A 72,089-nucleotide genomic window follows, 5' to 3' on the forward strand; every position below is an offset into this window, starting at 1 on the left:
ATATTCAGCCAGTTCAACACAACCCCTCTGATGCCATACCTTTCCAGTTTATTGATTAATAAGTCATGATCAATGGTATCAAATGCCTTTTTTAAATCAATAAATACCCCTATTGCATATTTTTTGTCATCTATACATGTTGTTATTTCTTCTGTTAGCTCCACCATTTTTTTCTGAAGCCATATTGACTGTCCGCCAACAGTTTGTGCTTTTCAATAAAATCAGTCAACCTTGCAACAAAAAGTGTCTCCAGTATTTTAGGGAACTGGGGGAGTAAGGACACAGGCCTGTAATTGGTGAAGTGATGTTTATCCTCAGCTTTAAATATTGGAACAACTTTAGATAAATTGCAGATGTAGGTCAGTGATTTTACAGTTCCATCAATGATTTTCTTCACTAGAGTCATATCAACCCCACTGATTCTGTTTCGTACAGAGAATTTTATTCTAGACTGAGATTTTGCCATTGAGATTTTGCCATTGAATTTGAATACTAAAACTATGAGGATCACATACATTGAACTGATAAATCTCAGAGACAGATGTCTGAGAAGCTTGAAAAATAAAACCAAAAATATTTGCATGGTTAGATGAACCAGCCCTTTAACTCGAGATAAGGAATCCAGGTGATTAGGTACAGAGAGAGAGGAGACATAAAGGAGAGTTTGGCTGCTGTTTTCTGATTTCCACATTTTTCTCTACAATGAAAAACTGAACCACTGCACAGTGTTGTGTAGTGCTGATGACCATGTGCTGTTCATAGAATTAAAAGAAAATAAAGCTGAGATGGATTTTGGATCTATCCATGACTAACCACAAGTCTTTTTTTGTCTTTACTAGAACCCACTTCACGCCTGTCATTGAACACTAATGTGGGAGTATTCAACAAACAGTTGCTCCTCTCCTTTTTTCCAGGAATGGCCCTGTAAAAGTAATTAAGGCAGAAATCCAGCAGGCAGAGCTGATTAACCCTGACTGTAGCGTTGTCTGATATAATAGACAGAGAGGCCCAGTGAGCTCATGCCATTGTATATCTCTACATAATGCCAGGGACAACAGTGAATGCAGCCTAACATTGTAGTTGTAGATCACTCTGTTGGAATGACATTATAACAGGGAATTTATTGTGAGAGGTAAATAAAAGCTTTTTTCCAGCCATTTTGTTTAATGTCGTCATCCATCAAACATGACTGCACCAGCACTGCACTTGGACCTCACTCCATTAGCTTTTCAGTAGAATTTATTAGGGAAAATAGGAAAAGCAAACCAAAGTTATTGGAGTATAATGTGAGTTTTTGCTATACTCTTTTAATTTCCATTGCATCCATCCATACACTAAGCATCCACTGCTTTTAGATCACTTCTCAGATCAGTTTACTATCATTCATTTCTAAATTTGAAAGAGTCAGCCAATACAAATGTTTTGTGAGTCATTCCTCTAATACAAAAAGCATATCAAATTCCGAAAATACAAAAATGAGCCAAGAGAGTTGTGTAGGATTTTAGAGGGTGTTTTTATATTTGTTGAAAAGTCAACTAGGGGAGTGCAGGGTAAGGTAAGCCTGAGGGTAAATTGCCCCACCCCTTGTTTCTGAGCAACTGTGCCCATTTGTTGTCATGTGACCATAAATTCAGGAGGCACCTATCAATTCTATCTGGCTGTGATGGAGAGAAGCACATGGGATTATTAGTACATATTTAGACATAAAATCAGTGGAAGAGGGTCTACACCGAGGAGGTGCTGTAGAGAAGCAGCTAGCAGACAACATCTAAAAGACTGGCTTGCTTCCATTTCTATCAGCTGACATTAGAAATGTAAAGAAACAGCATTCCTGCTCACAACAACTGGAAAAAGAGGGTTTTATCTGGGAGGCTGTGCATGAAATGAAAGGAGTTAGTAGGTTTGCAAAGGCTATCTCATGTAGTTAGATACAGTAGAATGTGTTATATATTTTTAGGTCGAGATTAATTCAAAAACTTTATGGCACACCACCGACTCTACTTGTTTTTTTTCTGCCAAACACGTATTTATATATCATATTATTATTATTTTATTAACATATTATTATTATATTTTATTATACAAGACTAGATGCCACATTTTTTCAATTACATACAATTGCATGACTCCCTTCATTTCACAGACCTTTTTTCAATGGTTACAAAGGCTACTGTTAAAAGATGCAGAATATTAAATTATTTGGTTGGTTTTATGTTGTTCAGGTTAAGAAAATGTTTTAAAATTTACATTTATCTATTTTTACAATTACATAAAATGTCAGATGGCTCAATTCATCCACTGCCTTGGATTGACTTCCCCCTAACCTGGGGCAAGTTGAGCCACAGGAACACATTTTTTTTCATGCTTCATATTTTCAGGGCCCTTTGTCATATATGTATTCTTATAATTTCAGTTGATAGGAGACCTCTTCAAATAAGGGTAAATGTTTTCATTGTACTTGTACATTCTACTGTTTTTTTCCTTGCCAAGAGGGCAACATAAGTAGGCCTAAAAATTGGCTCATTTTACCCCACTTTCCCTTACTCTGCTCTCTGTGCCTGTGTTTGTGTGTGTGTGTGTGTGTGTGTGTGTTAGTGTGCTGGGGGCTCTCACTGTGCGTTGTGTGTGTGTGTTAGTGTGCTGGGGGCTCTCACTGTGCTTTTATCTACTGAAAAGAATTGTGTCTGAATTGAGTTATTCCCATCAGAGGGTTCCTTGGGATTAAAAGCCATAGTAGACCATGCTACAGCTGGGCCCCTCACTGCCAAGGAGGGAGGTGGAAGGATAATGGGGCGAAGGACAAGGTCTGGCACCATGCCAGACAGATACTCCCAGGCAGCTCCAAATTAAGACAAACAAAAGCCACATTAAAGGGCTCTGTCACATTATACTACAAGTGGTTTTGCTTGTTTCACCCCAGTTACTACAAATCATGTAGTGTTTACTGTAAATGATTCCTTACCACTTTCTGAGTATGTTATGGTAGTTTTAGTTTATGTGTCATTTAATTTCCTTGTGAAAATCAACTTTCAGAGACTTTTATTGTTACATTACTGACGGTATAAAGCATGATAATGCAGTTATGAGTGCTGACTGATTTCTAAACTCTGCACTGCACTACCATACAACAATAACTTTGGCAAAAATAAAAACAGACTAAGCCAAAGGTTATACTTTTTAGCCAAATTGGAACTTCATTTCTGTGTGTCCAAAGATTACACATGCCTTTGAGTCTATAAATAGACCTCCACTTCACCCACTGGGACTGTCTGAGTGGATGTCCTGACTCATGCACTGAGCTGCAGTGTCTGTCAGATCCATGATGATGCTGCCACAGTAGTCAGATCCACCCAGGTTTCTCGGGGGTCAGAGAGTATATATGGTCTGTGGTCAGCATACCACTAGGACGCTTGTCATCCATTCTTTAAACTATGACTACACCACCACTACTATTCAAGTGACTGACTGAAGAATTAGAGAAATGTGTCCAGAAGTTTGTTGCAAAGATAGATAGATGTATCTGTTCATCATGTTAAAATGGAACAAATGGATGGGAAGTAATGAACTGAAGATGAAAAGGAAGTAATAAAATATATACATCTTCAGATACAACTGGCCCTCCATTACACTGTACACTGAAATTAATTCCTCACTTCCTGGGGCAGTTTTTGCACTATGCCAAGCTGTTAATGTTGAGAAAAAGACAGATGTATGGTACACAGTATCTGAGAAATGATAGAGTGAACAACTGAGGCTCCGGTGAACTGTTTAACCTTGGCTCATAAACCTGTGCCCCACCAAAACAGTGTAAAGAAACCTTTATCTAAGGTTTATTGTGTGGAGGTAATAAAAGCCTGCTGTTTGCAGAATGCCTGGTAATATGAGTAACTTTACTGTGAAAGGTGTTCAGACACTGATGTCAATTACTGCTTTGGGTAAGTTGTATCAAAGGGATTCCAGAGAGAAAACGAATAAAAGCCCGGAGGATCATGATGTATTGACAACCACTCATCATATATACATTATACTATATATAGCAGCAAAGTGCTTTATATTGGGCAATAAATGGACCTGCATTTGTAGAGCGCCTTTCTAGTCATCTAGTGACCACTCAAAGCACTTTTTACACTACGAGTCACGTTCACCCTTTCACACACACAGGTGGCCGAGGCTACCGTACAAGACACACTCACACACCAATGGAACAGCCATCGGGAGCAATTTGGGGTTCAGTATCTTGCTCAAGGATACGTCGACATGCAGCCTGGAGGAGCCCGGGATTGAACCGCTGATCTTTTGATTGGTGGACGACCCGCTCTACCTCTGAGCCAAAGCCACAGTAGCAGTTATTCCAGCAGCAGTATGACTGAACACTACTCTCCAGCATTTCTAACACAAGAATGGGTATGAAACTCTCCCAGCTGAGTCAGCGCTACAAACAATGAAACAGAAAAATTTGCACAAAAAAAGTACAATGGTGGAATGTAACTAGGCTAAGTACATTTACTCAAGGACTGTACTTGAGTATAATTTTATGGTAGTTGTACTTTAGTTGAGTATTTTCTATTTTTAGCCTAATACTATTCCACTACATCTCAGAGGGAAATATTGTACTTTTACTCCATTACATTAGCATTACATATATTTATAGTTAATTTGCATAGTTAGATTATTCATACAAAATTTAACTCAGCAAATAAATGATGAAGTATTATTATCCAGCAGTATATAAAGTCATTAAAATGGGCTCCAGCTGCAAACATTAAAGTGATTAATATATTAATTATCAGTAATTACAATCCAATAATATAATATGTCGGCTTAAACTTGAAATGGGCCATTCTGCATAATTAGTAACTTTTGGTTGCTTGAGTAGGCTATATTTTGATGCTAATACGTAGCCTATTAGTACATTTTGAATGCAAGACTTTAGTTTGTAACAGAGCATTTCTACACTGTAGTACTGCTAATTTTACTTCAGTAGAATATTTGAGTACTTCCTCTAGCAATGATTGCAATGAATCATTCGGCAAACTGAAAGAAAGAAAGTGAAAGCATTCCAACTTGTAGAATTAAAATCTTCATTTCTTATTAATTTCGCTGAAGTTACTGGTCCATATCAGAAGATAGATGGGTAACTGCGTTTAAACGTCATGGCTTCTTTGCCGCGCGGTTCAGTTTTGAGTGTGGTGGAAACTCTTGTAATCCAGGAGAGTACCCCAAGCCCCACTGCATCCGCTCAATGACCTCAGCGGGACAGGCACGCACTCGGCTGCATGTATAATAACTGTCCCCGGTGACGCCACAGCCGGACGCCCCTTATTTGGCCAAGCCTCGCGCTCTTAGATTGCTGTAACCAGCGTTTTGCAGTCAGACTTAAGCAAGTCGGAAGGATTCATAGGCTCTATACGGAACATTATTACTAAGACAGGGGACAGAATTCGTCGGTTTGGACCACACTAGCTGGGAGGAATTTCAGCCGACATGTCGACAATAAGACTACCAGCTGCTCTGGTTATTGTTCTCTTTCTCCCCGCGAGCTCTGCTTCAGGTGAGTCCAAGCCGCGCGCCCAACTTATCAATTCAATGTCCATGCAGTCTTACTAAGGAAGGTCAATGGGAGTGAATGAGTAAAAGAGATGTTGTTTAGTCTACATTATAAAGACGAGATAAGAAAAGGAGGGCGCGAATAACATGAAATGAGTAGCTACACTTGAAGTATAGTATAGGCCTACCCCGTGTCTCTTGTCTGCAGAATACAGTTGCAGTCGGAGTAAGGAAAAACGCGGATTTATTGCAATTTTTAAGTTTACTGAGGTCATTTTGTATAGTTATCAAGTCCCACTCTGCCTTTGCTGACAGGTTCCTTTACAACAGGGGCGTTTCTACAATTTGAGGACAATGGGGGCTTCGCCTCTCCTCTGTAGCCTGTCTTGATGAACAAGATCTGTTTTTATGCACTTTGGCATCTTATTTACCCTTAAGCACATTTTCCCGAGATTAATTATGAATTGTGACATATTAGTAGTTGTTGGTGATAAGTATTGAGTAGAAACAGAATACTTTGCAACTGCTATCATTAAAATTAAGTCATTAAAATTAAGAGAACTTTGACATACTTGTACTTGAGTATTTCCATTTTATGCTACTTTATACACAGGTCTTCTCCTCTACATCTTAGTGAAATATTGTACTTTTTACTTCGCTACATTTATTTTTCTGCTTTAGTTATTTTGAAGACTTAGATTAAAAATACAAAATATAATCATTTAATAAATAATGATGTATTGTTGTACAGTGTATGGGTTATTACTGTTTTTACCACCACATTTTCATTGACACAAGTTTAGTCTATATAACTGTATATAACTGCTACATATGGGACTGTCAAGGTCATTAAATTCGTTTTGACTTCCAGTTTCCCTACTTTTCAATAATCCTGTATCTAATTTGTCATGTGAGGACCTTAGACATTGATCACAAAACTTGCACCAGAATGTGCCCTGAATTGTTTACTCAATCCCGCAATAATTTACTACATGAAGTCTATTGTTATCGTCAAATATGGGCTGGGCAGCCTTTAAATCCTCTGTACAGGGAAAACTGGGCTTAGCCTCAGACTGTTAACAAAACCCTTTGCTCTTGTGTGTTCTTTGGGTGGGACACCTACCTGTAGTCACAACAAGACTAGGTAAAAATCCCAGTGTTTGACTGTGTATAGTCAGTGTGCTAAATTAAAGGCAAATTGTTACATGGTTAGTTAGTGGTAGTCAGTCCATAAAACAATATTACCAAGAATCTTGTGTTAACACTGATACGAGCAATGCATTTCACTCAGAACTTTATTAAGACCTTGGGAGCCTGATGAAGTTCTGGCTTAGGTTTAATTATTTCTGGTTCTGCAGTACATGGTGTTTTTCTGTCTAAGACATTACTGTGATCCTATGTAATAGTTTTGTGAGGGACCACACTTATTACGATGTTATTCCATGAAAAGTGTAGTTTAGTGTTTATAAATGAAGGGTCAAAATGTCTTACAGACTAGATATATAAGTCAGTGTAAAGATAAAATACTTTTGTTGCATTGTTTCATTAACTTTATGTGAATGGAATGACTGGACCTTAAACACCTGATCAGTATTGGCATTTTATGCAACCTTTTTAATTTTCAGGCTCCTATCCCCGAGCACAGAATGTCACCTGGAAATCCACCAACTTTAAAACTATTTTGACCTGGGAGCCCAAACCATCAGCTGATTACTCCTACACAGTGGAGTTCTTTGCGTAAGTACCTGCATCCACACCCTTACCTGTTGGCCCTTTCAAGAAATTACATTTCATTTCCAGCTTATTCATGCAGTTGATTTATTCAGGTTGTCAGTGTTACCACTGAAGTGCACTCTTCCCTCTGACGTGCTTGCTTGACTTTGAAGGAAAGATTAATTGCAGCAGGGCTTCATGAAAAGAATCCATTACTGATCCAGTCAAAGATAGTTTTGGAATGCTCATTTTAGGCAGAGACCTAAAATGGAGAGATTAAAGCAGTCAGACCTGAATGATTCACTAAGAGAAAAATGAAACAGGCAGAAACACCACAAATTTATACATCCAACAAACATCAGTTACAAATGCCAACAACTGTATTGATGCTCCCCAAGATATGCAAATCTATACTTTGTGTCCTGCTGGGATGAATTATTGCATTTGGACAGTCACGTCTCTGTCTTCAAATGTTCTTGTTAACAGTGACATACTGTATTGTCCTGTAATCCATTTTCTTGTGTCTGGGGTGATTTCACTTCTTGGACTATTTGCATCCATTAGTCATATCCATGTGATTTTTACACTGTTGCAGGGTTGGTGGAGACAAACAGAGGAACCCTCACTGTATTCGGTCCTCAGCGACAGTGTGTGATCTGTCCAGCTCTCTAACTGACCTGAATGCCTACTATACAGCTGATGTCCTGTCTGAGCCCCCACTGGGAGCCACCTCTGACCTCATCGAGTTCCCTCACACCAGCTCACCACGATTCTGCCCCTACAAAGACAGTAAGCTCTTCAGCTACAATGAGTTGTTTCGTTAATGTGCTGGAAATAATTTTCACTTGTGCAGCACAGTTAAAGTATCATACAATTTGTTCAGACACATGTTCAGACAGGTCCGCAGTGGAAAATAGCTGATTGAACTCGCACACAAACACACAGCCAGTGAAGGAAGTATTAACTCTCTCCGGCTTTTTCCACTTTCTGACATGTTTTCTCACAGTTTTAGCTATCTTAATTATTATTAATAACTTATCAAATTGATAGCTAAGTTTTAGGAACGAAAGACGAAGAGCTGTGGGCTCTAAACGTTACACGGCATTAAAGTCCCTCTTACTGGACCTTTGTGGTGTGCGGGTCTCTTTGTTTTTTTTGGGTTAGTCACATCTAATAGAGACATCTCCACTGGAAACATGCTCATCAAAAAGCTCTCAGCGAATAAAACAATGTTAATACATCTGCACAGCAGAAGTTGCCTGTTCAGTAATGAGACATGGAGAAACATAGTGAATTAATATATAAACAACTCTTGCTTTATCATTTTGTGTGTAGCCTATCCCTCTGTATCACAGAGTGAGTGAAACACAATTACTGTGGGGAATGTGATGAAATCATCAGATAGCCTGATCCCAGATGCTACACCCATCCAGTGATAGCAAAGGGTTAATGTAATGCTGAACAATAAATCGTGTGCTACTGCTTACCGTATGCTTTAACTGTAAATACAGCCTTACCTTAGTTTTGTGTGCACACAGCTTTCCCGAGTGATTAAGTGATAATAGCATCATTTTACTTGTGCCCACTTTCAGTTTTTGATGAAGTGGTTTAGCTATCGGCTGCAATTAATCATTGGGTTTATACTGCAAATGATTCTCTCCATTGTTGATCAATTGTTTGGTCCACATAACCTAAGAAAACTGTTGCCCATTAAATTAATCAGTTTTCTAGAGCCCAAAATGATGACATTGAATGCTCCACCAACAGTCCAAACTGCAGAAATATTTAATACTACAATGTTCAGACGAGGACAGACAGCTAATTGAGAAAGTTAAACGGGCACTGTGTAGGAATTTCTCCCATCTAGTGTTGAGATCGTATATTGCAACAAACTGCATCGGTGCTCTCTGCGGCCACCACACCTGTAACGCAAATTGCAACTACGGTAGTCGGTAGCAAACAAGAAGCTGCAGGATGTCAACTACCACAACTTCATCTAGTGAGACAGCTTTTTTTAATAAAATAAAATTAGGGAGACATTTTTCCTATTTTATCTTATTTTGATATATTTCTCCCTCTCCCCTCTCTGGAAGCGTCTGCCCTCCCGCCGCCCTCCGCCTCTCCCACCTTAATTAAACACTGAAAACAAAAGTAAAAGACAGAGACATTTTTCTATTTTCATCTTATTTAGCTATATTTCTCCCTCTCCCCTCTCTGGGAGCGTCCGACTTCCCGCCGCCAGCTCCCATCTCAAACACGGACGCCCCTCACACATTCTCCCACCGGCCCGCTCGGGTCTCCCTCTCCGCGGAGCTCGCCCTCCCGGCCCCGCACATACTCCCGCTCGGGTCTCCTTCTCCGCAGAGGCCGCCCGCCCTCCTGGCTCCACACATACTCCCGCTGGGGTCTCCCTCTCCGCGGAGACTGCCCGCCCTCCCGGCCCAGCACATACTCCCGCTCGGGTCTTCCTCTCCGCAAAGCCCGCCCGCCCTCCCAAAAAGGAAGATATCTCTCCTCCCCCCTCCATCTTCTGAAGCCAGAGGCAGGGATTAAAGTTCTCCGGCACAGCGCCGGATTTCCAGCGTGGCAAAGTTTCTGTCCGGCAAGGGCAGAAGTGTGAGCATTTCACTCACATTTGCCCCCAAAAATATATACTGTATATGTGCGAACCGGGAAAATGATTTAGGCGCACAGTGTGCGAGTAAACACAACAACTTGGGGGTGGCAGTAGCTCAGTCCATAGGGACTTGGGTTGGGAACCAGAGGGTCGCCTGTTCAAGTCCCCGTCCGGACCCAAATATGGAGTGTGGACTGGTAGCTGGAGAGGTGTCAGTTCACCTCATAGGCACTGCCAAGGTGCCCCTAAGCAAGGCATCGAACCCCCCAACCGCTCGGAGCGCCTGTTATGGGCAGCCCACTCTGACATCTCTCCATTTAGTGCATGTATAGGTCCAGTTTGTGCATGTGTGTGTTCGGACCTGTGTGTGATTGACAAACAGAGTCAAAAATTTAATTTCCCCTTGGGGATTAATAAAGTATATAAAAATTAAAAAAAAAAAAAAATACTGTTTACCATAATTGGCATCGGACGTTTTTTCATCGATAACTGATCAAATAAATGTATTTTAAAACTCGCTCCTTTGGCTCTGATACAGCCATCTCCCTCCCTGTCAGCAGTCCCCACTGCACTGGGCTTGTGACAGTGCCCCGCCTACAGCCCCCTCTGATTGGTTACACGGCACAAGTGATAGCCAGTCAACACTGACGCCTGTGCATGCTTTCACATCATGTTACATTGAGACACAGAGCACAGATGGAGTGGGAGAAGCTCCAGTAAACCAGCGGTAGTTTTGAAGGTAAGGTAACAGAAACCAGACAGAAACGAAAGTTGCAATAAAAATCCTCTATGCTTAAGTTTTAAAGTCACCACCACAACATTATATGATCCATTTCAATGATGACATGCTTGCCCAGAGGCGAAATTTCGACGTAACTGCCTGTTTAATTCACATCAAGTGCGGTACAATTTTGCAAACAGCCTAAATGATTTTGCTTCTAAAAATAAATAGCACCAAGGCAAAAAAGAAGATGTAGGAGCTATAAGTCAAAAAGTCTGGTAACCACTGAAAGTTTAATCTTTATTTATAAACTCATTATGCTATAAAAGTTTAATCTGAAGAGTAACTACTAAAGCTATAATCTTTTTGTTCGTTTTGATAAACACGTTCCTTTGCAACACATACATTTCTATTCATTTTGTGACCTCAACACCAAGCCCCCCACTCCGGGAAAGATTTCAGATTTCAGGCACACAAATCTTCCGTGCTCCACATTTCAGGCACAAAATTGTTTCTTGCTTTAACCCCTGCAGAGGTTTTCAAATGCACCGGCACTTGTGACTAGCCTGTTTGCTGCTGCTTTTCGTCACTCTACCTGCAGGCGGAAACTGAAAACTGACAAGTGAAAACGCGAAAGGCAATTTCGTATTTCTCAAGTATGTCCCTTTACGTACCTGTATTTTCAAGATGGCGCACGTACATGATGAGACTCCGGTCGCACTGTCTATGTAAATGATAATTTCGGAGCTTACGGACATACTTAGATACGCTGATGGAGGTAAATACACATGTGCTAGGACACACTTTTGACTGCAAAATTTGTTTGTCTTAAAGGCGCTGTATGTAAGAATGTGGCCAAAACGGTTACTGCACTGCACTGGGTCCACTCGTGTCCGTGTCCGCCCCCCCTCCCCTACAGATTCGAGGTTGCTGGACAGCAGCACGCTGGAGACTGATTTGTTTGCCCACGGGCGGCTGCCGTGGCAGGGCCGTGTCGGCGCATCCTTGATCTTCGGTTTTCCAGCGGACTGTTCAAGCAATTCCGGCTTCTCTGCTGCTAACGCTGCTGCTGGGATACAGCTGAGGAGACTGCTAATGCTATGTACCGGGACACTGCTAATGCTGCTTGCCGTGCTGCTGTAGCTCAGTCGTAACTGTAACTGATGCTGAGACTCTACTGACTGTGTGACTGGTAGACGGCGGTGGGTGGCGCAACAGGCCAAAACACAAATTCAAAACATAAACATGATTTGCGGACCGTAAAATTTTTTTTAAATGTGAATATTCTGGCTGTACTATTGTTGTCGGTGAGATCAGTATGTTATATGAACATTACTCCTTAGTCTCTGTGACATGTTAGGAGGATTTTATGACTATTTGCTTTAGATTTCTTACATAGAGCTCCTTTAAAGAACAACTGAAATTGTTACACATAGTGCCTTTAAACGAGAGCTTGTTGCACAGAAAGTTGCCAAATCATACTCTGCCGATCACCTAATCGACAAATCCATTACTCAATGTATTAATTGAAAAATCCAAATCCATTAATCAATATATTAATTGATTAATGGATTTCTGGCTGTAGTTTAGATCATCTGGTTACACTATTGGTTTGTTTCCAACCCGTCTGGTCATCTGACCACTCCTGTTTTTTGACCTGCACTGACTTTGTTGTAGTGATCTAATGTTGATGATTACAACATACAATACAATATAATAATAGAAATGGTGGACAAAACTGTGAAAATGAGGTCCGAGTTGTAATAAACTAAAATTACATTCAAATTATAAAATTATAAAAAACTCAATGTGTAAATCTGTGCACAAGGTTTTATAATCCATGCCCTGTGATTGCCACATACTGTGTGAATGGTTTTGTACCTCATGAGGTCTACCTCGTTTTTTTAAATCCATGTGCATGGATAGTTTTTGCTACACAGCAGCAAATGGGTACTTTAGAAACAAACAACCAAGGTTTTATTTTTCTATTCTTGACAATATAACTTGTGACACACACTGACTAAGATCCTCAGGGGTAGCACACTAACGTTAGCACTCCCATTATTGTTGGCGGTACCAAATCATTACAGACCCAACAAGCATTACTGACGGCTTCTGTTTGACAACAGTATTGGAACTTAGTGCAAAAAACATGTATAACTTACATCTGTATAACATGGCAGCTCCTGGTTGTCCCCAGTTGCTACAGTGCCCTCCAAAAGTATTGGAACAGTGAGGCCAATTCCTTTATTTTTGATGTAGACTGAAAATATTTGGGTGTGACATCAAAAGATGAATATGGGACAAGAGATCAACATTTCAGCTTTCATTTCCAGGTATTTACATCTGGATCTGATACACAACTTAGAAGATAGCAACTTTTGTTTGAACCCACCCATTTTTCATGAGAGCAAAAGTATTGGAACATGTGACTGACAGGTGTGTTTTGTTGCCCAGGTGTTTCCCAATTACATTGATTATTCAAACAATAAATAGCACTGAATGTCTGAGCTCAGTTTCAGATTGGGTACGATAGGTTTTGCCTGTGCAGACTGCATTTAGAGGTGGAACCAACATGAAAACTGAGAGCTGTCTATGGGTGAAAAAGAAGCAATTGTGAATCTGAGAGAAGATGGACAATCAATCAGAGCCATTGCACAAACATTGCCCATAGCCAGTACAACCATTTGGAATGTCCTGAAGAAGAAAAAAACCACTGGTGTACTAAGCAACAGACGTCGAACAGGTAGACCAAGGAAAACATCAGCAGTTGATGACAGAAACATTGTGAGAGCTGTCAAGAAAGACCCTAAAACAACTGTTAGTGACATCAGCAACAACCTCCAGAGGGCAGGAGTGAAGGTATCACAATCTACTGTTCGCAGAAGACTTCATGAACAAAAGTACAGAGGCTACACCAGAAGATGCAAACCACTCATTAGCAAGAAGAATAGGAAGGCCAGGCTGGAATTTGCCAAAAGGTACAGAGATGAGCCTCAAAAATTCTGGGAAAAAGTTTTATGGACTGATGAGACAAAGATTAACTTTTTCCAAAGTGATGGAAAGGTGAAAGTTTGGAGAAAGAAAGGATCTGCTCATGATCCCAAACATACAAGCTCATCTGTGAAACACGGTGGAGGTAATGTCATGGCTTGGGCTTGCATGGCTTCTTCTGGGACGGACTCTTTCATCTTCATTGATGATGTAACAGATGATGGCAGCAGCAAAATGAACTCACAAGTCTACAGAAACATTTTGTCTGCTAATTTAAAGAAAGATGCAACCAAACTGATTGGGAGATCCTTCATCATGCAGCAAGATAACGACCCAAAACACACTGCCAAAACAACAAAGGAGTTCATCAGGGGCAAGAAGTGGAAGGTTTTAGACTGCCAAGTCAGTCTCCAGACTTAAACCCAATAGAGCATGCATTTTACCTGCTGAAGAGGAGACTGAAGGGAGTAACCCCCCCAAAACAAACAACAACTGAAAGAGACTGTGGTGAAAGCCTGGAAAAGCATCACAAAAGAAGAATGCAAAAGTTTGGTGATGTCAATGGGTCACAGGCTTGATGCAGTTATTGAAAGTAAAGGATTTGCAACTAAATATTAAGTCTCATTCACTTTAATCTATTTTAAGTTTATATGTTCCAATACTTTTGCTCACCTAAAAATTTTGTGTTCCATTACAAATAATGCTATCTTCTAAGTTGTGTATCAGATCCAGATGTAAATACCTGGAAATAAAAGCTGAAATGTTAATCTCTTGTCTCATATTCATCTTTTGATGTCAAACCCAAATGTTTTCAGTCTACAACAAAAGTAAACAAATTGGACTCACTGTTCCAATACTTTTGGAGGGCACTGTATATCAAAAGTTAAGAAGTTTGCTACATCAAAAAGATGGCAACTGTTGAAGGGTGAGAAGTGCCCATCATTCCACACTCAACTTTTGGACCGTTACCCCTTAGGTCCTTAGTCAGTGTGTTATCACAAGTTACACTGTCATGATTTTCATTGATTTTCAGAGGTCTCTGAACAGTACTTGATATTCAGAGACATGCACAGATAAACTCTCTGTTTGCCAGTAAACAGCCTCTGATCCTCTTGCACTTCATCCACAGGTGAAATAGGCAAACCTGACTTTAAGCTGGAGGTAAGTGAAGACAAAAAGAAGACTACCCTGTACGTGACTGACCCACTCACAGCTGTATTTAAAGGCGGTCGCCAGCTGAACATAAGGGATATCTTCTCTGACAAGCTGCAGTATATGGTCACCTATCGGAAAAATAAGAGCACTGGCAAGGTAAGTAACAGCAGACATTACAAGCTCAGCCTCAAACAGACATGAATAATACAACACAAAATACATACATGCTTTCCTTCTGTTGTCTGCAGAAAATGCACATCTCTAAGACCAATGTGATAGCGCTGACTAATCTGGACCGAGGGGAGAGCTACTGCTTCAACGTCCAAGCCTACATTCCCAGCCGTGGCACCAACAAGCAGTGGGGAGAGCTGAGCCAGACCCAGTGCTCCAATGATGACAACAAATCCATCTTTGAAGGTATGGTGTCCTGATTCTTAGAAAGGAGACGGACGGGAAAAATGTGTCCCTCAGTGCACAAACTGTCCTGACATAAGACATGCAAGTAAAGACACACCAGCTGTCCGTCAGGTACTTTAATGGCAAGACACACACTTACAGCAGTAATCTAGTGCTGAAACTGATCTATTTGTGGATTGAAGAAACTTCCACACCAAGTGAGATTTTTGCATGGAACCAAATCCTTGTGTTTCTGTTGCTTTCTGCACACCAGTGATGTCCTTTAGATATTTCTGAGTGGTATTTTATGAAGTTAGTGTCTGACTGCTCCTGTGCAAAATGTATGCACTGGCTTAATTAATGAACATGACTTCTCAGCTGAGCAACGGATGAAAATCTGTGCACACGTATAACAGTAATAACACTGCAGTGTAATAGCACTGCAGATAGCATGTGCTTTGTGTATCTGAATGTAATTAAAGTGCACAGTGTGAAAAGATTGAAAACAAGCTGTTAGATTTGGATTTTTATGTCTCTGCAGCAGTGACAGCGGTGGCTTGAGGCATTATGTTTTCGGGTAGTCCATCTGTCCCATCCTTGTGTACATGATATCTCAAAAACACCTCAAGGGAATTTCTTCAAACTTTGCACAAATGGACTTGGCACTTGGACACAATGATGAAATGATTAAATTTTGTGGTCAAAGGTCAAGATTACTGTGACTTTGTCTCATTTTTGTGAATGTGATTCCTCAACAACACTGGGAGGGAATTTCTTTAATGTTCACTTGGCCTTAACAACCAACTGATTGGATTGCATTGGTCAAAGGTCAAGGTTAGTGTGACCTTGCAGCTGTCTCATTCTCATGAACATGACATCTCAGGAAAACCTTAAAAGACTGCCTTTAAATTTGACACAAAGCTCCCCTTGACTGAAGAACAAACTGGTAGAATTTTGTGGTTGAAGGTCAAAGGTCAAGGTTAGTGTGACTTTACAAAATATGTTTTTAGCTATAACTCAAAAATTCATATGCTATTTATAACAAAACTTCACACAAATATCTGATAAAATAATGAAGTAATGACATTTTTTTTTTCTTCAAATCTTTTAATTGGGATTTTTCAATAGCTTGACATACAATGTAATCAAATAGTATGAAAGGAGATATGGCTGTACAGCAGCATGTCAACTACTCCTCTAAATCTAGTCCCACCCACCCACAAACCCACCCACTTCAGGTCCGAACCAGACTGGGACAAGCGACGCTCACACTTAGACACACACAAAAAAATGGCTGATACTGGGTTAGGGGGAATAGTTTGACCATAAGCTCCACCTATGGTATTAAAGACACTTTGCCAAAAGGTCGTCAATTTAGGACACATTCTCGGAAACCATTGGCTGTATTCGGCATCTCACTTCCGGCAGACCCTGGGGGCAGATCCCTGATTTTTTGGCATTCCGGTTTGATTTGGGCGGAGGAGGCGAATTTCCATTTCTGACTTCCGTTTATATATAGGCTAAGTAAATATGCTGAACCATTGCGATGGATTCAGAGTTTGCAGTGACGCCAATTATGCTCCGCCTTGTTAGTTCACCGCACGGACCGTTTAACCTGGCAACAACTGCAGCCGGCTCAAACGTGGTTGGTCAATATCACGCGGACTACAAACAGCCTACAACCGGAAACCAGGGCTCTTCTGCTCTTCTTCTGGAGGCAAGATCTCCGGGGTTTGCCTACAGACTCTACATTCATTGAATGTAGAGTCTGTGTATAGAGACTATCTAAGACAGGACCAAAACATATGGAAATGATTGGCAGGGGACTGGTTACATCTATTACAGGTATCACTAACGGTGTGGTAGATCCTGGCTAGTTTTGCATTTGTGTAGTGGATTCTGTGGAGAACTTTACATTGAATCAGGCTGTGACGGGCACAAATGGAGGAGATGTGAACCAAGTTTAAAGCAGCGGTCCATTGTTGATCCGTCAGCTCCATAGACAATTCATTCTCCCACGCAGTCTTGATCAAATTAAGAGGTTCTGAGGTGGTCGAACATAGGGAGTTACACTGAAATGCATTTTTTTCGTTTTGGGTCCACGGCTAGCAGGGTGCAATCAGAGTTTCAGGGGGGCGATTAGGAAAATGGGGAAAATTCTTTTTAACAAAAAATGGAAAAGGTGGGAGCTTGTTAAATGAAATTTGGAGGAGAGTTCTGCATAAGATGAAAAAATACCGTCTGTGTATAGATCCTTGATGCTGATGATACCCTTATTGTGCCAAGTTTTGAATGCTGGGTCTGTGTTTGAGGGTTTGAAGGTGTGGTTTTTAAGAAGTGGAGAGTGGACAGAAGGGCCCTGCAGGCCAAGGTTCTTCCTGAGTTGGCTCCATATTATCAGAGAGGCCGATATAACTGGGTTCACCCCCAGGGGAGTTACAGGGAAGGGAAGCTGGGAACATAGGACAGAGCGCAGAGAAAGGTGCAAGGCTGCCCTTTCTAACGGAGTCCAGGCGGGAGGGCAATCTCGGTCATCATTCATCCAATGTAAGTTTTTCTGCATATTAGCCACCCAATAATATCGCCTAAGGTTAGGGATTGCAAGACCTCTCCTTTTTGAAAGACTGCAAGATTGTCTTTCGAATTTGGGCCGGCTTGATTCCCCATAGAAATTTGGATATAATCCTGTCTACTTTGTTAAAAAATGATTTGGTAATGTATATGGGAATGTGCTGAAAGAGGTAAAGGAATTTGGGCATGACAACCATCTTCATCAAATTTATCCTACACGCGAGGGACAAAGGTAAGGCGGACCAGCGGTCGAAGTCTCTCTCGGTCTTCTCGACCAGAGGTAGAAAGTAAGCACAGAATATATCGGACATGGACTCTGTGATAATAATGCCCAAATAGCGAAAACCGTTGTCAGCCCATTTGAATGGGGTTATAGAGCGCGAGATCTGCTTAGCCAGTGAGTTGATAGGAAAGAGCTCCCATTTTTTTGGTAATTTATTTTGTAACCAGAATGTGCACCGAACCGTTCTAAGATGTTAAAAATCACGGGTAAAGAGCTAGCTGGATTTGAAATGTACAGGAGGAAATTGTCGGCGTATAACGAGACTTTATGCGTTGTGCCTAATTGGGTGATACCCTCAAAACCTTTCTCTGAGCACAGTCAAAGTGCCAGGGGCTCTACCGCAACAGCAAATAAGAGAGGCGACAAGGGACAGCCCTGTCTTGTGCCTCTCTTGAGAGGAAAGGGTGGTGACAGCGTGTCATTTGTTTGTACTGAGGCCATGGGTGAAGAACATAAACGCTTGACCCAGAGAATGAAATTTCTGTCAAGGCCAAATTTATTCATCACCTCATACCCCCACTCCACTCCCTCAAACGCTTTTTCAGCGTCGAGGGATACCACTATCTCAGGGGTCTCAGAGCTCTGCGAGTTAATGATGTTAAGCAGTCGTCTGGTGTTGTGGGAGGACTGTCGGTCCGGCATAAAACCTGATTGGTCCAATGAGATGATTGCGGGCAACACTCGTTGGAGACGGAGAGCGAGAACTTTTGAGAGGATTTTAAGGTCAACATTTAGAAGAGAGATCGGTCTGTAACTACTGCATAGTAAAGGGTCCTTCTCTTTTTTTAAAATTAAGGAGATGGTGGCCCTTGACAGGGTGTCTGGCAGCCGACTATAAAGAAATGCCTCATTATACATGTCTCTGAGTGCTGGAGCTAAGATATCTGAAAAATTTTACAAACGTTTTATTAATTTTCAGTATAAGTCTCTCCCAAGTCAGAGCTGATGGCCGAGATTAATCTTAAAGACTCCTCAGCCCTGGCCTGATGAGCCAGAAGCTTCCCGGCCTTATCCCCAGACTTGAAAAAGCGCTGTCTAGATTTGAGTATTTGTAGTTTTGTTTTGTTAGTGGAAGCCAAATCAAAATCTGTTTGTAGCTTGAGGCGCTCTTTGTAAAGGTTGGGATCTGGGTTGGATGCATATTTGATGTCAACATCTTTTATCTGTCGGTTTGAAACAAAAGAAATTAGTTGACCTCTGATATAGGCTTTCGAAGCCTTCCATAATACTGCTCTTCTGGTTTCTGGCAGATTGTTCAAGTCAAAGAACAGTATAATTTGGGAGTGCAGAAATTGTTTGTAATGGTCTTCAGCTAACAGCACAGAGTTAAACCTCCATTGTCTAAGGGACCTAATCCGTACATGAAAATTGAGGTCGAGGGAAGTCGGGGCATGGTACTGTGATAGTCACAGGAGTTGACGTTGGGGAGGAGTCTGTTGTCAGTATGTGGTAGTAGGAAATTTACGTCACCATGGGTCTGAGAGCCCAAGTTGTTCAGCAAAAGTGTCTAGAGTCTTAGCTGATTTAGTTAGAGGCAGCACCTTGTTAGAGGATCTATCGAGTGACGGATCTTGGACCAAAATGAAATCTCCTCCCACAATGATATGGTAATTGTCAATGTTTGGGAAGGATGTGAAAAGTTTGGTTACAAATGAACTGTCATCCCAGTTAGGGCCGTTGACATTAGCTAGAATAACCCGGATGTCATGTAGTATGCCAGAAACAATAACAAAGCGGCCTGCGGGATCTGTCACTGTTTTGTGAGGTTCGAATTGTATGTTTTTACGAATCAGGGTGGCTATGCCCCTGGCCTTCTGATTACATTCAGAATGAAATAGGTGGCTGACCCAGGGTTTTTTAAGCCGTGACACCTCTCTGTTGCACAGATGGGTCTCTTGAATAAAAAATATGTCCCCCTTGAGCTGTTGCATGTGTGCCATGATCCTACTAGTCTTGGTGGCACCCCCTACTCCCCTCTGAGTAAATCTGAGTATGTCATTTGTGTCAGTCATATCTTACCATCTCCAAGGAGGGGGACAGGGCTGTGAAAGGGAAGGGAAGGGGGGATGTTGTGCGGAGGCAGGTAGCTGCAGGGAACAAGGAAGTGGTAGGTGCTGGAGGAGGGGAGAGGAGAGAAAGGGTAGAAGAAGAAAAAAAGGGGGTGGGGGGTACAAGATAAAATAGAATACATTCATACACACTAAACAGGTACATAGACGCCACGTATACAGAACCACATGGCCAGTGACTTAACATGAGTCCCTGGACCTGAGCGTCCCATTGCTTTAACAGAGCCTTAGGTGTCCATTGCACAATGATGCATTGTCCTTGCATCTGTATGATTCTTCCAGTCCTTGCTCCAGCCTGATCACATCTCAATATAGTCAGTGAGTTCAGTAATAAAGAAAAAAAAACAAAAACCCAGCAACAAGTAAACAAAACTAAAAAACAGTTTCAAGTGCAAACGAAACAGGAATCCAGTCGTTACAAACACAGCATAGCACCCCCAGTATTTATGAATTACAATTCTGACCATGATTCATAAATTAAACAAAGGAAACAGAAAAAACAGGTGCAATCCCTGTAGGTAGATTTCCTCAAATTAGAAGAGATATGTAGGTCAACAATAATAAGATGGGGGTTAGCAAGTCCAGTGAAGCAATATTGCAGAAAAGTAGAAAGAACAAAAATACTCTCAAGTTTAACAGAGGAATGCTCTACCTTAATGAAACACAATCTCCGCAATAGGAAGTGTAACATATGGTCCGTAAGGTTAGTGACTTTTCATTAGATGGTAGCAATGACAAGTTAGCCTGGCACTAGGTGTAACAACTTGCTAAAAACAACTGGACCAGAGTCTGACCCCGACATGTAGTATCGCACAATGGAAAAACAGCCTAAACACAGGCGAACATAACCATTGTAAACATAACTCCGCATGACACAGCACTGAACTCTTTACGGAGCTTCATCTGTCAGTCAGGGGGCTAGTCATTTCAATTTAGCCGGACACCGGTCACGACTAGTTGCTAACAACAACACAGCTGAAGTTAGCATCCGTTTTGCATAGATTGCCGGGTTTCCATAATAACCCTACACTTTACACAAACATACCCGATAATAAAATCAGCCCTCTGTAGATCCGGCGCTGTGTCGGCGGTGAGACGCAATGAAATCCTGGGCGTCCTTGGGGGAGGCGAGCCGTCTCCTCTTTCCCTCCGTGATCGTAATGAGCAGCTTAGCCGTGGATAGCCGGTTTGAAGCCGAGCTGTTTCATGATGTCGCGGTACGCCGAACGTTGTTCCAATATTTCAGCTTTTGGGCCTCGCTCACCACCAGCTCCCGGGTCTGAAATATGTGGAAGCATATCATGACGGCCTGGGGCTTCCCAACAGGGCCTGGTTTGGCTGGTTTGGCATGCGGTGGGCCCGATCTAATTCCAGGGCTGATGTCAGAGTGTGTTCCCCAAAGACCTTGAGTAAGAGCTGGAAGAAGAACGCCGTAGGCTGGGGACCCTTGATGTCTTCGGGAAGGCCAACAATCCTGATATTATGCCGACGGCTTCTGCTTTCCAGATCGATAAGCTTGGCTCTTAGCGTGGTGTTTTCCTCAGTTATCATAGTTAGCTTCATCTCCATGGCTCGCATATCCTGGCTGGTCGTGGTGGCAGCTGCTTCCAGCGAAGAGAGACGTTGTTGGTGATCCAGTAAAGTGGCCTGGATATTGTCCAGCTTCGTTTAGTTTAGAAAACGCAGCGTTGAATACTGTATGGAGCGCTGTCTTGTGGTCTGCTAGCATAGGCGTTAGCGTAGCCGTGACAGTGCTGGACGCGGAGTCTTTATTCTTTTGCTTGTCTTTCCTAGATCTGGTAGACATATTGCCGCTGTGGGAGACTGCTGGAGATTATATTTGAGTGTTTATGACTGGTTATGCTGTCGCGGCAGAACTCTTAAAAGTTTTAAAAGGTTAAAAAGTTAGCAGGTCAGGAGCATGGAAAAGTGCGACTCCTCCATCTTGCCGCCTACAGGAAGTCCCATGAAGTAATGACATTTAATATCCAAAAGGTCAAAGGTCAACTTAACTGTGACATCGTAATGTTCTCTCTCACTTTTCTGGCCATTACTCAACGTTATATCGCAGAAGCACAAGGTATGGTTTAAACAGTGAGTGGGTTTATATACACCCTGACTGAAGCCAGTGGAGTCCAATAATGAGATAAACGCAGGAGCCAGGGAGTCATTATCAACGTCAACATGAATGTTAAAATCGCCTACAATAATAACTTTATCTGATTTAAGAACTAAACTGGATAAAAACTCTGAGAATTCAGATACAAATTCATATTACGGGCCAGGAGCATGGTACACTATAACAAATAAAAGTGGCTGCGAGGTTTTCCAGGTCGGATGTAAAAGACTAAGAACAAGGCTTTCAAATGAATTATAATCTAGTTTAGATTTAGGGCTGATTAACAGACTAGAGTTAAAAATGGCTGCAACTCCCCCTCCTCGGCCGCTGCCTCAAGGAATGTGGGTATTATTATGACTGGGAGGAGTAGACTCATTTAGACTGACATATTCATCTTGACACAGCCAGGTCTCAGTGAGGCTGAGTAAATCAATATGATTATCTGATATTAATTCGTTTGCTAACACTGCTTTAGATGTTAGAGACCTGATATTTTACAGTCTGCATTTAATTCTCCTGTTTTTTCTTTCTGTCACAGAAGAGGTTTTAAGTTTTATGAGGTTGTTATGCACAGCTTCTCTTTGTTTAATTTCAGATTTAGATAATTTAGGTGGTCGGGGGACAGACACCATTTAAAACTATGGGTGGGTAACTGCACTAGAAGCTCAGAGAAGCGTGTACGACTGCGACTCTGATTCCTGGTCTCAACTCTGGGTTGTCAGGGTTTTGAATTACTAATAAGCTTGGCCAGGTTCCTAGAGATGAGAGCAGCTCCATCCAAAGTGGGATGAATGCCGTCTCTCCTAATCAGATCAGATTTTCCCCAGAAAGTTTGCCAATGATTAACGAAACCCACATTGTTGCTGGACACCACCTGGACAGCCAACTATTAAATGATGACATGCGGCTAAACATGTCATCAGTGGTCAGATTTGGGAGGGGTCCAGAGAAAACTACGGAGTCTGACATAGTTTTACCGTATTCACACACAGAGGCAACATTAATTTTAGTGACCTCCGATTGGTGTAACCGGGTGTCATTGCCGCCAACGTGAATAACAATCTTATTAAATCTCTGTTTAGCCTTAGCCAGCAGTTTTAAATTTGACTTAGTGTCGCCCGCTCTGGCCCCAGGGATACATTTGACTATGGCCGCTGGTGTTGCTAACTTCACATTTCCCAAAATAGAGCTGCCAATAACCAGAGTTATCTCCTCAGCGGGTGTGTCGCTGGGTGGGGAAAAGTGGTTAGAAACATGAACAGGCCGGTGGTGAACCGTGGGCTTCGGCTTGGAACTACGCTTCTCCCGGACAGTTACCCAGCCTCCCGGCTGCACGGGGGGTTACCGGGGGACTGCTAGCAGAGGCTATGCTAGGCAAGGCAAGGCAAGGCAAGGCAAGTTTATTTGTAGAGCACAGTTCGTACACAAAGTAATTCAAAGTGCTTTACAGAACAAGAAAATGCATTAAAATCACAATACAAAATAAAAACATAAATAATGATTATAAAATTAACTTTAAAAGAGAAGAGTGCAGATAAGATCCTTTCAGTCATATGCAAAGTGAAATAGAGCTGTTTTGAGCCTAGATTTGAACATTGTCAGAGTAGAGGCCTGTCTCACATCTTCAGAAAGACTATTCCAGATTTTAGCTGCATGAAACTGGAATCCTGATTCCCCATGTTTAGTCCTGACTCTGGGCACCAGCAGGAGGCCGGTCCCTGAGGTCCTCAGAGTCCGAGATGGTTCATATGGCACTAACATGTCAGAGATGTACTTTGGTGCTAGGCTGTGGAGAGACTTGTACACAAGCAGGGCTGCTTTAAAGTCTATTCTCTGAACCACAGGAAGCCAGTGTAGAGACCTGAGCACAGGACTAATGTGCTCGTACTTCCTGGTTCTGGTCAGGACCCGAGCAGCAGCATTCTGGATGTACTGCAGCTGTCTTACGGCCTGTTTGGAGAGGCCAGTAAGCAGGCCGTTACAGTAGTCTAACCTACTAGAGACAAATGCATGGATAAGTCTCTCCAAGTCAGGTTTAGACACTATACCTTTGATTTTGGCAATGTTTTTTAGATGGTAAAAAGCTGCTGATGTTATTGATTTGATGTGGCTGTTACGTTCACGTCTGAGTCCATTATTACCCCGAGATTTCTAACCTGATTTGCAGGTTTTAGAGAGAGAGACTGGAGCTGACTGCTGACACTTTCTCTTTGTTTCTGTGGACCAAATACGATGACTTCAGTCTTGTCTGAATTTAGCTGGAGAAAGTTGTTTTGCATCCACACACTGACCTGTCGGATGCAGTGACAGAGTGAATCCACTGGTCCATATTCACCTGCTGTCAGTGAGACATAGATCTGAGTGTCGTCTGCATAATTGTGGTAGGACACATTATTACTGTATTAACTGGCCTAAAGGCAGCATGTAGAGATTGAACAGAAGGGGTCCCAGGATTGACCCTTGGGGCACCCCACAGGTCAAGGCCATGTGGTCTGAGACACAGTTACCAATTTCAACAAAGTACTTCCTGTCTTCTAGATAGGACTTCAACCAATTTAGGGCAGTGCCAGAGATGCCCACCCAGTCCTCTAGTCTCTGTGAAAGGATCTCATGATCGACAGTGTCAAAAGCAGCACTCAGATCTAGCAGGACTAAAACTGAGACTTTGCCTGCGTCAGTGTTCAGGCGGATGTCATTTGTCACCTTAATAAGAGCGGTCTCAGTGCTGTGATGGGGTCTAAAACCTGACTGGAAAACATCAAAGGAGTTGTTCATTAGGAGAAAGTCAGTAAGCTGTTGGTAAACAACTTTCTCAAGGACTTTGCCTAAAAACGGCAGATTTGAAATGGGCCGGTAGTTGTTCAGTACTGTGGCATCAAGACTGCTCTTCTTTAGGAGAGGCTTTATGACCGCAGTTTTCAAGGCCTTTGGGAATGTTCCAGATTGTAGTGACATGTTAACTATGTGAGCGAGTGGTGGTAACAAACTGCTCAGCACAGACTTTAGAAATCTAGTGGGTAACACATCGAGGCAGCACGTAGATGAACATGGACAGTTTTGTCAGTTACAGGTGCAAAATGAGTCAGCTCTAAGTGTCTAGGTGGCTGCAGGGTTGTTATTGGTGTTGTGGAATTGATGGCATTTTTAATGGTCTGAACCTTGTCGCAAAAGAATACTGCAAACTCATTACACTTAGATGTGGAGAGTTTCCAATAATTTCAGAAAAGTACCTCTCCCTTGTTCTACGTAAGATCTGGTTGAACACGTACAACTTTTCTTTATAAATTTCATAATGAACATGAAGCTTTGACTTGCGCCATTGCCGCTCGGCCCTCCGGCACTCCCTTTTCTGTGCCCTGACCGAGTCGTCATTCCTCCATGGCGCCTTCTGCTTATTTTTAACCATTTTAACCTTCACAGGGGCAATGGTGTCCAGAACATTCAAAACACTCGAAGTAACAGAGTTCAACAAATCATCAACATTAGAACATGAGGCATTTTCAAAGTTTATCATTTCCATGAACAGAGCACCTGTGCTGTTATTTATGTGTCTTCTCCGAACAACTGCAGGACCAGCCGGTGGTTTCGGAGAAACAGACAGGTCAAAGAAGACACAGAAATGATCAGACAGAGCAACATCAACCACATTGACGTTTGAAATATTAACCCCCTTTGTAATGAGCAGGTCCAGAGTGTGCTGCGCTCTGCTGTGAGTGGGCTCACACACATGCTGAGTCAGGCCAAAGGTTTCAAGGACAGCACTGAGCTCTTCAGCATTTCTGTCACAGACATTATCCACATGTACATTAAAATCACCTGTAATGACCAAACCATCAAAGTCTGTGCATACAATTGAAAGCATCCTGGTAAAATCATCAATAAAACTTTGACGGTGCTGGGGAGGCTTGTATATAACTACATAGAGTATGGACGGAGATTGTTTCAGCTCTATTTTAAAGGATACATACTCAAATGATGAAAACACCCCAAATGACAACCTGTGCATAACCATATGATCTCTAAATATTGCACAGACACCTCCACCCTTTTTGTTTTCTCGTGTTTCAGATTCAAATTTGTAGTTGGGTGGAGCTGATTCCGTTAGCATTACCTGTGTTTTTGTCAAGCCATGTTTCAGTTAAAAACATAAAATCAAGATTATACGAAGAGATCAAATTATTAATTAGTCAGCCATGTGTTCAGCTGAAGCAGCTGAACACAGGGCTTTCCAAAGCTGTCCAAAGCTGTCTATGTTTGGAAGAGGTCCACTAATGAATGCCTTGACCTCCACTTTATCAAGCTCCTTGAAAAACTTAGTGAAATCCCTTTTCAAGACTTCAGTCTGTTCCTTTCTGATGTCCACTGCACCCACGTGTATGATCAGCTGTTTGACTCCTCGGTGTGTAGACAAAACTTTTGGGAGGAGTGTTGTTATCTCAGAGACAGTGGCACTGGGACAGCAGCATGTTTGAATTCTTCCGTGGTTTATGCTATGTGGCTCCGTGCCGGCTAGAGGGGGCTGGCTAACTACCACAGCTACTAAATGATTTTCCATGGTGTGGAGCCGCGCTTCCAATACACTGAGCCTTGCCTCCAACGCAGCAAATAAGCTACACTTGTTACAGTTACCACTAAAGGAGGCAGAGGCATAACTAAACATCTGGCACACCGAGCAAGAAAGAGCAGAAGGAGAAGACATCGCTAACTGTTAAGCCAATGTAGCTATTAAGGCTAATAACGTACAAACAACAGCTAAGATTAGCAATAAAGTTGTAAAAAAGAGGAGAGCTATAAGTGCTTAAACAGAATTAGTGTGGCTTAAGACTTGAAGTAGATGTTAAGCAACTGAAGTGAGGAAAAAGCAGAAAGCAAGCTGGAGTAGAGTTCTCTAGAGCAGCACAGAGCACTGTTGCCAACTCCTCAGTAAGAAAAGTAGCTATTGGCTGTCCTAAAAGTCTCTAGAAGTCACTAAATGACTTCATTGCCTAATTTGCATAATTGTCCATATGCATGTAATTGTAATGGACACTGTAGGAGAGAGGAATAACGTAGTGGGAGAGACAAAAACTGAGTAAAAACACCCTGAATATGGGTTTACATCACGCCCTGACTGTGAGCCAGGACAGGATCAGCCAGTGGTGGCTCCACGCATGCGCGATTCACTTGCAGTCTAGACACGAAGGGGTTAACCTCTCCTGCTCTGACTGCAGCTGGGAGGGAGGATTGTGTAGCGTTAGACTACATTACCCATAATTCCATGTACTGCCTGGCACATTCATTCAGTAAACACACGTTCTACTCTGTACCCATTGCGTCCCTTCTCCCTCATTCTACCTGGTGTCAGATAGTGAAAATGAACACATGATCTTCAACTAGATCAACCCTGTTATAAGCGGCGTAAGTTTTAGCTAGTTAGTTTCTACAGTTTAGGCAGTTTAGTGGCTAAATCAATCCATAAAATTACGACAAACAAGGCATGCTCTCAAACGCGGTAAAAGCTAGTGAGTCTGCTCCAGTCAGTAACATGCTAGTTAGCTAGGCCCACACAGAGAAGAAATGCAAAACAACAATGGCAGCTGTACAAATAACAGACCCAGAGCCATTTGGCCAAGATGGATCCAACGGTCTGAGAGATTCCGCATCGCATCAGGACTACAAGAAAAGGACAAGGGATATCAGTTGGATTCCCTCCTATATGCTTTAGGAGATGCAGGGCATCGAGCCAGGGCATCGAGCCAGATCCAAACAAAGTAAAAGCGATCCTACAGATGCCAGAGCCAACATGCATGGAGGATGTTCGTCACCTTATAGGCATGGCAAACTATCTGGCTACCATCACCGTGCCACTAAAAGACTTACTGAGAGAGAAAAATGAGTGGGTCTGGGGAGAACCACAACGGATGGCTTTTGAAAAGTTGAGAGAAGAACTGAGCTCAACGAGTGACACATTTCAAGAGGACTGACAGATACAGAGAAATTGAAAAAGAAGCACTAGCAGTCACATGGGTGTGTGAAAGACTAACCTCATACGTGCAGGGTCTACATTTCACACTCTTGACAGACCATAAACCCCTGGTCCCACTGTTGAGTACCAGAGGCTTGGACGACCTGCCACCCAGAGTTCTGAGGTTCCGCCTGAGACTCTTAAGATAAGACTATGACATCATCCATGTCCCAGGAAAAAACCTCATCACTGCAGACACGTTGTCAAGGGCTCCGCTGAGTGACGCACCGTCCTCTGAAGACCTACAACTAGAAAAGGGGGTTCAAGTGTCGATAATGTGGTGTCATCTGTCCCTGCTACAGACACACAGCTGAAAGAAATCAAACAGGCACAGCAAACAGATGAAACATGCAAAACAGTGGCACACTACTGTCTAACGGAATGGTCAGAGAAACATGGAGTGCAACCAGAGATCTCACCTTACTTGCAGGTCAGCTCAGAGCTGCATCTGGCAGGAGATCTTCTCATGGAAGGGGAAAGAATCGTCATAACTCAGGCCCTCAGAGAGGACGTCATGAATAAACTTCATGAAGGTTATCAAGGAATCTCCAAATGTCGTGCCAGAGCCCAGGAATCAGTATGGTGGCCTGTTCTCTCTGCTCAGATCAGAAGAATAGTAGACCAATGCAAAATATGCCAGAGAAACAGAACACAGTACAAAGAACCTCTGATCCAAACCACAGTCCCAGAGCGGCCGTGGCAAAAAGTAGGGATGGACTTATTTGAGTGGACAAAGAAGACATACTTGCTGATTGTGGACTACTTCTCAAGATACATTGAGATAGCAGAGCTCAAGGTGACATCAGCTGATGCAACGATCAGAGCTGTGAAGGAGGCTTTTGCTCATCATGGATATCCAGAGACTGTAGTATCTGACAACGGTCCTGTCTGTGGAAGAAGGACACTGACCAAACCAGAGCACTACTGACATATAGAGCCACGCCCCTGGCACATGGGTTCTCACCTGCACAGTTACTGATGGGGAGAAACCTGCACACATCACTACCCCAGTCTCAAAGAAAGCTTGATCCTACATGGCTGGACTTGCAGGCTTTTCGCAGGAAGGATGAGGAAGAGAGGCGTAAGCAGGCTGCAAACTACAATCTCCACCACTGATCCAGAACACTCCCAGAGCTCACCTCAGGACAGAAAGTGTGGATCACCAAAGAGGAAGCTCCAGGAACTGTATTAGGAACAGCAAACACACCAAGGTCTTAGTTGGTAGAGACTGACAGGAGTGTACTAAGGAAAAACAGAATCCACCTTAGGGCCACAGGGAACTCTCCTAGACAGCCAACCATCACTGCATCAGGCAGGGTTTCAAGGGCTCCAGAGAGACTTGATTTATAGGTGAATGAGAATTAAGATGTTCCTGAGTGTTTAGATTATCCTGTGTTGTTCAGTGTTACAGAAAACATTCCACACAGAGTTGTTATGCTGAGCTTTATTTTGCAAAAGTAAGTTGCAGTGTTAAATGTACAGTACAGGCCAAAAGTTTGGACACACCTTCTCATTCAATGCGTTTTCTTTATTTTCATGACTATTTACATTGTAGATTCTCACTGAAGGCATCAAAACTATGAATGAACACATGTGGAGTTATGTACTTAACAAAAAAAGGTGAAATAACTGAAAACATGTTTTATATTCTAGTTTCTTCAAAATAGCCACCCTTTGCTCTGATTACTGCTTTGCACACTCTTGGCGTTCTCTCCATGAGCTTCAAGAGGTAGTCACCTGAAATGGTTTCCACTTCACAGGTGTGCCTTATCAGGGTTAATTAGTGGAATTTCTTGCTTTATCAATGGGGTTGGGACCATCAGTTGTGTTGTGCAGAAGTCAGGTTAATACACAGCAGACAGCCCTATTGGACAACTATTAAAATTCATATTATGGCAAGAACCAATCAGCTAACTAAAGAAAAACGAGTGGCCATCATTACTTTAAGAAATGAAGGTCAGTCAGTCCGGAAAATTGCAAAAACTTTAAATGTGTCCCCAAGTGGAGACGCAAAAACCATCAAGCGCTACAACGAAACTGGCACACATGAGGACCGACCCAGGAAAGGAAGACCAAGAGTCACCTCTGCTTCTGAGGATAAGTTCATCCGAGTCACCAGCCTCAGAAATCGCAAGTTAACAGCAGCTCAGATCAGAGACCAGATGAATGCCACACAGAGTTCTAGCAGCAGACCCATCTCTAGAACAACTGTTAAGAGGAGACCGCGCGAATCAGGCCTTCATGGTCAAATAGCTGCTAGGAAACCACTGCTAAGGAGAGGCAACAAGCAGAAGAGATTTGTTTGGGCCAAGAAACACAAGGAATGGACATTAGACCAGTGGAAATCTGTGCTTTGGTCTGATGAGTCCAAATTTGAGATCTTTGGTTCCAACCGCCGTGTCTTTGTGAGACGCAGAAAAGGTGAACGGATGGATTCCACATGCCTGGTTCCCACTGTGAAGCATGGAGGAGGAGGTGTGATGGTGTGGGGGTGTTTTGCTGGTGACACTGTTGGGGATTTATTCAAAATTGAAGGCACACTGAACCAGCATGGCTACCACAGCATCCTGCAGCGACATGCCATCCCATCCGGTTTGCATTTAGTTGGACGATCATTTATTTTTCAACAGGACAGTGACCCCAAACACACCTCCAGGCTGTGTAAGGGCTATTTGACCAAGAAGGAGAGTGATGGAGTGCTGCGGCAGATGACCTGGCCTCCACAGTCACCGGACCTGAACCCAATCGAGATGGTTTGGGGTGAGCTGGACCGCAGAGTGAAGGCAAAGGGGCCAACAAGTGCTAAACACCTCTGGGAACTCCTTCAAGACTGTTGGAAAACCATTTCAGGTGACTACCTCTTGAAGCTCATCGAGAGAATGCCAAGAGTGTGCAAAGCAGTAATCAGAGCAAAGGGTGGCTATTTTGAAGAAACTAGAATATAAAACATGTTTTCAGTTATTTCACCTTTTTTTGTTAAGTACATAACTCCACATGTGTTCATTCATAGTTTTGATGCCTTCAGTGAGAATCTACAATGTAAATAGTCATGAAAATAAAGAAAACGCATTGAATGAGAAGGTGTGTCCAAACTTTTGGCCTGTACTGTATACCTTATTTTAAGAAGGACATTGCACAGTTAAAAAGAGGAGATGTAGCGGTAGACTACATTACCCATAATGCCATGTATTGCCTGCCGCATTCATTCAGTATACACACGTTCTACTCTGTACCCATGGCATCCCGTCTCCCTTATTCTACAGACTGGGCCGCCTGTGAGTGCTTTGGGATGGGGAAGGGGCCCATGGCAGCATCCACTGCTTGTCGAGAAGAATAAGAACAATATGTGCTTTCATGTCAGAGTCTCCAAAAGTCTCCAGTAACATCAGAAAAAGTCGCTAGATTTGTCGCTAGTCGCTTTTTTGAAAAAGAGTCGCTAGAGGGGTCTGAAAAGTCGCTAAATATAGCGACAAAGTCGCTAAGTTGGCAACACTGGCACAGAGACGCTATCACAGAAACCCCGGAAATTACACAACACGCTTACGTCAGCACGTCAGTCCCACAGTTCAGAGGATGACCTCATTTGTGTACCTCGTTTAAGTACCTTGGGCCTATTTACTCTAAATTAAATTTTGACACAAACTGTGAGGCTGTGTGTAAAAAAAAAAGGACACCAGCGTTTGTTCTGTTTAAGAAAGTTGTCGTCTTAACATTGACAAAACCATCATGACATTAGCTGGATTTCCATCCAAATGTATCGCAAATTTTAAGCGAATTTTGTGAAAATGCGCAAAAGAAAATGCGGATTTATGCACGTTTCCATTCATTATTGTTTTGGGAGTATTGGGAGTCAACAGGTCGAGCAGAAGGTGGTGCTTCTCATGAAAAATAAAATGCAAAAGAACACCCGTAGAAGAAGAGGACGCCGTGAGATGACGTCATTGAGAGCGTCTCATGTCCACAACTGATGTAAACAATTACCGGCACATCCATGACTACGATGAGATGGAGAGATTCCCTGGGAACCTCTTGGCTGTTGCGAGAGCTCTCATCACACTCACATCAGCGTTGTCAGTGTAGCCTACATAATGCCGTGATGTCTGTGTTGGTACACCAGGCAGCGCACATGATGCAGCGGGGACCCATCATGTCCATTGTGTTCAGGTACCGCAACCTTAAAGCATATTTTGTCAGGCTGTAAAGTTAGCTTGTCACAAGGCCAATATATATCAGACTTTATTTATATAGCACTTTTCATACATTAAAATGTAGCACAAACTGCTTTACACAATAAAAGCAAGCAAAACAAAACAAACAAAACCCAATGCCACCCACACACATGCACACATACACACATACACACACACACACACACACACACACACACACACACACCCGCACATAAACACACACCTTCTCTCATGCATAACACATGTATACGCATTGGAAGGAAGGCAACTGAAGCGCTACTTCAGCGCTGTCTTATCTATATACATGGCAACATAACCAGGTGTTGAAATGTTTAGCTGCAGGCATCGAAGGGAAACGAAGACAGTTAAATTCAGAAGGTTTTACGAATAGCAGTTTAGCAATTCAGTTTGCTCGTGAGGGGGAGCAATACAGAAGGGATAACTTAGTAAGGAGGCAAGGGTGTGGCCGCCTAGAAGGTGCTCGTGATTGGGAAATGCAAGTAAATTTAAGTGGAAAGCTTGTTGTTCCCCAGGAAATAGTTTGTACCAAGCAGAGGCCTGACATAGTGTTGTGGTCAGTGAGTCAATGGATAGTGTATTTCATTGAGCTGACAGTTCATTGGGAAGACTCAGTGGAAGCCTATGAAAGAAAAAAGCTTAGGTATGCAGATATAGGAGCAGAAGCTGAGCAGCGAGGATGAAAAACTAGGATTTGTCCAGTGGAAGTGGGGTGTAGGGGATTCATAGCAAGATCAGCTGTTTCACTCCTGGGGGAACTCGGAGTGCGTGGACAGAGTTTGAGGAAGACAGTGAAGGAAATGTCAGATGAAGCAGCCCGAGCTAGCCAGTGGATCTGGATGAGAAAAAACTAATGTCAGTTGGGGGCCAGCAGGGGGAACTACTAAGCAGGGTACATAACTCCTTGAGATCAGATGGAGAGATCCACCAATCAGTCCTCTCAGGAGAAAATCCAGGAAGAGGAAGGTTATTTAAGTGTGGGAGTGGCCTATTTGAATCCCTTTTGTTTGAGACCATGCTGCAAGGTGAGTGTGTTTGCTGATCCTGTGAGTGTATCTATCTCCTTTAACTTTAGCTTATATTGGACTTATACTATGTAGCGTGTGAAACAGAGTATGGCGAATGTGCTAGGAAAGGTAGTATCAGCACTGTCTCTACCTGGAGCTCGCATGAACGGAGCCTGGGTTTGTTGAAGGTGGCAGTGCTGTTTGGGCTGAGAAAGCGGATCATTATTTGATTCGGATCATTATTTGATTACTTTTGATTTCTTTTTACTCGATTACACGCCACTCAGCAACAGTTACTATACTAGATGTTTATCAGATAGTGCTGTTGCAAAATTTAAGGAAATGATTACTCCGTTGTTAAATTCAATACCAAGTCCTTCAGTAACAGAGGTTTCCCGTTCCGACTTTAACCTCTCCCGAATTGATCATTTTGTTGATAGCGCCGTAGGCTCGCTGTGAACAACACTCGACTCTGTAGCTCCTCTTAAAAAGAAGTTAACAAAGCAAAGAAAGTTCGCTCCTTGGTATAACTCTCAAACCCGTAAGTTAAAACAAATATCGCAAAAGTTTGAAAGGAATTGGCGATTAACCAAACTGGAAGAATCTCGTTTAATCTGGGCAGACAGCCTCAAAACTTATAAGAGGGGCCTCCGCAATGCCAGAGCAAACTATTACTCAGCTTTAATAGAAGAAAACAAAAATAACCCCAGGTTTCTTTTCAGCACTGTAGCCAGGCTGACTGAGAGTCAAAGCTCTATTGAGCCTTGTATTCCTTTAGCCCTTAGCAGTAATGATTTTATGAGCTTTTTTAATGACAAAATTCATGACCTCCTGCCCTCAGATAGTAGGCCTACCTATCTAACCTCAAACACTGCTGTAAGACCTAATATATATTTAGATTGCTTCTCCCCAATTTCTCTTCAAGAATTGACCGCAGTGATTTCTTCATCTAAATCATCAACGTGTCTCTTAGACCCCATCCCAACTAGGCTACTTAAGGAGGTCTTACCTTTAGTTAACACTCATTTATTAGATATGATCAATATATCCTTATTAACAGGCTATGTACCACAGTCTTTTAAGGTAGCTGTAATTAAACCTCTACTAAAAAAGCCCTCCCTGGATCCAGAGGTGTTAGCCAACTATAGACATATCTAATCTTCCCTTTATGTCAAAGATCCTTGAGAAAGTAGTCGCAGACCAGCTGTGTGATTTTCTCCATGATAATAATCTATTTGAGGAATTACAGTCAGGATTTAGAGTGCATCATAGCACTGAGACAGCACTAGTTAAAATTACAAATGACCTTCTGATTGCGTCAGACAAAGGACTCATCTCTGTACTTGTTTCATTAGATCTTAGTGCGGCGTTTGACACTATTGACCATCAAATTCTGCTACAGAGACTGGAACACTTAATTGGCCTAAAAGGTTCTGCACTAAGCTGGTTTAAATCTTATTTATCTGATCGTTTTCAGTTTGTTGATGTTCATAATGAATCATCCTTACGTACTAAAGTTTGTTTTGGAGTTCCGCAAGGTTCTGTGCTCGGACCAATCCTATTTATTCTATATATGCTTCCTTTAGGCAACATCATTAGAAATCACTCTATAAATTTCCATTGTTATGCGGATGATACACAGTTGTATTTATCGATGAAGCCAGAAGAAAGTAATCAATTAACTAAACTCCATAACTGCCTTAAAGACATAAAAACCTGGATGAGCACCAGTTTCCTGATGTTAAATTCAGACAAAACTGAAATTATTGTTCTTGGCCCCAAACAACTCAGAGACTCTCTGATGACATAGTTTCTCTAGATGGCATTGCTCTGGCCTCTACCACTACCGTAAGAAACCTCGGAGTAACATTTGATCAAGATTTGTCTTTTAATTCTCATTTAAAACAAACCTCACGGACTGCATTTTTTCACCTGCGTAATATTGCGAAAATTAGGCCTATCCTGACCCGAAAAGATGCAGAAAAATTGGTCCACGCTTTTGTTACCTCAAGGCTGGATTACTGTAACTCTCTATTATCAGGTAGCTCTAGTAAGTCCTTAAAAACTCTCCAGCTAATTCAGAATGCAGCAGCACTTGTAATAACAGGAACTAAGAAACGAGATCATCTGTAAAATCCAGAATTGAATTTAAAATCCTACTGTTAACTTATAAAGCTCTAAATGGTCAAGCTCCGTCATATCTTAGAGAGCTCATAGTGCCTTATTATCCCACCAGAACACTGCGCTCTGAGAACGCAGGGTTACTCGTGGTCCCTAAAGTATCCAATAGCAGATCAGGAGCCAGAGCCTTCAGCTATCAGGCTCCTCCCCTGTGGAATCATCTTCCTGTTACGGTCCGGGAGGCAGACACTGTCTCCACATTTAAGACTAGACTTAAGACTTTCCTCTTTGATAAAGGTTATAGTTAGGGCTGGCTCAGGCTTGCCCTGTACCAGCCCCTAGTTAGCATGACTTAGGCCTAGTCTGCCGGAGGACCCCCTATAGTACACCGGGCACCTTCTCTCCTTCTCTCTCTCTCTCTCTCTCTCTCTCATATCCTATTACTGCATCTTGCTAACTCGGCCATTCTGGATGTCACTAACTCAGCTTCTTCTCTGGAGCCTTTGTGCTCCACTGTCTCTCAGATTAACTCATATCGCAGCGGTGCCTGGATAGCGTGATGTGTGTGGTTGTGCTGCTGCCGTGGTCCTGCCAGATGCCTCCTCCTGCTGCTGCTGCCATCATTAGTCATTAGTCATAATTCTACTGTTATTATACACATATGATTATTATCAGACCATGCTGCAAGATGAGTGTGTTTGCTGATCCTGTGAGTTTATCTATCTCCTTTAACTTTAGCTTATATTGGAGTTATGCCATGTAGTGTGTGAAATGGTATGGTGAATGTCAGGAAAGGTAGTATCAGTACTATCTCTACCTGGAGCTCACATGAACAGAGCCTGGGTTTGTTGAAGGTGGCAGTGCTCTTTGAGCTGAGAAAGCCATGTGTAAGTAAGTTAAAGGAGGTTGTTGGGTTGGTGCGGGGAGCAGTGAGACCTGGCATTAGGGGAGTGTCTCTGGGACGCCAGAGATCACTGTCTAGCCTCCTGGAGGTGTCATGGGACCAACTAGAGGAAACACTGGTGAAAGGAGGTTCCCACCTGATGACCCCAAAGACTTGATAGTTATCACTGCTCACTGGTCTGTATAGTTTAGCCTTGCCATAATAGCTTATCATAGGGCTTAGGAGGTTATTCACTTAGTGCTGATCCTTTCTCTAGAGCACAAACTTCTTGTGTTTATTTGAATGTTAAATGAATGAAATTGACACTTAATAGAATAACTCAATTTGTTTTTAGCATGTGGTAACGTGTTTTTCCGAGCCGTCTTTAAATGCACCATGAGTAGACAGCGCCAGGCGCATACACATGCTGTCGTGTTGTGATCAGAATCAATCGCACAGACGAGATGTGTGCTACTGGACAGTGTTGCTGTGTTAACTATGTTCAGCAAACCAGCCAGCAAGAATCAAAAAACCTTGCACAGTTTCTTCCAAACAAACCATGTAAGTTGAGTAATGCTGTTGCATGTAGATAATGTTCGCTAAATGATGACTAATTACTCATACTCATTGTACTTGTCGTCCTCCACTTATCCGGGTATACCACCTGGTGATGAGCTGGATCAGATGGCAGGGGAGGACGCCACGCAGACCTGGCAGGCCCAAACGAGCAGCGAGGGTCTGCTGGGAACGCCTGGCGGAAGAACCTGTCAAGATGATCTTCAACTCCCACCTCCGGGAGAGCTTCGACTACGTCCCGAGGGCAGAGGGGAACATTGAGTCTGAATGGGCCTTCCGCTGTGCCATTGTCGAGGCGGCGGTTGTGAGCTGTGGCCACAAGGGGCCAGTCGTGGCAATAATTCCCGAACTCATTGGTGGACACCAGAGGTGAGGGGAGCCGTCAGGCTGAAGAAGGAGGCCTACAGGGCATGGTTGGTTCGTGGGTCTCCGGAAGCAGCTGATGGGTATCGGCGAGCCAAGCGGAGCCAAGCAGCGGCAGTCGCGGAGGCCGTATTATTTGCCCAGGGAATTTTCACATGCCATTATTGTAACTGTTTACATCCCCCCCCTCTGCCAACCCGACGTCGGCATGTGACGTCATTCACTCCACCATAGCCCGCCTTCAGACTAAACACCCAAGTGCCTTCATAGCTATCTTGGGTGACTTCAACCATGTCACCATGGAAACAACTTTGCCCACCTTTACACAGTATGTGAGCTGTCCTACCAGAGAGGGACTTGCTGTATGCAAACGCTAAGGGTGCATACAGCTGCTCCCCCCTCCCCCTTCTGGGTAGGTCAGACCACAACCTGGTGCAACTCAACCCCTGCTATGTACCTCTAGTCTGCCTGCGACCATGAGGACAGTGAGGAGATGGTCGGAAGAGGCTTTTGAGACACTGCAGGGCTGTTTTGGGGTGACAGACTGGCAGGCACTCTGTGAGCCAAATGGGGAGGACATTCATGGGCTCACAGAATGCATCACAGACTACATCAGTTTCTGTGTGGACTCCACTGTCCCAGCCAGGACTGTCCATTGTTACCCAAATAACAAACCGTGGGTAACAAAGGACATCAAAGCCATTCTCAACACAAAGAAGAAGGCCTTCAGAGCTGGTAACAGGGAGGAGGCGAGAACAATACAGGGGGAACTGAAGATGAAGATCAGGGAGGCTAAAGAGAGGTACAGGAGGAAGCTGGAGTGGAAACTCCAGCAGAACAACATGAGAGAGGTCTGGAGTGGAATGAGGACTATCACTGGCTTCAGGACCAACAGCCACGGAGGAGTTGAAGGCAGCGTGGACAGGGCCAATGAACTGAATCTGTTTTTTAACAGATTTGACACTGCTGGGGTGTGAGACTGACTACACTCTCCATCATGAGGACTACACCCCTCCCCCACGTGTTGTCACCTCCACAATGTGCTTCACTGCTGACCATGTGAGAAGACAGCTGATGAGACTCCACTCAAATAAGGCTGCAGGCCCTGATGGTGTCAGCCCCAGGGTGCTCAAAGCCTGTGCTCCCCAGCTATGTGGAGTACTTCAGCATGTCTTCAACATGAGCCTGAGTCTCCAGAGGGTCCCCTTGCTGTGGAAGACATCCTGCCTCGTTCCTGTGCCAAAGACGTCGCGTCTCAGTGGCTCCAAGGACTACAGACCTGTGGCATTGACCTCCCACATCATGAAGACCCTGGAGAGACTCATCTTGGAGCAGCTCCAGCCCATGGTCAAGCCACTTTTGGACCCCCTCCAGTTCGCCTATCAGCCCCGACTTGGAGTTGAGGACGCCATCATCTACCTGCTCAACCGCGTCTACGCCCACCTGGACAAGCCGGCAAGCACTGTGAGGGTCATATTTTGTGACTTCTCCAGTGCATTCAACACCATCCGTCCAGCTCTACTGGGTGACAAGCTGACAGCAATGCAGGTGGATGCCCCCTTGGTGTCCTGGATTGTAGACTACTTGACTGGCAGACCACAGTATGTGCACTTGCAATGCTGTGTGTCAGACAGAGTGGTCAGCAATACTGGGGCCCCGCAGGGGACTGACCTCTCTCCCTTCCTCTTCACCCTCTATGTCATGGATGTCAGCTATTGGACCTGCCATCTTCAGAAGTTTTCTGATGACTCTGCTATAGTTGGATGTATCACCAAGGGTGATGAGGATGAGTACAGAGCTGTTTTGGATAACTTTGTCACATGGTGTGAGCAGAACCATCTGCAGCTCAACGTGGCAAAGACAAAGGAACTGGCTGTGGATCTGAGGAGGACCAAGACACCGGTGACCCCTGTTTCCATCCAGGGGGTCAGTGTGGACATTGCAGAGTTAGAGTTAGTTGCTATAAGTACCTTGGGGTACACATTGACAATAAACTGGACTGGGCTAAAAACACTAACGCTCTCTACAGGAAGGGCCAGAGCCGTCTCTATTTTCTGAGGCGACTGAGGTCCTTCAACATCTTCCGGACTACGCTCAGGATTTTCTATGAGTCTGTGGTGGCCAGTGCTATCCTCTATGCTGTTGTGTGCTGGGGCAGCAGGCTGAGGGTGGCGGACACCAACAGACTCAACAAACTGATCCTCAAGGCCAGTGACATTGTGGTAACGGAGTGTGACTGATGGTGGTGTCAGAGAGGAGGATGCTGTCTAAGCTACAAACTATCTTAGACAATGTCTCACACCCACTCCACCATGTGCTGGTCAGGCACAAGAGTAATTTCAGTGGGAGACTCATACCATCTAAATGTACCACTGAGTGCCACAGGAAATCATTCCTGCCTGTGGCCATCAAACTGTACAACACCTCCCTCTGAGTGGCCCTGAGATTTTTTCACACAGTCAACATGTGCGTATATGTATATGTATACATATATATATACTGTATATATATATATATATATATATATATATGTGTGTGTGTGTGTGTATATATTTACTTTTTATTTTTGTTAATAATTCCTGTTTTATTTTAACTATATATTTGTAAATACTCTTGTTAAATTTCTTATATTTTCACGTATCTTTCCTCTCTTGCAAGGAGCACCTGTAACACAAATAATTTCCCCTCGGGGATCAATAAAGTATTTCTGATTCTGATTCTGAAAAACTCGGGCGTGGGAGGAGTTCAGTGAGGCCATGGAGAAAGACTATCGGTCGGCTCCGAAGAGGTTCTGGCAAACCGTCCAACGCCTCGGGGGGGAAGGCGACAACTTGCTCACACTGCTTACAGTGGGGGCGGGGAGCTGCTGACGTCAACTGGGGACATTGTCGGGCAGTGGAAGGAATACTTCGAGGAGCTCCTCAATCCCACCAACACGTTTTCCAGTGAGGAAACAGAGCCGGGGGTCTCAGGGGCGGGTCGTCCAATTTCTGGAGGCAGAAGTCGCTGAGGTAGTGAAACAATTCTGCGGCGGCAGAGCCCCGGGGTTGGATGAGATTCGCCCTGGATATCTCAAGGCTCTGGATGTTGTAGGGCTGTCCGGGCTGACATGCCTCTGCAACATTGTGTGGACATCGGGGGCAGTGCCTCTGGAGTGGCAGACCGGGGTGGTGGTCCCCATTTTCAAGAAAGGGGACCAGAGGGTGTGTTCCAACTACAGAGGGATCACACTCCTCAGCCTACCCGGTAAGGTCTACTCCAGGGTGCTGGAGAAGAGGGTCCGGTCGAGAGTTGAACCTGAGATTGAGGAGGAGCAATGTGGTTTTCGTCCCGGACGTGGAACCGTGGACCAGACTCTTATTTATACTCTAAAATGTTTTTTGTCTGTATTGCAATAGGTAGCACAGGGAGAAGGCTTAAAAATATTTGATTAATTTTGCACATCTGTGCTGTCATATTTGACTAAAATGTAAAATACATCTCGACGTTGATATGTTTAGTGTTGTGTCACTTTCTGTCTTCATGCCATTAAATTAAATTATGTGGCTTACTACCCTGTTACCTTGTCACTTCCATTCCATTTTGTGTGCTAATAACTTGCTAACAGGAATGGTGTTTTACTGAACTTTTCGTGTTCAGTGTTGTCATTTGGCACTTAGTCATCTGGCTACTTACCCTGTAGATGCTCGAGGGTCATTCTGTGTCAACTCAACCAGAGTTTGGCAGCTAAAACTTTAGACTTTGATAGTATATCATTTTAAAGAACTGAAGTCAGTCCCCTGGTGCTGTGCTGTGGCTGTGTTATGTGGCTTTTTAGCCGCTAAGGAGAAGTGCAACTGAATGCGAGAGGATGATAAATCCCTCAATAGACCTCTGAACAATTTGTCCCCCTCACCTTTGAAATGATGGCTACTCCCCTGGTGAAAAGTCTGATTGATATATATGGGCACCATATCTCTTGCAATATACATGGCGACTGCATCTGTGATCGCTTTCCACCGGACCCCTTTCTTATCATACGGCAGTGTTTCCCCTACCATCATATTGGATCACAACAGAAGTCATTTAAGGTTACCCTTCCTATAGAACAGGTCTATACCTTGTCCTTTTATTAAACAAACTAAATAACCTTATGTTACAGGCTGAGCCTGATGTGTGTGGCTTGTGTGTGTGTGTGTGTGTGTGTGTGTGTGGAGCTGTGTATGTGTGTAGTTGTTGTAGGAGGTATGAGACGTTAGTGTGCCGGGTGTGGTGTGTGACGTCAGACGGATGCGCCCCAGGAAGAAAGTGAGGCATGTGCTATGTTGTTTACATCGAGCAGCCACAGTGAAGAAGCCTACACAGTTCTGCGTGCTGTTTTTGAGTTATTTGTGTGCATCATCCCTGCAGTGCTGAAAATAAAGTGCCGTTCTTTAACGCAGACGAAGTCCTGTTGTTTATGTGTTGTTGCCACAACGAGCTAACACAAGCTAAAGGAGCTAATGGTCTTCGGAGGTCCCTTTACTACAGTTCGGGGGTCTGCCAGCTTGGCGTTGGTAACACTTATTCATCTTATTTACACAACGGCATGTCATTTCTGTCCCTACATGGTGCGCGTCTAAAATCCTCCTCTGCTCTCTGTATCGCGCACGGCGGAGTTCGGCCCTGATATGCACACACACACACACACACACACACACACACACACAGGTGAGCACAGACACAGACACAGATGTGCACACAAAAGCGCTGAAAAACTTGTTCCCTTTCTTGAGAAGGAGTTCTTCCTCGCTCGCTGCCATGTTGTTTGTGTATCAAGCACGCGGGGGGGAGGGGTGAGCCCACTCTGAACTACCGGAGCCCAGCGGGGAGCGGCGGTGGCAGATTTTAAATAGAAACTCGATTTTCATTAAAACAAATCGGCCTAAACTGCAAATTCGAATTAATCGATAAAATTGATTTATCGCCCAGCCCTAGGATATATAGAGAAAGGCAACGTTTAGAGAACAAGCCCAAATAAGCAACCCGCGACCACCAATATTTGTAAGCGACTTTACAAAAAAAACAAGCCCACAGTCGCGGCTAATAAGCGGACCTGACAACCCTGCTTGTGTGCTTGTGAATACCTGCCCTACTCTGCCTCTGATTGGTTTATGATGAAATTTTACTCTCCCTAAGCCAATCATCATCACTTATGTGGCTGTCTCTCCCTCCATTCCCCCTCACCTGCCCTCGCCAAAGAAAAAAAAGCTTTAGAGCTCCCCTGAGAAGGAGCTTGCTTGGATGAAAGCCGCTTCAGTGAACTCAAGTAAAGCCGAGTAACAGCGCATTTTATTGTGAGTAACGATAACGGCAGTAACTTTTTTGATTACTTGTTACAGAAAAAAGTAGAGCCTTATTTATAATGCCGTTATTACCATCACTGCTATTGAGTTCACTGTGCTCCTTGTATCTTTCTATTGTTACTTTTCAGTTCACTGTGCTCCTTGTATCTTTCTCATCGTGCCCTCTAATGGGAAACAGGCTTCAGTTTGAGCGGCCGTTTTCCGTGTGGTTGTAGTGCTCGACATGTCTGAGTTTATTAGTGCGTAACATTGTTTTTGGATGGTAAAAAGTGCAGGGGACCAAAACTGCCTCCTGAAAAAGTGAGACAAGAGACAGAGACAAGAGAGAGATGCAGGACAGATGGTAATGACAGTAGCTTACAACAACATTAATTAAAGTAATAATATTATAATTCTGATTACGGCTATTGTGGTACAATATGTTGAAAGTATATATTAATATCTGATAGTGCACATATGTGACAATAATCATACGTGTATAATAACAGTAGAAGTATGACTAATGATAACAGCAGCAGGAGGCATCAGGCAGGACCACAGCAGCAGCACAACCACACACGTCACACTATCCAAGCACCGCTGCGATGTAAGTTAACCTGCGAGACAGTGGAGCACAAAGGCTCCGGAGAAGAAGCCGAGTTAGTGACATGCTGCACAGCCAAGTTAGGCAGATGCAGTAACAGGACATGAGTGTTAGCAAAGGAGAGAGAGAGAAGGAGAGAAGGTGCCTGGTGTATTATAGGAGGTCCCCTGGCAGACTAGGCCTAAGTCAGCCTAACTAGGGGCTGGTACAAGAAAAGCCTGAGCCAGCCCTACCTATAAGCTTTATCAAAGAGGAAAGTCTTAAGTCTAGTCTTAAATGTGGAGACGGTGTCTGCCTCCCGGACCACAACAGAAAGATGATTCCAGAGGAGAGGAGCCTGACAGCTGAAGGCTCTGGCTCCTGATCTACTTTTGGAGAGTTTTGGGACCACGAGTAACCCTGCAGTCTCCGAGCGCAGTGTTCTGGTGGGATAATAAGGCACTATGAGCTCTCTAAGATATGACGGAGCCTGACCATTTAAAGCTTTGTACGTTAGAAGAAGGATTTTAAATTCTATTCTGGATTTTACAGCGAGCCAGTGCTGAGAAGCTAAAACAGGAGAGATATGATCTTGTTTCGTAGCTCCTGTTAGTACACGTGCCGCTGCATTCTGAATTAGCTGGAGAGTTTTTAAAGACTTATTAGAGCTACCTGATAATAGGGAGTTACAGTAATCCAGCCTAGAGGTAACAAAAGCGTGGACCAATTTTTCTGCAACTTTTCGCGTCAGGATAGGCCTAATTTATGCAATATTACGCAGATGAAAAAACGCAGTCTGTGAGGTTTGTTTTAAATGGGAATTAAAAGACAAATCTTGGTCAAATATTACTCGGAGGTTTGTTACGGTAGTGCTAGAGGCCAGAGCAATGCCATCTAGAGAAACTATGTCATCAGATAAAGAGTCTCTGAGTTGTTTGGGGCCAAGAACAATAACTTCAGTTTTGTCTGAATTTAACATAAGGAAATTGGTGCTCATCCAGGTTTTCATGTCTTTAAAGGAGCAATAAGCGAAATTCATCATTTCTAGATTGAAAGAATTAAAAAATTGCTATGTAAAGAACTAGAGGTGTAATTTCATCTGGAGTATAGCAATGCCTCACACACCCTCTCTCTGTGTTGATCTCCAGCCCATTGTTTACAAGCCGGTCCGGCTGTGCGTTCATGTACGTTCATGTGTTAATTAGTGTTATTCAATTAAATTTAATGTTACAATCGTAGCATTGCCGTGGGGATCAGAGATAATCAATAAAATGTAGGCTGTAAAGCCACCAGTATACCTCTATGTATATGTAGAATGAGAAGGTGTGTGGACACTCATTCATTCATTTATTCATCTATCTTCTAACCGCTTCATCCTCTTGAGGGTCGCGGGGGGGCTGGAGCCTATCCCAGCTGACATCAGGCAAGAGGCAGGGTACACCCTGGACAGGTCGCCAGACTATCACAGGGCTGACACATAGAGACAAACAACTGCATGTCTTTGGACTGTGGGAGGAAGCCGGAGAGAACCCACGCTGACACGGGGAGAACATGCAAACTCCGCACAGAAGGGCTCCCACACCCAGGATCGAACCGGCAACCCTCTTGCTGTGAGGCGACAGTGCTAACCACCACACCACCGTGCCACCCGTATGTTGGCACTATACTAAATAAATGAGTAAAGAGACTGAGCAACAATTATCAGATTTATCTGAAGAAAAAAACAAATAGTAATGCAAATAATTATACCAGAATGCACAGTACCAGTACAAACAGCTCACAGTAAATTATACCAATATGTACAGTATCAGTACAAACAACAGTCCGAGGGCTGCCGTAGAATGGCAACGAGGATGTAAGCCGACCAACACTCGCTACCTGGTCCCTGGTTGCAGCAATTTGCAATGCTGGCCAGCTAGGAATGAACTAGCAACCAGTACAGTACAGTCCTCTCTCGGCTAGCTAACATTTAGCTGTGTTACTTACTGATCCATTACAAAGAAAGCTAGCTGGACACCGGTTTTGAAGCCACTTTGGTGACGGAGCTCCCTCCATCTCTTGAACACCCGACTGAGGTTTACTCTTGTTTTTCCTCTTCTTTTATCACTCTCCTTTTTGTGCATCCTCGCCTCCTCAGACAGAGGAGCTCGTTTTCTTTTAGGAGGCTGTTTTTCACTTATCTCCAAACTTTGTCAGTCTGCCATTGTGCTCCTGACTCAACTATCTCATGCCCCGGCCAGTTCCTCATAAGGACCAGCTCCAGTCCCTGATTGGCTGACCGACCAGTTTGGCAATACATGACACATTTCCTGCTGTAAAGCAGATTTTTTCCACGAAAATTCGTCCCCAGTGGCAGAAGCTTATTGCAAAGATTGCAGAGCCACTAAGTAACCTATGTAAGCGCTGATAGTCTGATTTTACTGTGCAACCCACATTATTTTCATAATGATATATATAGGCAAAAATGCTGTCTGTTGCTTCTTTAATTGATCAGTTTCTTCTGGCTTTATTGATAAATACAATTGTGTATCATCCGCATAACAATGGAAATTTACAGAGTGATTTCTAATGATGTTACCTAAGGGAAGCATATATAGAGTGAATAGGATTGGTCTGAGCACAGAACCTTGTGGACCTTCAAAACAAACTTTAGTATGTAAGGATGATTCATCATTTACATGAACGAACTGAAAACAGTCAGATAAATAAGATTTATACCAGCTTAGTGCAGAACCTTTTAGGCCAATTAAATGTTCCAGTCTCTGTAGCAGAATTTGATGGTCAATTGTGTCAAATGCCGCACTAAGATCTAATAAAACAAGTACAGAGATGAGTCCTTTGTCTGAAGCCATCAGAAGGTCATTTGTAATTTTAACTAGTGCTGTCTCAGTGCTGTGATGCACTCTAAATCCTGACTGAAATTCTTCAAATAAATTATTATCATGGAGAAAATCACACAGCTGGTCGGCGACTACTTTCTCAAGAATATTTGAAAGGGGAGAAGATTAGATAGGAAGGAAATTATTCCTTCGTTGTTAAATTTAATACCATGTCCTTCAGTATTAGAGGTTTCCCATACCGACTTTATACTCTCCCGAATTGATCATCTTGTGAGTGTTAAGTAAAGGTAAGACTTCCTTTAGTAGCCTAGTTTGGATGGAGTCTAAGAGACACGTTGATGATTTAGATGAAGAAATCATTGCAGTCACTTGTTGAAGAGAAATCGGGGAGAAGCTATCAAAATATATATTAGGTCTTACAGCTGTGTTTGAGGGCAGATTGGTTCCGTTTGAGGGCAGGAGGTCATGAATTTTGCCTCTAATAGTTAGAATTTTGTCATTAAAAAAGCTCAAAAATCATTACTGCTAAGGGCTAAAGGAATACAAGGCTCAATAGAGCTTTGACTCTCAGTCAGCCTGGCTACAGCGCTGAAAAGAAACCTGGGGTTGTTCTTAGTGTATTTTCTTCTATTAATGCTGAATAATAGTTTGCTCTGGCATTGCGGAGGCCCCTCTAATACATTTTGAGACTTTGTTCCCAGACTAAACGAGATTCTTCCAGTTTGGGTAATCGCTGATTCCTTTCAAATTTTTGCAATATTTGTTTTAATTTTCGGGTTTGAGAATTATACCAAGGAGTGAACTTTCTTTGCTTTGTTAACTTCTTTTAAGAGGTACTATAGAGTCAAGTGTTGTTTGCAGCGAGCCTGCAGCGCTATTGACAAGATGATCAATTTGGGAGAGTTTAAAGTCTTATAATATTTCATCACAGATCAGTTTTCCTGATAGTAACAACTTAACATATGATGCTCTTTCTGTTTTATGCTTTTTTTTTTTTTTTTTTTTGTTAAAGATATTCTTTGGGCATTTTTAAGCTTTTAATTGATAGGACAGACAAGTGTGAAAGGGGGAGGGAGAGAGAGAGGGAGTGACATGCAGCGAAGGGCCACAGGCTGGATTTGACCCTGGGCCGCTGCGGCAACAGCCTTGTACATGGGGCGCCTGCTCTACCAACAAGTCACCGACGCCCCATGCTTCTTTTTTTAATGATTATACATACTAAATAGGCTTCTTTTCTTTTTTGGACAAATTCAGTGTTACCTTCTCCCTGACGCTGGGCCATTCTCCTATTTGCTCTGTGGTTCTATTAAAGACAATCAAAGAGAAAATAATTTCATTTCGTTTTCTGTCTTCAAAGAAATGAATCAAATGCTGAGATACAGGCCCGCTGTTGAAATATATTTTTTCAAGTTTTCTTACATCCCTTAAAATCAAGAAGGCCTCGCAATCCCTAGTGGGGTTCGGGACCCCAAGGTTGGGAACCAGTGCACTAGAGCACCACACGTGGATTAATCCGCCACTGAAACTAGACACCATCAAACTAATGGACTATTTCCTGTTTGAGTAATGTTTGAAAAAAAACAACAACTAATGTCCAGTTGGTATAGGTAATTACTGAGCTTCTTGAAAAATCAAACTTTTTGAGCTCTTTCTTTGAGATTTACATCTTTGTTAAGAACCAACAGAGTTTCAGTTTGTGGGATGTAGTGAATAGCTTAGTTTTGATAGTGGGGATTTTAACTTTTGTTTTAGTTATTTTTTTATTCTCTACTGTCTTTTAATGTAAAGTGAAGCTCTTTAACGTAATGTTGTCTTGTTTTGTCTTCCACAGTATATTCGGTGGGTGTAATCGCTGCTGCCATCTTCCTCATCCTGCTGCTGATAGGCCTCATCATCACGGTCACAGTGGTCTGCTGCAAGCGCAGGAAGAAAGCTCTGAAAAGTGGAAAAGAAGGAGTGCCACTGAGGGATGTATAGAGTGTGTATACCATCACACACATATATTGTAGGAACACGTGGTACAGCTGAACTGGACTCAAAGTCCAACATTCCACTGTCAAACATTGGAATCAATCCTTCCTTTAGTTTCTGTGAAACTGCGTCTGAATATGTCAGTCATTATTTCATTCTTTCTTTATCATGTTATGCTGCAGAAAAACACTGAACACTCCTACTATACACTGGTCATACTGCTGAAGCTGTAATATTCCATTTCCTGTCTTTTATATTTGGTGAGGGGTACTTCTGATAAGTGTAGATAAACACAACAGATTTTATTTATTTCATTTTATAGTGTATTTTCTGTCATAGAGAGGATTTTTGGGATACTGGTAAAACACTTTATGGGAAATCAAGGTCTGGTATCTACTATTTTTGTATCTTATGCTTAATTTATTTTGTTTAATTGAAATTAACATATTTGCGTATGTCATTTAGCTGTTTTATACTTCAGATTGTTGTAGATCACTTTATTAAGTGGTGAATTGTTGAAAAAGTAATAAAATATTTCAAAGAACATGGCCTAATTGTATATTTAAAAAAAAAAAAAGATATTTTTAATTGACTGTTAAAGGACAACTTTGGTATTTTTCAACCTGGGCCCTATTTCCCTATGTGTATGTGTGCGTATGATTCATGGGTACAACTCGTTCTAAAATTGGTTCAGTATTGAGGGAGGTGGGCAGCCGGCGAAAAAAAGCACTTTTAATGCGCAAACTTATACGGGACGCATTTGCCCCCATTACCGTTTTAGCTCATTTCGCGGCTGCCGGGTGCATCCGCCTCCCTCAGTACTGAACCAATTTTAGAACGAGTTGTACCTATCAATCATATGCACACATACACATGGGGAAATAGGGCCCAGGTTGAAAAATACCGAAGTTATCCTTTAAAAGTGTTATATTATGATGTTCAAGTCAAAATGGATGCTAAGAAATCATGTTAAAGTTGCAGAATTTTGGCAATGTTTAAAAACTATGCATTAAGGCTGGGATGACAAAAATCAGTTTATTACAGAACAGCTGTATTTTTCAGATGACTTGTACATGTTAATCATGTAGTTTTCATTTGTATAAGTGGGAAGCAGAGCGAATGCAGTTAGATTTAATAAATATGAGGAAAAGGGGAAAGACAGAGGTTGCAGTTACAGTTCAGGTGAACAAGTTACATTCATTTTTGACTCTATTAGGGATGCAACTAACAACTAATGTGATAATCGATTAATCTGTCGATTATTACTTCAATTAATCGATTATTAATCTGATAAACACATTTCTATCTGTAGGTGCCATATGAATAATTTGAGTATTTCATAGTAATTTAAGTTCATGATTGATTCAATTTTGGATTTAATATTAGTTTCATGATTTAATTGCATTTAAAAATGTTAATTTAAGTCATAATTATTATTTAGATAATATTTGCACAAAAACTGTAACACACAAACATTGGTATTTCATTTAGACAAGATACATGCAGTTTACCTTACCTGTGGATTTTGTATGCTTTCTTTTTGGGGTATTTTTGTCGAATAAATCTTAAAGACAATCTACTGTGGAGAACTCGCTTTTTGGAGAACACGTGTCAGCCATAAGCTCAAGTGGAACTTGGGTAGGTTTTGTTGGAAATCCTACACTATCCTTTCCAGCGTTTTATTCAAAAAACAACTTATTCATCTTGTACATTGCTCTTTCAAACAACTTGCAAATTGAAACAAAACAAATGTTACATCAAGGGTGCAAAAATAGTTTTTTATAAAGTGCACATAACTGGGTCTTTTAAGTTTTTTCTCAAAACAAAAACCTGTTAACGTCTTCCATTTAAAAAGGAGCCAAATGATTTAAACAAAAAACATAAAATAAATAATAATAAATTTTCTAAAGTGTATTGGCAGGTCTTTACAGTTGTTTTCAAAACAAAAACCTGTGTAAGACTTAAGTTTAAAGTAGCTGAATGGTTTAAACAGTTACAAAAACACAGTATATAGGTTTTGACAAATTTCACATAGCAGGCCTTTCCATTTGTTCTTAAAATAAAAACCTGTTCAAGTCTTCAGTTTAAAAAAGGAGGTGATTTAGCTGAAAAACAGTTTAAATAATAAAGAAAAACATAGAACACAAACCAAGTGTTTAATGGGCTTTGCTAAATGGTTCTTCAACAACGGGCGATGGAGGTAGAACTGGACTATGAAAGAATGGTTCTGCAGGAACACACAAACTCTCACTGACTTACAAGGAACTTTGCATTGCAATGCAAAAATGTTACCATGTCCACATACTCTGGGCTAAGGCTGGCTCTCTTCTTGGAAGCGATGCTGCAGAGAAGAGGCGATCAGATGGTGTTGGGGTGCCAGGGATACATAAGTAGGACTTTGCTAACCTGGCCAAGATGGGATATCATTCATTTAACATATTCAATGTTGAGTTTCATTAGATACAGTTGAGTTTAAGATAAGACAAGACAAGACAAGATAAGATAAGATAAGATAAGATAAGATAAACTTTATTGTCCCACAAGGGAAATTCGTCTTGGGCAGTATAGTGCAAACAGCTGCAATATTCACATACATACATACATACAATCAACACATACAAGTTGCCAACATAGTGCACTGAGTGTGTTGCAGTTACGGACTACTGGTGCAAGAGTAGTGCAACCATTTGCCTTGTATGTAAGGTTACAATCAAAGGGAACTACAGCTATTGCACTGGCCTATCTCAAAGTGCAAGTGAGTGCAGATAAAAACAAATAAATACAGAGATCAAATAAACACCAGTAAAGACAGTTAAAATTATATTAAATCAGTTGCGGGACCATAGTGCAAATAAAAACAATACTAGATAAGAACAACAATGACCAGACTAGTTTCATTACATACAGTTCCATTAAGGGGGGTGTCCAAGCAATTTGACATATTTGAGCATTTTAACTATAACTATAACTATAACTAATTACTTTTTTGAAGTAACGTTCTCAACACTGCTGAATAGTAACAATAGCAAACAAGAGCACAATGAACTGAAAAATAACACCAGAAAACTAGAAGGAGCACAATGAACTGAAAAGTAATACTGTTATAGAAAACTACTTGAACTACTAGAAAACATAGGGAACTAAAGGGGCTGCTGTACCGGGACATAAGAGTTTTATTTTTATTTTAAAAGTTTATTTTTTCATGCTTTGTTATATATTAACTGAAGGGGGTGCTGTACTAGTTTAAGTTCGTACTCGTACTCGTACTCGTACTCATCGTCCTCCGCTTATCTGGGTCCGGGTCGCGGGGGCAGCAGCCTCAGCAAAGAAGCCCAGACAGTCTTCTCCCCAGCCACCTCCGTCAGCTCTTCCGAGGGAACCCTGAGGCGTTACCAGGCCAGCCGGGCGATGTAATCCCTCCAGCGTGTCCTGGGGCGGCCCCAAGGTCTCCTCCCGGTTAGACATGCCTGAAACACCTCCCAAGGGAGGCGTCCGGGAGGCATCCTTACCAGATGCCCGAACCACCTCAACTGGCTCCTCTTGATGTGGACGAGCAGCGGCTCTACTCCAAGTCCCTCCCGGATGTCCGAGCTCCTCACCCTATCTCTAAGGCTGAGCCCAGCCACCCTGCGGTGGAAACTCATTTCGGCCGCTTGTACTCGTGATCTCGTTCTTTTGGTCACTACCCAGAGCTCGTGACCATAGGTGAGGGTTGGAACGTAAATCGACCGGTAAATCGAGAGCCCACTCGTGAACAAGATCCCGAGATACTTAAACTCCTCCACCCGAGGCAGGACCTCCTCCCCGACCTGGAGAGGGCAATCCACCCTAGTTTAAGTTTATTTACTTTATTAATCCCCCTGAGGGGAAATTCACATAAGAGACATAAGACATAAGAGATTGAGTTTTATTAAAACGTTTATTTTAGCATTCTTTATTATATATATTAACAGAAGGAAATTTACTGTTCACTTTACACATTCTGCTTTATTGCACAATCTTTATTGTTTCTATGCAAAATTTCTCAATTAATTTGATGGCTTGAACTGTACCTGTAATCAACTGAACCTTTAATTACAGTAAAAGTAACTTTAAAAAGGTGTCTGTGAAATTTCTGTCTATGACAACTTTGTATTTAAAAAGCCTCTAGGCTGTAGTTTTATACATATTTTGAACTTCATATTGCTTTGAGGTGTAGGGCAGATATTCATTAATTCAAGCTTTATTTTAATTCGAAATTACACTGAGGGACACCCCTTATTTCCAGTATGGTCAACTAATATCAGGGCACTGTTCAAGCAATAGGTGACACCTATTGTTATATCTGTTAATATATAACAAAGAATGCAAAAATAAACGTTTTAATAAAACTCAGTTCCTTATGTCTTAGTATAGCACCCCCTTCAGTTAATATATAACAAAGAATGAAAAAAATAAACTTTTAAAATAAAATAAAATAAAATAAAACTCTTATCTCAGTTTTTCATTTGTTATTATATAGTTTGTTACGGAGTCCGTGATTTCCCTGTGTCTCTTTGAGGTCTTGTCATATGGCGTGACACTTAGAAATGTTTGTGTAATTGTGCTTAGTTGTTTTATGAGGCTCTGGCAGCTTTCAGTTGTCTCTTTGTCTTTAACGTTACTTGGCTTGGCTTTCTCTCTCAAGTGCTGATATAGAGCTCATAAGTTGAGTGTTTCTGTTTCCAGTACATGGGACCTTAAAAATTGATTTCTCATAATGTATTTCAATGGCTAGATGAAAATTATTTTCTGGTCCCGTTTGAGTTGTGCCATGAATTTCACATATGTTGTTTGTGAATTTTTAATATATTTTTTTCATGCAAAGAAGGCTACACTTTAGCGGGAAGAAGTCTGATACTGTTAGGTTTTGTGTGCGCGCGCTTTGTGGACTACAGCTCTTCGCTGCTCTTGACGCGTATGATATACGTCACCACTCACACTCGGAACATGGCTGTGTCTCTGGTACACTTCACCGCCTTCTTCCAAGGAGAGGACAAAAGCCTTAAGCGTGGCGAAAACCACTACAAGTCTGGACATGTGGAAAGTTTCAGCTACGCCGGCTACGCCAGTGGACGAGGCAGAATAAGCAGCAGCAGCAAAACACACCGGCGCCGTACGACACATGTCAAAACAGCCGCCCCCATTATTTTCTAGTTACAAACCCACACCGGCGGCGGCTCGACACGCGTCGACGTGCTGCACTGCGGCACTTTACACTATTGTCCTATTTTTCCAGCGTCGCCGCCCTTGAAAAAGTCGTTGCCAACCAGTACCGCCACCTAGTGGACTGGAGTGTGCAATAGAAATCCGTTTGACGCCCCGCAGCGCGACGCTTTTGGTGTGTGGTGGGGGCGGCACTTGACTCGCGTCAATGACGCCACCCTCATATGACGCCAGTGTGTTTTGGCCTTGAGTGATGATGTGACGTTGCATAGGCGACATGTAGTCTTTCTCATTACGTTATTTCCACAGTCTTTAACTTAAGAATCATACAATAAACTGTCAAACTCTTAACATGAAAAAATATTATTTAGACCCACACAAAACATTTGTGTAATCCAAGGCATTTAATTACTGGGATCAGAAAATAATAAGTTTCTCTCCGTTGACTCCCATTCATATTTTCCGAGCCTAGAGTTCCGATGGGGTTCTACCGGAAGGGGCCTGACTTACAAGCTCTATAGATCGGTCGTGTTGCCGAGGGATGTGGTGACTTTAACTTTTAAAGTTTTACACAACACATCTTCAAGTGCGGACACACCAAACCGACATCAAAGAACTAGCGGCGACGAAAGCCAACTGTTGCGTTGTCTACGTCGCTAGAGTTGCCACCCGTCCCGTTTTTCCCAGAATTCTTCTCTTTTTTCATCAGCTGTCCCGGGAAAAAAAAAATCTCTCCCGGGACACAATTTGTCCCGTTTTTTGGGGAAAATGCAGCAGCAGCAGGCCAAGGAGTCCATCCAGAACGACGCATAGTGCGTCCAAATTAACACCTGTTCTTCTCTATGGATTTTCTCTGCGACCGTGTGTCATAGCAAGAAGCCACGCATATCACGTGAAACAGCGGAATCGTAGCTTTCCGAATGTTTTCACAGCGAAAAAAATGATAAAGTTACACTAAAATGATGTATGACAAAGCTTTCATAAAGCTTTGCACACACATTATTCTTGGATGGATTATTCGCGAATGCAGGACCAGAGCTTTCCTATGATACCACACACATCATTGTACTGTCATCCCATCACGCTATAAATACAGATCAATTGTCTACAAAATAAAAACCTGACGAATTTCTTTACAACCCATGACACAGATCTTGTTATCAGTCACTTCATATAGTGAGGAATATCGTATCTTACCACGTCTTAGGCTTGCGTGTGTTTCTCCCTGTCTATCCACATTTGTAGTCTGGCTTTCAAGACGCAAATATCTCCATATTGTCCAGTTGACACTCCATCAAACTTTGTAATGACAAGACCAGCCACTTCACCTTTGCGCACCCAGACAACTGTAGCCTAATTATGCATGCATGACAGGGCCGTAGTCACCATATACATTATTGAGGGGGACACGTGCCACCCCTTTTTAACTGCAAACAAAGTGGCAAATATTATCTTGGAGGACATCATTGCACTTGGTTGACTATTTTTCTATTATCTTAGATGTAAATATTGCATGTTTCTTTCAGATAAAACACATTTTTGACTAGTGAATGAGTCAATGGAATTTCTTGCAATAATGAAAAATACTGTCAATCATGTCCGCCTGGCACAAACCACATGTTTTGGACAGCTGTGAAGTGACAGAATGTCCCACCATCATGGTTCTTATATCACCAGATTCCAGAGAGTCTCCCCTCTTCATATATGGCAGAATATGTCTTCTTCCAACTTGCTATGGTGAGATACATGTAAAAATTTAAGAATTTAGTAACACGGATTTGTTTTTTTCATTGATATAAAAATTAATATAAAATACAGGCACATAGAAGGACATGGAATGATGGCAAATCTGGTCTCCTATGTCCGAATTTCATGTTCATTGGTCAGTCTGAACTGGTAATAATGGCCAAGCCCTCCGCCTCAAACATTTGGTCGAGTGTCCCTTTTTTTCACAAATCCAAGGTGGCAACCCTATACGTCGCCCTGTGTCAGTTGCATTTGAACACACTACACGGACTACATCCGACGGTGGCACGTACGTTCTGCGCCTGCATGAGAGAGAGCTGAGTGACAGAGTGGTACATCCTGACAGCCGAGGTGTTACCTATCTGTGTAGCCAAGCACCGCAGCACCTCCACTGGCTATTACATTCAGACGGCCCCGGTGTTTCCTCCGCAGGCTCCACCTCACTCAGCTTCACTCAGCTGCCCAATAAACCCGCTGCTTCTTGCCACTTTAACCTGAATAACAAACCAGGGCTCAGTTCTCCGGTTGGATCCAAACGGAGAGCCAGGGCTAGCTGGGAAGCTAGCGAAGGCTAACTGGCTGTGCTTCCCTCCGTCATGCTGCGCTAGCCGCTCCCAGCTAGCCCCGGCTCTCCATTTGGATTCAAACGGAGAGCCGGGGCTAGCTCAGAGACTAGCAGAGGCTAACTGGCTGTGCTTCCCTCCGGTCATGCTCCCAGCTAGCTCCGGTTTGTTATTCAGGTTAAAGTGGGAAGAGGCAGCAGATCTGTCAGGCATCTGAGTGAAGTGGAGCCTGAGGAGGAAGCACCGGTTAGCCCCGGTTTCACTTGGCTTGGTGTGTCAGGGCTTTTACAGTTCACCGTCGCCGTACCTGAATCCAAAGTATCCCCATATAATAGACGTTGTTTTTTTTTTCACCACCAAATTAGCCTGTTCATGGTTGTGCTCATGCTCTTCTTCAGCGTCTATGTTGGTCACTGCTGCACGCCGGGTGGCCACCTGACCATACATGCTGCACACACCAGGGGCCTGTTTCACAAAACCAGGATAAGGGATTAAGCCGGGATATCTTGGTTATTCTGGATCAACTTATCCTTGATCCAGTTTCACAAAAGCAGGATAGGGGGAAGTGGGATATGTTTTGACATAAGTTACCATGGAGATTTATTCTGTGGAGCTAGCCTGCTCCAGACCAGGCTAAGTTCCAGGATTTATTTAATCTCATCCCTTATCTCAGTTAGCAGCTACCACAAATGGAAACTAATATTTATTCCACTTCACACTACACATTCTTATCACATTCAACGAGACCCGCTGTCATTATTTAAACATTTGTGATCATTAATTGCAGTCATTTTAGATAAATGATTTTAGTAGAAAATTTAGTTAGACTATCTCTCTCATATATATATATATATATATATATATACACACACTGTAAATAAATGATTAAAAAATACACACCATACAGTAACATGATGACATGATGTTCCTTTACTGAATAGGATAAATCAAAGCAAGTAATCCATCAGTTCCTTTCAAAAGTGACGTCACACAGTGCTCTACAAGATAGAAAGCACTGAATCAAAGCATATTATTCATCACAAGAATAAATACACATTCTCAAAGGTCTGTATATAAAACACCCTGCATGTCTGCACACTGGAATAAATGCAGGACAAATCCATACTTAACAAATGAACAAATGTCAGGCCTGTATACACACAGTACACAGCACAATAAGCCAAATTAATATAAAATAACACAAATTCCTCTGCTATTGCAGGCCATATTCAACTTAAATGTGCAGAATGCATTTTAACTGAAATAATTCAAAACGTATTGGTCCCTGATCAGCCGACCACTGTCGTCATCCGGGAAGATGGCCGGATTGTCCCAGTCCACATCTGATGGCACTCTGGGGGCCCTCTCCTTCCTCAGGCAGGCCACATTGTGGAGGACAGCACAGGCCACAGTAATATCGCATGCTCTGTCTGGACTGACCCTCAGATGGTGCAGACACTGGAAGCGTGCCTTCAGGAGGCCAAAGGTCATCTCGATCCGAGCCCTTGTCCTGGCATGGGCATCATTATATGCCCGCTGTGCTTCCTGAGGGTCTGTGTAGGGTGTGAGGCAAAAAGGCTCGCAGGCATAGCCTCTGTCCCCCAGCAGCACACCAGAGAATTCACCTGTGAATATAAAATGTCATCATCACAGCCTTATCAATAGAGGGACATTCTTGACATAGCCTTGATTTTAAAAGTGGTTATTAATTGAGGTCATGTGGCTCACCTTGTGACAGGCGCCGATAGACTGCAGAGGACCGAAAGATTCGTGAGTCATGGACTGAGCCAGGCCACTTTGCCACAACATTGCTGATCAGGTAGTCAGCATTGCAGACCATCTGAAATTATAAGATGTAGACTATTAAACCATTCAATGCACATCACAAGCAATGTACAATGTTCATTAATGTCATAAAGTCATGTTCACCTGAACATTAATGCTGTGAAAGGATTTCCTGTTCACAAAATCTCCCTCATGGGCACCTGAGGGGGATTTTATTCTGATATGGGTGCAGTCAAGTGCACCAATGACATTGGGGAAACCTGCAACACAAAGCAATAAGTATCCTACTATGACTTAACACTTGTCCTGTAATTTGTACTTACAGTACTCTTACCTGCAATCATATAAAAATCCTCTTTGATGTCACTGAGTCTTCTGTGTCCAGGGAAGGAGATGAAGACACCTGATAGTGATTTGAGGGCTAGACAGACACTACGCACCACACGGCAAATTGTGGCCTTGGCCAGGTTTTCAGCATCCCCCACTGAGTACAGGAAGCCCCCACTTGCAAAGAAGTGGAAGGCCACACACACCATTTGCTCAACACTCAGCGCATGGCTCCGTGCTGTGTGGTGTTGGATCCTGGGACCCAGCAGTCTGCACAGATATCGGATGCCATCTGCAGAAAACCTATATCTTTCGTGTAGGTGGTCATCAGGGAAGGCCAATGGGTTCGCCCTGTCCCTGAAGACCCTCTCCCGCCTGAAGGCTCTCCTGAGCACAAGAGCTTCTCCATCCACAACCTCTTGCAGGAATGGACATGCCATTGTTTGAGCAGGAAGGAACACACCATTTTGGGCCTTCATATAGGCTATTGGATCGCTAGATTTAATGAGGAACACCTTTGCACTCTCACAAGCTACAAATGGTTATCTAATTATCAGGATACCTATTGCCTTAAAGAATAGATAATTGATTAAAATGCTCCCTGTTTGACCTTCACACTGCTCAACTTCTGCCATAAAGTGTTTTGATATCTGGGAAATAGCATTTCAGGTACATTATGTGCATTTCTTTTTGTCTTAATACAGCCAGTCTTTGGTGTGTGACTTCTAACCAATCAAAGCACTTGGGGCTACCATAGAGATGACACTAGGCATTATGTCAGACTGTGGAATACAATCTGCAATCCCACCTAACTGTGCACAAATTAAACAAGCAAACACCACAGAAGGTCTTTTGATCTTTTATTTAAGATTCTTCTTCTTGAAGCTGGGTGAGGAAAGGAGAATAATAATTAATAGATTGTCTGTGTTACAGTCAGCATACAGTGTACACTGAAGGTGAAACTCACCTCCCGCTCAAGTTTTTTTATTTCAAGGTTCAGTTTCCTCAGTTTCCTCCTTTTAATTTCGGACTCCACGGAGAGGTCTGCCATCTGTCTTCTTTTGTATTCAATGTCCAGATCGGCCAGTTGTATTTGCCGTTTCAGATGTGTGGCATACAGCTGTCTGATAGCTTGTGAGTTCTGTAAACACATAATAATCAGCACAGCAGGAATTTTGCATGATGGGAATGTACTTCCATAAATACTCACTATGTTGTAAGGCTGGCTTTCATCCTGTAGAGCATCTGGGTCCTGTTACAGAAATGACATTTTGTGTGGGCTCCAGATGATGATGACTTCTCACCATTGTAGACTGAATGAGTACTTTCATTTGACATGATACCTCAAACCTTCTTGAATCAAGAGACACAGTCTCCTCATCGACTTCATCTGCTGCTCCTGCTGCTCCACTGGTGCCTTCACCCTATCACATTTAAAAGGGATTCATATTAAAGCAAGCAGATGAGACATGCCAGGCTTACAGTATGACTTTGATGGAGAACTCACTGGATCATCATCCTCTGGTATTGGTGACGCCACTGTTGGAGGCTCCAACAGTGAGATGGTGTTTCCAGATACTGCAAGGTAAAACAGAGTCAGATAGTCCAAATGGATTCAATATGAATGGTTGGTTATGTCCCATGTAAAGATGGAAGAATGTACCTTTAATGAAGAGGGAGGCATCTTCCTGGGAGGGATTTATATTTGAGTCTGCCCCCCCAGGGATCCCCTCTAACACAGGCCTGCCTCTGTTAAGTTCCAGGGCTCTGTCCTCTGCAGGGGTGAGGTCAGCTGGTGGTCACCCACCACCCGTGCCTTGCTTGTGGGTTTTTTTTTAACAGCTATAAGTACAGACAATATGTGAGTAGGCACCCTCTGGGTACAATGTACGCATGTGCATAGTATTTGTCAGGTCACTTACCATTCTGCAGGATGTTCTTATATTTGATCTTGACTTGTTGCCAAGTTCGTTTGGGCCCAGTCATGTTTAATCTAAGAATAATAAATTAATTAAGACAAAATAAATAACACACACACACACATAGATAGTGAATGAAATAACTGAGGGGCAAATATGTAGTTTCATTTACATAATTTCACATCTACAGTCCATTTCACTCGCAGTTTCATAATCAGAGTATAACTACGTTTTTGGGAATGTTAATTAACTATTTGGATTGTAATTGTGATGGATTCAGCAGGGTAGTGAGTGTGTGTTTGTGCAATACATACGCATTCAGGCGGTCTGCAATACTTTGCCATGCTTTCTCTCTTTGTTTGATGGCGGTGGCAGTGTTTCCTTTCTTTTTAATTTGTTCTTTTACCTCTTCGTAGGCCTCCATAATTATGTCCTGCTCCGATGGGGAGAAGTATGCTGCACGTGATGCCATGGTGAATCAGTGAATCTGTGATCAATTACAGGGTCTATTTAAGGAGCCATGTGCTGCAACTTATCCAGGATTAGTTTCACCTGGCTTGATGAATCCATGTCTACTTATCCTGGCTTGGCGTTTGTGGAACCAATTAAGCCTGAACTCTGTTGTTTTGGACTGGTTGAGCCAGGCTTACTTACTTATCCTGGATGTCTGAATCCTACTTTTGTGAAACGGACCCCCGGATAGCTTGTGGGCGTAATGTCAGCAAACTCCACACACTACAGGAGAGGTAGTCACGTTCACAGACACACACGTTAACATTTATTTACATTAAATCGCAGCCTTTTGTGCGGTTATGTAATCGCACAGCCTGTCATCGCGATTGCAATTGCGATTAGATTAATCAGCACTAACGGTATTACTTTTCAGTTCATTGTGCTCCTTCTAGTTTTCTGGTGTTATTTGTTTTGCTGTTGTTACTGTTCAGTTCACTGTGCTCCTTCTATCTTTCTCATCAAGCCCTCTAAAGGGAAACAGGCTTCCGTTTTAGCGGCCGTTTTCCGTGTGGTCCTAGTGCTCGACGTGTCTGAGTTTATTAGCACGTAACATGGTTTTTGGACGGTTAAAAGTGCAGGGGACATGTCCCCTTTTCTGAAATAATACCTTTATTGAAAATGTGTGTCCTAAAGGCAGGAGTTTACCATTGTGTGTGTAAGATCAAAATACGTCTTAGTATTGGACTGAGGGTCGCAACAATATGGCTTGATTTATTATTTATTCACAGATGAAGTCCTGCAGAGCCAACCTGCAACAGAACCAGAACCCTCCTGCAGCAGTACCTCCACGTGTACTCGGTCCTGTGCCTCTCCACGCCTGATCTCGGAAGCAGTGTTGGACAATCAAGAAAGGATAGCTGACACACTCGATAAGATTGCCTCAACACAATTTAAAAAAATAAAGATGTGCACTGAAACTGGTCTGTCCTCATTTTTGAAGTGATATACTTAGTTTAAAAAAAATCTGACTGTTAGACTCAAATTGTAATATTAATGCAACTTTATTCACAAATGGGCAATTAATTGCGCCCGAACTTGAACAGCGAGCCTGCAGTCTGCATCCTCATGGTGTAGTGGCTGAGGGGGGGAGTGGCACACCATGCTTCACAGCGATGTTGTGCAGTACACAGCAGGCCATGATTATCCTACAGACCTGTAATGGTGAGGGAGAGTCATAAATTAGAAGATGCAAGGAGTTTGATTAAACTTGACCTTAGTCTAAGCAGTTTTTACAATAATAAAACAAATCATAAGTTCTCTTTACATACCTTCTCCGGTTTGTACCTGCTGTGTCCAAACACATCCAGCATCCCTCTAAAATGCCGATGGTGCGTTCGATGGTGGAGCGAGTTCGTGCATGCATCTGATTATATGAAACCTCCTGAGGAGTCTGAGGGTTGGTCAGTGGTGTCATCAACCAGGGGGCCAGGGCATATCCTCGATCCCCTAATAAATCAAATTAAGATCAAATCAAATAAAAAGACACTTTTGTGGAAAATTATAATTATTAAAAGATACATACCAATGAGCCATGCATCACCAGCTGCTCCTTGTTCGAGGCACATTCCCACAGAGCTGTTTTGTAGGAGTCGTGTGCTCCTCCTGGGAACCGGGAGACCACATTCAGCAAATGGTTCTTGGAATCTCAAATGAGTTAGACATTTATTTAATGATATTGTTTGCGGTTGAGGTATGGGAAGGGGTCTGGCAAGGGTGCCTTAATACGCACGTGTGTACAGTCTATTGCACCAATGGTGTTAGGGAGGCCAGCAATATCATGGAATCCTCTCGACTGTGACTTGCTCTATAATTGTGTATGGGAACTTAATGTAGTGCATGGCCAGTTGATTTATTGCATTCACAACTTGCGGGAGAGCGTGGCTGATAGACGGCTGTGATATGCCCACCCTGTCTCCCAGCTCCCGTTGAAATGATCCAGTGGCCAAAAAGCCCGATGTCGATAGTACCTGCACATGTGGTGGAACAGGGTTGGACCGATGTGTCTGGCTCCGAAGTGCTGGCTCTAAACGGTTGCAGAGATCCATGAGAACAGCTCTTGGGAGCATAAAGCGTCCAAAAAGGTACTCATCACTTTCTGCAAAACGATCGATGTGGTCCTGAAACATTCGTTCCCTCTGTAGGGCAAGATCAGCAATCTCTTGCAGCAACAATGTTTAGAATTGTTTAGAATTTATTATTAATAGGATAGCCCCTTGAGATGTAGCATCTCATTTTCAAGGGGGTCCTAAAAACACAAAATACAGAATATAACACATACTTACAATGACAACGTTACATAACAAACATAGACTACAAATACACCGATACATTCAGCTCTCTCACCATCTGCCACCCACACCCCCACCCTCAGCAGTTGTACAAGAAGCTAGATACAAGAAATGAGAAATGACCCGTAAAAACAGATCAGTTTTATCATTACCGAGAGCGCTTGAAACAATTAATCTTCTAATGGCAAATACACACAAATTAAAAGCATGAACAGGTTGTTTTAAGATGACAACATAAAGAAGTCCTGAAGCAGCGAAAATAGTTAATAGAGCTAAGAGAAAGAGGAAGATTATTCCAGTCAGCTGGAGCTTTGTACTGAAAAGATGTGCATCCAACGTCATTAAAAATTCTGGGGACAGAAAAGAAGGGATATTGCATATGTCTGAGGGAATAAGAAGATCTATATGGAACCAAAAACTGTTTCAAATATGAAGGACAATTAAACACTTTTTTTTTTTTTGTAAAATTTTTTTATTTTTCAGTTCAAAAATTGACAATAGAAAAACAACATAATGATGTACAGTCAATGAACATACCGCAACATCATCTCCCTTCCCCCCTTCCCAAACCAAACCTAGCAGGACCAAACAAACTGACAGATAGGACAGAGAATGCGGAGGCTTCCACCTTACCGCAATCATTTTCTTCACGGCTGTTAAGCCTGCAAGTACTATACGCTGCTGATATTTAGTAACCTGAAGTGAGGAAATATCATTCAGTAACAAACAGTAACATGCCTCTCTTTGTGACAATAAGCTCATGAAGAGGATGTGTGGGCAGCAGATGCTGCCAGGGTACACCATGCGCTTTGAGAGAGCTCCTCAACTGTAAATAAAAAAAAAGGATTTGCCCGGCAGACCAAAACTATCCCTAATGTCCTCCAAGGACAGTAAACCATCCAAACCAAAAATGTCGCCCAGGAAGTGAACACCCCTCCCCTTCCAATCAGGGAAAACAACTGGTCTGCCCGCAATCAGCAACTTTTTATTTTCAAAGATGGGAAAGTGAAGATACCATCTGCAAGAAATATTACAGAACCGCTCCACAGAGCGCCAGATCTGAATTAGGTGGGTAACAACTGGACCAAATCTTAAATGACATTGCCTAATAGAAATGTTTGCAAAAACAACATCTGCTAAAGACCAGGGGTGCACCATTTTTTCTTCAACCGCTTGCCATGAAACTACAACTTGTGGATCAAACCACTTAACAAGGGGGCAGAGTTTGAAGGACCAGTGGTACAGTTTGAAATTGAGGACCGCCAGACCTCCATCCAATCTCCCGCGCTGTACTGTGGCAAACCTCAAGCGGGGGCGCTTCCCATTCCAAATGAATTTGGAAACCGCAGCATGAAGCTTGCTCCAGCAGCCAACAGGAGGGGGGAGAGGGATCATGACAGTGACGAAGTTTACTCTAGGCAATACATTCATTTTGATAATCGAGATTCGTGCCTGTAGCGAATTGGGGAGAGCTGCCCATCTCTCCAAATCACTAAATATCTTGTTTAATGTCTCAGTGTAATTGTGTTTCACAATGTGATTCAGCGAGGGGAATATTTCAATACCCAAATAACTGAAATGCCGAACTGTAGGAATATTAGCCGGCAGAACAGTGGTCCTAGCTGCTTCATTTAGTGGCAGAAGTGCAGACTTTGACCAATTTACCTTAAATCCAGATATGGCCCCAAACTCATCTAATATTGATAAAAGGTGGGGTGTGGACTGTGACGGATCTTCGAGAAAGACTAAGATATTGTCATCATAAAGTGCCAGGTGGTGTTGTGTGTCTTGTACAGTAATGGGTCTAATTATGGACGTTTGCTGAATCATCTGAGCCAAGTGCTCAAGTGAAAGCGCAAACAGACCGGGGCTTAAAGGACAGTCCTGGCGAGAAGCTCTAGATACTGGGAATAAAGGGGAACAAATATTGCCTGTAAGCACCATCGCTGAGAGGTTGGAATAAAGCAGCTTTATTAATTTTATAAAGTCCTCTCCAAACCCCATCTTGTTTAGAACCGACCAAAGGAAGGACCACTCGAGACGGTCGAATGCCTTCATTGCATCAAGAGATAAAACAGCTACAGGGGCTTTGATGTCCAATGCGGAATTGATTATGTGAAGCAGTCAATGGACATTGTTAGAGGCTAATTACGATCTGATAAAGCCAGTCTGGTCACAATGAACTAGCGATGACATATGAGTCTGTAGGCGGAGAGCAAGCAACTTGGCATAGATTTTAAGGGGCCTATAAATACCGCACTCTGTTGGATTTTTGTCCTTTTTTAGTAGTAAGGAGATTACTGCTGTATTTACGTCCCTGGAAAAAGCACCTTTCTCTACTGAAAAATGGATCATACTAAGGAGTAAAGGGCCGAGGATGTCCTAAACGGCTAAGTATAATTCCGGCGGAATGCCATCGGACCCGGGTGATTTGCCCTTTTGCATGCTGCGAACAGCATCCTTAAGTTCTTCAAGTTAGATTGGTCTTGCCAGGTTGTTCGCGTCTTCTTCAGCAAGGCGGGGCATGTTTAATCGAGCTAAAAAATTGTCACATTTTATTTTATCAAAGGTAATGTCCGATTTGTAAAGGTCCGAGTAAAAATTCCAAAAGGTGTTGTTGATCTGTATTGGGTCAGTAGTAATAGCTCCTGTCTGTGATTTGATAGCTGAGATATCTGAGAATTGTTCGTTTGATCTGATTCTCATCGCCAGTAGGTGGCTGGGCCTCGATCCATGGAAATAATATTTTTGCCTGGTTCTGTGAATTAAGAACTCTGATCACTGTTTGAGGATAATATTAATTTCTTTTTTGACCACTTCACGTTGTAAAGCAATTTGTTCTGAATAGTTAGACGAGAGTGTGGATTCTAGTTTCTCGAGATCTTTTTCCAATTCTTGTAACTTAGATTGTTGCGTTTTACGTTGGTTAGAGGCGAATAATGTAGTGTTACTTCTGATAAAACCTTTAATTGAGTCCCATAGCACTCTAGGATCATCAACTGATCCAATATTAAACTCTAAGAATTCCTTAAGTTTAACTACAAACTGTGCTTTACATTCCTCCTGTTTAAGCAGAGTATTGTTAAAGTGCCACCTTGGTGCACGAGAGGATATGCTACTAAACATCACTGTACACAGTACACCTTTGTGATCCGAGAAGGCCATGGGAAACAGCACAACATTATGGATGCCTTGAAAAAATTTAGGGGTTGCAAAAATGTAGTCAATTCTTGAAGAAAATTTGTGTCGGGCAGAAAAAAAAGTGTAATCTTTAGCTGTTGGATTTGTTAATCGCCATAGATCTGTAAGCCCCATGCTATTTGCCCATTCCCATAAAGTAGAAGATGCCAGTTTCTGGTCTCTCATCTCAAATTTGCCCGACTTATCATCAGCTAAGTTCCAAACCGCATTAAAGTCTCCCCCCACTATAAATGAGTACTCACTCAATTCCATCATAGTATTTGTCAAGCTGCAGTAAAAGCTTTTGTCAAAAACATTTGGTGCCTATAAAGATATAAAGGCAATTTTCCTGCCACTAACCTCCACTTTGACAATAGCCAGCCTGCCCACTGTATCCAACCACGTGTCCTGGATCTTAAACTTAAGGTTACGTCTGGCTACAATAGCTACACCCCTGGTCTTTGTGCACAACGAAGAAGAAGCTATTACATGATAGTTTTTATCTGCAAGGCACCTCACATCGCCAGCCAAAAGATGTGTCTCCTGCAATAATGCGATATCAATTTTTCTCCTGCGTAATAAGCCCAATGTGCTGACTCCTTGAGTTCCAACTCAAGATATTAAGCTCAGTCATAATCCAAAGCCTTGTTCTCAAAGGTGAAAGCCAGTAAAAACATATACACAGTGCCTGCAACCACACCACAAAACACCCAGAAACGAACACTAGCATCCAATTAGGCCCTTTCCTCACAAACCAAAAAACAAGCTCACATATAAACTTGTCCTGCAAACTGTTCCACGTGATAAAGCAAAAAGAAACAATAACAGAGAAAAAAAAATAACAAAAGGTCCCTGCCTTCCCACCCACCCAACCACCCACCCAAGAGAGCTAGAACAAGCCCTAACTGTTAAACCCCGCGGCAGTGGCTCAGTCCATAGGGACTTGGGTTGGGAATCGGAGGGTCGCCTGTTTGAGTCCCCGTCCGGACCAAAATATGGAGCATGGACTGGTGGCTGGAGAGGTGCCAGTTCACCTCCTGGACACTGCCGAGGTGCTCTTGAGACTCTTGAGTGGCAAACAAAACCAATCAGCGCAATTCCCCTATTATCTATGCTCACATATTAACAAAAGTTTGTCACACAGAACATATGAAGAAGCATACAGAGCAGAAAATTTAAAACCACCATCCTATTGCGACATTAATTGAACCAACTTTATAACCAAGGACTGTCTGGAGGAGCCTGTAGAAATATGCAGAGGCCTGCAGTTGTCTAAAGAAAAAGAATTCATAACTAAAGTAAATAAATAAACAAAATAAGAATTAGGCTAAGTTTTTTTAAAAAAGTAAAGAAAAGGCATTGTACTAATGACGCTGTACGCAACAACTCTGTCACACCAAGAATATAGAAGCGAAAGTACCCAGTGCAAAACAAATTAAATCACTCATCCCTCTAGCTGTAACATAAACAATAACTGTATTAATACACGGGACTGGTATACAGCATGTTAATAATTATACACTGGGATAAAATGGGGCAGTTGCGCCAACCCAACACTAGAAATAAAACATTATTATCCATATGCATATTCCCTTCACTCAGCGTCCATAAAACTCCCACAGCTTGAGTGGGGTTGTGCAACTGATGATGATGAAAAAGTGAATAGTTGGAAAGAAAAAGGTTCAGTCATCCGTCCGTCATATCATGCAGTTAAGAGCCCAACGTTAAGCCAGGGCTGCGGCTACTATCTGGTGCAAAATCGGCACGTGATAATTCCCGGTGAACTGGAAAAAGTCAGCTGGTTCGGCGTAGCCGGAGCCCACAAGCCAGCCCAAGGGCAGGCAGTCTAATAATGATGAGTTTTGATTGTAGACTCAAGTCTGGCCATCAGCCAGAACACCAAGGTGATCCAACAGGCGGGCGAAATCAGTTATCCTCCGAAGCCATTTGTGCAGTGTTTCCGCGGGTATGGCAGCTGACCGCCTCGCTGACCAGGGCCCGGAGAGGACGCTCCTGCGTCGCTATCAGTAGGGAGTTGAGAAAATCCTCCACTTCTCCGGGGCTGTTGAACACACAGTAGTCCGGTCCATCTTTGATCTTCAAACTCGCTGGGTAGAGAAGAAAAAGAAAAAAGAAAAAGCCGTCGATGGTGACTGGTTCCTTCCTTGCGGCCCAGAGGATGTCCTGGCGGGTCATGTAACACAGGACATTGAATATGAGAGTGCGGGGCCTGTCCCTGACGGAGCGACCATTGAAGATACGGCAAGCCCGCATAATCTCTGGCGTCTCATCCTGGAGGGAAGGGAACCATTTCAGGAGTGACCGAGAGAGATACTGCACAGCGTTAGACCCCTCAGCTCCTTCTTTCAAGCCGATGATGCGAATGTTGCAGCGTCTGCTCCTATCTTCCATGTCTACCATTTTAATTTCCAGCGCCTGTAGTGCTGTGTCATGGCTGGCGACGGCCTTCGAGTTGTCCTTCACAGTGCACTTCAGAACCGAAACATCCACTTTTATTACGCGAATACTCCCCGAAAGCGAGGCCAGTTCAGTCTGGATGGCGCTTAGCTTTCCGTCTGTGCATTTGGCCATTTCGTGAAGCTGAGGGAGCTGGGGTTCCCGTTGCTTCTCTATTAGTGTGTCTGCGATAGCTTCAAGTTCAGCACCGCAAGTCCCCTTGTTAGACTTCGAGGGGGCTCCACTTGCGCCGAATTTCTTTCCAGAGTCAGTCATTTTTGCCTTAAAAAGTTAACAAAATACTTTGTGTGTCAAAAAAATTGATTTGGTGGGATAAACTAGTCAAAAATGAAGAAGGTAGGTCGAGAGCAAAAGGCCTAAGCCGCCATCTTGTCCAGCCGGTCACGTGACCTCCAAGTAAACACATTTAAAGATGAACTGAACCCACTTAAACTGCCTTCTAGCTTTAGGCTGCAACCAATTAAGTGATTCATACATAAAGCAATGATGAGTTCTATATGGGCACCTCAAAATAAATCTACACAGAGAGTTATACAGTACATTTAGGGGTCTAAGATAAGTATCAGAGGTATTCAGATAGACAATGTCAGCGTAATCAATTATAGGTAAAATTAACTGAGAGATTATTCTTTTTCTGACATGAAATGAAAAACAATTAATTGAGTGATAGAGTGAGCACAGACAGCCAAATGTTCATTTCATAATAAAATCAATGTGGGGCTTAAAGCAGAGTTCAGGGCCAATCCAAAGTCCAAGATATTTGAAGGAGTCAACTCTCTCAAGGCGAGATCCATCATCAAAATTAAAGCCACAGGGGATGTGAGCGTTTTTGTCGCATACCAAACACCATGCTGCAGGGCTTCTTCTTATTCAATATGAATCTGTTATTATGAAGCCATTTTTGAACCAAGTTAAATCAAATTGTAAAGAGTTCTGGATCTGTAATATATCAGAGTTAGAGGTGTATATAACAGTATCATCAGCATATAGATGAACAAAACAATTTGAGCATATTTGTGGTAAATCATTAATAAAGATAGAGAAAAGAAGCGGTCCAAGAGTGGAGCCTTGTGGAACACCCTTATCAACAGTTAAATAATCAGACTGAGAACCTTGAAAGACAACACACTGACATCTATTGTGAAGATAGGCATTAAACCAGAGGAGAGCATTTTGGATAGACCAATAGAATAGAGCTTATCAAGGAGGAGGTAGTAATCAACCAAATCAAAAGGTTTGGAAACATCAATAAAATTGCACCTGTAAGTAGGCCTTTATCAATGGAGGAGAACACATCATTGGTGAATTTTAGCAGGGCTGTTGTAGTGGAGAAATTAGGTCTAAAGCCAGATTGGGTTGGAGATAGAATATTGCACAGATTGATGTATTGATATAATTGATTAAAAATAAGTTTCTCAAAAATTTTGGCAATGGTACAGATTATACAGATTGGTCTGTAGTTATTCACATCTAGTGGATCTCCTCCTTTAAAAAGAGGGGTAACTAGCACATTTCCATATGGGGGGAATTGAACAAGTAGATAAAGACATATTAAATAAATCAGCAAGGGGATACATTATAACATGAGCTGCAAGTTTAACAAATTTAGCTTCAAAACCATCTGGACCAGCACTACTATTTTCTTTTAACTCATTTATAACATAAAAGACATCATTAGGCAGAATTTTTCTAAAGAAAAAGGAACTGTTAGAGGTAGTGCAGTTTAAAGAGCAAGCCATATCATAAGAATTAAAGTGTTGGGAACCACAAATAGATGAGAAATGACGGTTGAATGCTTGGGAAATAAGTGGAGGATCGGTAATAGTTTCATAATTTATCTGATTTAAGAGGTTTTTGTTAGTTTTATTGAGAATATTGTTCAAATGTTTCCAGAACTGTCTAGGATTACGGGAATCCTGTGAAAAGCTGTCTTTATAGTAGTTAGATTTCTGTAGGTTTCCCAATCAGCAGTAGACAAGCGATATTTGGTCCAGGCTTTATCCCTTTGTTTGAAAAGGCTGATAAGCTGTGAGCTAATCCAGGGTAGGTGTCTACCTTTAATTCTAATTGTTCTTAGTGGGGCAAATTTATCAATTATGTTCATAATTTCAGAGTAAAAAAAGTTCCATGCATCATCAACAAAAGGAATTAACTGAAATCTGTCCCAATCAATGGAAATTATATCTTGAATAAAATTATCTACATTAATGTTCTTGCATTGTCTCAGTCTAATATACTATTAAGGAATTGGAATTTTGATTTTCCAGACACAAAATATAACGGAGTGATCACTTAAACAGTCTGACATAACACCAGATTTAATTATTCTTTCAGGATTAGTGACAAGTATCCAGTCCAACAGAGATGACGACCGATAATCAACTCTTGTAGGTTCCTTAATTAACTGAGTGAGGTTTACACTATTAATTAAATTCCTATCATTGAAGGAGGAGCGATCAAGCTAGTTACTATTGAAGTCACCCAAGGTAATCATTTCATTATGCCTCTCAAGAGAATTAATAGTTGACAAAATACACTTAATCAATTTTCAATCAATTTTATTTATAAAGCCCAATATCACAAATCACAATTTGCCTCACAGGGCTTTACAGCATACAACACCCCTCTGTCCTTTGGACCCTCACAGCGGATAAGGAAAAACTCCCCCAAAAAAACCCTTTAACGGGGGAAACCCCCCCCGGCAGAAACCTCAGGAAGAGCAACTGAGGAGGGATCCCTCTTCCAGGACGGACAGACGTGCAATAGATGTCGTACAGAACAGATCAACATAATAAATTAACAGTAATCCGTATGACACAATGAGACAGAAAGAGAGAGAGACAGAGACAGAGACAGAGAGAGATGCAGGATAGACGGTAATGACAGTAGCTTACAACAACATTAATGAAAGTAATAATATTATAATTAATAATAATATATTAATATGTGATAGTATACATGTGTGATAATAATCATATATGTATAATAACAGTAGAAGTATGACTAATGATAACAGCAGCAGCAGGAGGCATCTGGCAGGACCACAGCAGCAGCACAACCACACGTCACAATATCCAGGCGCCGTTGCAATACGAGTTAACCTGAGAGACAGTGGAGCACAAAGGCTCCGGAGAAGAATCCGAGTTAGTGACATCCAGAATGGCCAAGTTAGCAAGATGCAGTAATAAGACACGAGAGCGAGAGAGAGAGAGAGAGAGAGAGAGAGAAGGAGAGAAGGTGCCCGGTGTATTATAGGGAGTCCTCCGGCAGACTAGGCCTAAGTCAGCCTAACTAGGGGCTGGTACAAGGCAAGCCTGAGCCAGCCCTAACTATAAGCTTTATCAAAGAGGAAAGTCTTAAGTCTAGTCTTAAATGTGGAGACGGTGTCTGCGTCCCGGACTGCAACAGGAAGATGGTTCCACAGGAGAGGAGCCTGATAGCTCAAGGCTCTGGCTCCTGATCTACTTTTGGATGGAGTCAATCGGAGCAGAGGGAGGCCTATAGATGTTGCCAATAGTTAAATGTTTGTTAAATGTTTGTTATCATGAAGAATAATGTTGACAAAAAGACATTCAAAGTTAACTGGCTCTACATTAGGAATGAGACACTGAGTGACAAGATTTGAAGCGACATATGTGGCCACTCCACCACCTCTAGAAGGCCTATCAGCTCTGTACAAAACAAAGTTGTCAATTTTAATTTCGTCATCAGTAATATTACTATGTAGCCACGTTTCAGAAACAGTGATGATGTTGGGTTTATAAAGAGTAACCCAGGCTCTGAGGAGATCGATTTTTGAAACAAGGCTGCTAATGTTGAGATTCGTTCTTAAGAACGGTTGGTGAATGAGGCCCATTGTTTTATTTTATGGCCTTGCTGCCCTGGCTTTTGGTCTTTGTGCCCTCAAAAAATTGACAACACGAAAGGCCAAGTGGCCTTGCCCCTAAAATGTCGAAATTCCAGGCCTGGCCGGGAGGAGTAATATTCATGGTCTGTATCATTTCTGGAAAATGGCATTGGTTTAAGCAGGCAGAGGACAGTGAATGTGCTTGTGTAACTTGA

At 42.5% G+C, this 72,089-nt stretch overlaps 1 protein-coding gene across 1 annotated transcript; it reads left to right on the forward strand.

Moving 5' to 3' along the window:
* Nucleotides 1-5,307: 5,307 nt before the first annotated feature.
* Nucleotides 5,308-48,588, forward strand: f3a (coagulation factor III, tissue factor a). The gene is made up of 6 exons (XM_033639247.2): nt 5,308-5,551; nt 7,173-7,284; nt 7,856-8,049; nt 14,722-14,903; nt 14,996-15,164; nt 47,905-48,588. Exons 1-6 carry the CDS (start codon nt 5,485-5,487, stop codon nt 48,048-48,050), a joined length of 870 nt encoding a protein of 289 aa, XP_033495138.1. The 5' UTR covers nt 5,308-5,484; the 3' UTR covers nt 48,051-48,588.
* Nucleotides 48,589-72,089: the final 23,501 nt, after the last annotated feature.

The sequence above is a fragment of the Epinephelus lanceolatus genome, chromosome 20 (genome assembly GCF_041903045.1).
Source record: "Epinephelus lanceolatus isolate andai-2023 chromosome 20, ASM4190304v1, whole genome shotgun sequence".
In the NCBI taxonomy this organism is placed as follows: domain Eukaryota; kingdom Metazoa; phylum Chordata; class Actinopteri; order Perciformes; family Serranidae; genus Epinephelus; species Epinephelus lanceolatus.

Bases quoted from the DNA above. Each gene is read 5' to 3' on its own strand.
- f3a (XM_033639247.2), top strand. From the start codon at position 5,485: ATGTCGACAATAAGACTACCAGCTGCTCTGGTTATTGTTCTCTTTCTC. The intron at 7,285-7,855 runs GTAAGTACCTGC...ACACTGTTGCAG, and splicing joins TACACAGTGGAGTTCTTTGC to GGTTGGTGGAGACAAACAGA. The intron at 8,050-14,721 runs GTAAGCTCTTCA...CTTCATCCACAG, and splicing joins ATTCTGCCCCTACAAAGACA to GTGAAATAGGCAAACCTGAC.